The sequence below is a fragment of the Carassius carassius genome, chromosome 44 (genome assembly GCF_963082965.1).
Source record: "Carassius carassius chromosome 44, fCarCar2.1, whole genome shotgun sequence".
NCBI lineage: Eukaryota > Metazoa > Chordata > Actinopteri > Cypriniformes > Cyprinidae > Carassius > Carassius carassius.
Genome location: NC_081798.1, coordinates 12,041,044 through 12,110,398, shown reverse-complemented (window position 1 = coordinate 12,110,398; position 69,355 = coordinate 12,041,044). Strand labels below are relative to the sequence as shown.

At 38.7% G+C, this 69,355-nt stretch overlaps 4 protein-coding genes across 4 annotated transcripts in view; 3 read left to right on the top strand and 1 right to left on the bottom strand.

The window, feature by feature from the left end:
* The first annotated feature begins 10,848 nt into the window (after positions 1–10,848).
* Positions 10,849–15,416, top strand: zgc:113276 (uncharacterized protein LOC553748 homolog). The gene is made up of 10 exons (XM_059537058.1): positions 10,849–10,982; positions 11,110–11,286; positions 11,371–11,543; positions 12,096–12,311; positions 12,892–13,186; positions 13,295–13,425; positions 13,752–13,991; positions 14,171–14,332; positions 14,943–15,032; positions 15,212–15,416. The coding sequence occupies exons 2-10, from the start codon at positions 11,112–11,114 to the stop codon at positions 15,377–15,379; spliced, it is 1,650 nt and encodes a 549-aa protein (XP_059393041.1). The 5' UTR covers positions 10,849–10,982; positions 11,110–11,111; the 3' UTR covers positions 15,380–15,416.
* A 71-nt stretch (positions 15,417–15,487) lies between these two features.
* Positions 15,488–33,878, top strand: pir (pirin). Its single transcript, XM_059537059.1, has 9 exons — positions 15,488–15,972; positions 16,075–16,167; positions 22,081–22,161; positions 26,796–27,002; positions 30,738–30,822; positions 31,771–31,815; positions 32,426–32,508; positions 32,616–32,682; positions 33,049–33,878. Exons 1-9 carry the CDS (start codon positions 15,883–15,885, stop codon positions 33,165–33,167), a joined length of 870 nt encoding a protein of 289 aa, XP_059393042.1. The 5' UTR covers positions 15,488–15,882; the 3' UTR covers positions 33,168–33,878.
* Positions 33,879–33,995: 117 nt separating this feature from the next.
* Positions 33,996–43,099, top strand: vegfd (vascular endothelial growth factor D). The gene is made up of 7 exons (XM_059537060.1): positions 33,996–35,268; positions 38,985–39,183; positions 39,277–39,467; positions 39,888–40,021; positions 40,438–40,541; positions 40,770–40,891; positions 41,411–43,099. Exons 1-6 carry the CDS (start codon positions 35,179–35,181, stop codon positions 40,865–40,867), a joined length of 816 nt encoding a protein of 271 aa, XP_059393043.1. The 5' UTR covers positions 33,996–35,178; the 3' UTR covers positions 40,868–40,891; positions 41,411–43,099.
* Positions 43,100–66,280: 23,181 nt separating this feature from the next.
* The window catches only part of grpr (gastrin-releasing peptide receptor), a 9,392-nt gene continuing 6,317 nt past the window's right edge, over positions 66,281–69,355 (bottom strand). The window contains exons 2-3 of the mRNA XM_059537687.1: positions 68,439–68,790; positions 66,281–67,758 (exon numbers count right to left, since the gene is read on the bottom strand). Coding sequence (XP_059393670.1) covers positions 67,369–67,758; positions 68,439–68,790 — 742 coding nt within the window. The 3' untranslated portion in view covers positions 66,281–67,368. The remainder of the gene's footprint in view (positions 67,759–68,438; positions 68,791–69,355) is intronic.

Sequence of the window (69,355 nt, the reverse complement as noted above, 5' to 3'; positions counted from 1 at the left end):
GATGTACACTTAAGGTACTAATGTAACAAAATATATGTCAAAATATATTAGCATTAAGGTTAGAGCTCTTACTATTTTCAGAAGCACCCTTAGTGATCAAATTCTAGAACCAGACCTGCCTTACTGTCATAATAAAACCTACAGTAGCTGTCTAATATAAACTGGGGCGAATTTTAATTTAACTTCTGGAAAATTTATTTATGTGCTTGATTTATGAAACTGGCATATTTGATCTAAATGTGTAAATATAAAGCATTCTGTTTACTTTTTACTTTTCTGTTGATCACTGTCAGTGATAAAGAGTTCATGCGGTCCAGAGTGTGCAATGCTGGATACATAATTACGCCATTTACTGTTTATAAATTCTGATATTTTCATCGCGAGGTTAATAGATCAGGCCGGTTTGATGTGTGCACATGTACTTTGTGTTACATTAATGAATTAAATGATAAAGATGGGTTGGAGAAGCTTTTACTTTGCATTATAAGCCTTCTGCATGTTATACTTTTCATTGGCTTTCAAAAAGTGGTGGGGGCAGAATCGACTTCGGCAAAAAATTGTGGTGACATGTCCCACCTGTCACACTCAAAAATTACAACTCTGTCTGACTCTGAACTAAGAGAGTTTTCCAATGAACTAGGTGTAAAAACACCAGCCTTCCTGTCAAAATCACCACAGAGTTTTATAGATTATTTTCCACTGTGCAGTGCACAAAACCTGTTTCACAGCAAACACAGATAGTGAAAGTGTCCTAAATAGACATAATTAATACTTTGAGGAAATAAGAAAATGAGGTTACACATGCTGAACAGTACATATTTACACTGCTGAAACATTGTCATATGCCATACTTCCTCATGTAGGGTAATATTAACAAAAGAAGAGGAAACTGGCTGCAGGGGAAGAGGCACTTTGTGTGGACAAATTTACAACAAACGTTAACCTCAAATTATTATTTTTTTTTTTTACTTTGTCAGTAGCAAGGCCAACATAAACACTGACATCCATCCACACACATAAAGTATATAGACATAGTACATTTCCAAGGAAAAAAATACTTTAATTTAATATGGTATATAATATCCTCACAAATGGTGCCCCCCCCCCCCCATAATTTTTTTTACTGTATGAAGAATCCTTAAGATTCTCCTTTTTTGTTCCATAAAAAAGAAATTGGGAAACCTGAGGGTGAACAACTAAAAAGAATTTCTCAGCTATTCCTGTAAATCACATATTCACCACACAGTTTTATGCCGTTCTACACACCTACATACATGATTGCCAAAATCATAGCAGACATCCTGCATGGCCCTTAACACACAAACCAGAGTGTATGAAATGTTCATAAACATCCTCAACACCTTTAGACATGCATACACAAACACAACACGTCTATACAGCCACATTTGAGGTTAACACTCATACAGAAACTTAAGTTTGATATCAACACAGAGGGTGCTCTCTGGCCTATCAGACCACATCTATACAAAACAAGCAATTATATCTATATCTTTAGGTGCAGACTCTTTCAGCAATTCTGAGTCATCATGGAATTTACTAATAAAACAACACTTTGTTGACTTTATGTACTGAGTACTTACATGTACTGAGTAGTTTTATAAGCAATGTTTCTACATGATATAGGCTATTTTTATTAACTGCATGCTTATCTAATGACAACTCCAGTCCCATATTTAAAACTGAAGCTATAGTTGCACTGATTGAGAAAACAATTAACAAGCTTCCACCACCCTGTTTTGTACAAACATTTCCTGCTTGTCCCTCTACAAAGCTACGAGAATCTTGTCAAACTCCCAATGCTGAACTATTTTTGGAGAGGCAAAAGAGACAAAAAAGACATCAGATACAAAAAGCTTTTTACTAAAAGCATCGAGTATAATAGTGTGCAGGTGTTTCTGAGTGCGAGTATAAAAACTAAAAAGAATATGACTACATGAAAGAGTAAACAAACTTGCTCTCTCCTTCAGTCTCAGTATTAATAATCATCAAGCTTTTGGGGCAAGCAGGAAGGTGATGTTAAATGATGTATGTGTGCTCAAATCAAAAGGAGAAAAAAATATCCAATCAGTGGAAGGATTAGTTACCTCCAAAGAAATTAAAATCTGCTGAAAATGCATTTACTCTAAGGTTTTCCAAAATGTAGACTGCTTCTTCATCTGAACAGATTTAGAAAAATGTACCATTAAATCACTTGATCATCAATGGATCCTCTGCAGTGAATGGGTACCAGCTGATAAAACACCACAATAATCCACAAGTAGTCCACACGACTGTTCATCAATGAATGTTTTGTGAAGTAAAGATTTGTTTTTGTTTTTTTTACTTCCTCAATCCATTATATATTTCTTCAGTGAAAATTTGATCTCGACTGAATCAGGAGAGAAATATGCAAAGATCAATCACCATTTACAAACAAAACAAAGACTTAAATTTTACATCTTCACGTCCCTAAACATGATGCTGAGCAAGACAACACTTGGAGCACAGCCTCAGGCCAAAAAGAAATAGAATAAAAAAGGCATATCCTTTCTTACGTTTTTAGCGCTTTTTTACGATACAAATCATTGCAAAGCAACTTTACAGAAAATGCAGTTTCTACAATATTTAGTATAGTAGCTTATCAGTGGTGACTGTCAGTTTATGTGCATATGACAGAAATGTTCAGAAAAATGAATACAAGACGTAGTTAACCAGACGATGAACACTATTTTTTTTTGTTTCTCCTTTAGAAGAAAAACAATGTACAGCAGAAAAAGAAAACAAGTCAACAGATGTAATACAAAAAAAAAAAAAAATGAACACTATTAACAGCAGTTATTATATGGTGTCACACTTGTAGCAATATTTGGCAGCTCTGTATTTTGGTTGGCATCATCTGAGGTCATCTGAGGTCCTCTGAGTGGTTTGCATCATCTCTTCTCAGGTGTTCTGGATCCAGACTGGAGCTTGTGTAAATCCTAGTTACCAAAGTACCAAAGGCAAAACAGAGAAACAAATAGAGACATCATTAGCTGCTGTTCAGACCAAGTAAAATTAATTAGTTTAACCCAAGCTAAAGAATAATAATGCGCATTTGATCAGATACAACTGCAGTCACAAATTATGAAATGCATTATTTGAATGCTTGGCCAAAGAGATGTGTTTTTAATATAGATTTAAACAGAGAGAGTGTGTCTGAACCCGGACGTTATCAAGCTCTACCTCCTTTAGTGGATTTGCTATCCTAGGAATTACCAAAAGTCCAGCATTTTGTGACCTTAGGGAGCGTGATGGATTGTAGCGTGGTATAAGGCTAGTTATACACAGGAGCTAAAACATTTAGGCCCTTGGTAAGTAATAATCATTTGTAACTGATATGGAACTTAATAGGGAGCCAGTGCAGAGACTGTAAAATTGGAGTAATATGATCATATTTTCTTGACCTGGTAAGGTCTCTAGCTGCTGCAACATTGCCAAGCTATGAAACATGTTACCTGTTTCTGATGCAGAAAAGCTATTTGATGCATTCATGACTTCTAGACTGGACTACATGGGCTACCTGAAGTCTGTTTATTGAAGATGCAGGACAACCACCTCAAAGTGCATTACAATCGTCCAGTCTAGAAGTCATGAATGCATGAACTAGCTTTTCTGCATCAGAAACAGGTAACATGTTTTGTAGCTTGGCAATAATTCTAAGATGGAAGAATGCTGTTTTGTAACATGGGAAATATGGTTTTCAAAAGACAAGTTGGTGTCTAATATAACACCCAGATTTCTGACTGTAGAGGAAGTAACAGTACATCCATCTAGTTGCAAATTGTAATCTATGAGATTGTGTACAGTTTTTTGGTCCAATAAGTAATATCTCTGTCTTATCCAAATTTAATAGGAGAATATTATTGGTCATCCAATCTTTCACATTTTTAACACACTCTGTTAGCTTAGATAATTTAAAAGTTTAATCTGGTCTCGTTGAGATATATAGTTGAGTATCATCAGCATAACAGTGGAAATTGATCCCATATTTTGTAATAATATTACCAGGGGGCGACATGTATATTGAAAATAGCAGAGGACCTAGGAAGGATCCTTGTGGCACTCCATATTTTACTGGTGATAAATGAGATGACTCCCCATTTAAATAAACAAAATGGTACCGATCGGACAGGTAGGATCTAAACAATCTTTGACCCTGCCCTTGAATACCTGTATAGTTTTGTAATCGATCTATGAGTATGTCATGATCTATTGTGGCGAACGCAGCACTAAGATCAAGTAAAACAATGAGATGCAGCCTTGATCTGATGAAAGAATCAAGTCATTTGTAATTTTAACAAGTGCAATTTCTGTGGTGGGGCCTGAAACCTGACTGAAATTCTTCACACAGGTCATTTTTTTTGCAGGAAGGGGCATAATTGAGCAGACACAACTTTTTCAAAAAATTTTGCCATAAATTGAACATTTGACATGGGCCTATAATTTGCCAGTTCACTATGATCTAGTTGTGGTTTCTTAATAAGAGGCTTAATAACCACCAGCTTGAATGGTTTTGGGATGTGACCTAAAGATAACGACGAGTTAATAATATTGAGAAGCAGTTCTTCAGCTACAGGTAACAACTCTTTCAGTAATTTACTGGGTACAGGATCTAATAAACATGTTGCTGGTTTAGATGCAGTGATAAGTTTATTTAGCTCTCCCTGTCCTATAGTTGTAAAGCACTGCAGTTTATCTTTGGGTGCGATGGATGAAACTGAAGAATTAGACACAGTAGAATCTGTGATACAATTAGTTTTTATATTTCTGATGTTATCTATTTTATCAGTGAAGAAATTGATAAAGTCACGTTGATGGAATATTTTAATTGGGTGGCGTCTGGTTATTTGTTAATCTAGCCACTGTGCTAAATACAAATCTTGGATTGTTTTGGTTATTTTCAATGAGTTTGTAGATATGCTCGGCCCTGGCAGTTTTTAGAGCATTACTATAGCTGGATATACTGTTTTTCCATTCAATTCTGAAAACTTCCAAGTTAGTTTCTTTCTTGAGAGAGTGGGTATTACCGTTATACCATGGCACAGTACGTTTTTCTCTAACCATGTTGCCAGTCATTTCATCTAGTTCATGTGTATTCTTGGGTACACATAGCAAACTGGTGTAGTGATGTGTAGTCGTGTCACAAATGGCGGTATAATATTTGGATCACGTGTCACTTGCGGTGTGGTTATGAGTACATCACATAAGAAAGATTGGTGGGATCTCTAACTTGTAGAACCTCTTCTGTATCATCAACACAAGGAAGAACCAAGTGTAATAAAATACATTTTATTAACAAAATATAGACAAGAGTAATCAACTACTACTAAATGAATATCATAAATGAAATGGGAATAAAGTACATAAGATGCATAAAATGCAAGAGATTATGTTGGGTGTTGCAATTTCAGAGCTACATTATCTGGAAAAGTAAACTGAAAGAAATAAGGTGAAGAACCCTATTATGCATCAAACAAATACATGAAAGATTTGCTATAAACTGCAATCAGCTATTAAATTTCTAATGTAAATTAGAAAAATCATATACTGATAATATCTAACAAATCCAAGGTCTCAGGAAGAGGTTTGGATAAGTGATATTTACGTTCTCTGTGGTTGAGTGAGCAGTCCAGTAGCAGTGACTTCATCCACTGGTTCATCCATGCAGTGGGGAAAAGGAGTAGTAATCCGTTTCAACAGCCTTGAGCATGAAGTGCTAGAGGATGTTGATCTCCTGGAGCACCAAATTGTCCTAAAATCTGGAACATGCTGATGGGCCCTGGAGTAGGTGCAGAATGTCCTTAGCCTGGAACACACAAGCAAAGGTACCTTAGAATAAAGGTTTGCTTGCCGGAGCTTAATTTTGTTGCAGATGTCTGTGTGTCTTATGCATCTCTTGGGGTAGAGACACAGAAATTCGTCAATCCACTTTGTCTCTCTAGGCTGGAGACTGAGGACGTGCTGGTATCACTTAGGACTTGGTATCATTTATTGCCACTTCTGTCATGGGCCTGAGGCTCAGAATGTTGGTGATCTGTTGCAGTCCTTTCCTTGACAGGACTCGGACTCAGAACGGAGGTTGATCTGTTGCAGTCTCACCTTCACAAGCCGGAGAATCAGAACATTTGTTGATCTGTTAGTAAATCCTGGATGTGTCAGAGACTCAGAACTTGCTTTGTTAGTGTCTCTCCCTGACAGGACTCAGACTAAGAAATGGTGTAGCTGTTATTGTCTCTTCCCTAACGGGACTCAGAGACTATTTTCGATGAGGAGGAGATTGCAATCTGGCACTTATCCATTTCTAGGTTGTGATTGGCTGTTTCCATCAGAGTGGGGGACACAGTGCGGCCCACCCTTCTTTCCTCCTGTGGAACTTATTTGCATAGTCCAAACACACATTCAGAAAAGTGTCACTTAAGGTTAACCAGTGTATTTCTCACATACCAAACCAAAACAGTAATACCTTTGGCAATATTACGAACACATTAAATCTAAACATGATGGGAAATGCAAACAAAAATTCATTTGTCCATTAACAGATGAGTTTGTGTAAGATTCTGCACTACACGTCACTGTCACTGAGAATACTTATTTCTCTGAATAAGAATACAGTAAAAAGTGTGTCTTGAAGTTTGCATCAGTTTAAGGTTTAAAAACATAGTTATATGAATCGATCTGGATGGAACTCTGTCATGGGCGTAGGTTTAGGGGGGGACGCTAGGTACTAGTCCCTATCAATATTTTGAGATTACAAATTTGTCCCCACCAATATTTAGCAAGCTCATTTGAACTGCTATTTGGATCTTTGTACTGCTATTTGGATCGATTCTAACGGCCATGACGACGACAGTACAAGAAACGCCGTAATTTGATTGGCGGCGGGGTATCTGACAGGCTACACGCGCGTGCCGGGACTACTTTTGTGCTTGCACTAGCAGCGATGTTGACGACGACGACGGTAAGTCACCAGGGCTGTCTCTCTGCCACATACAAAGGCCAGAGTAAAAACATTTTAATATTCCGTTTTTTTTTTTGCCCCTTTTTGTAATTTGGAGATGCCACCCAAGAAGAAAAAAGGGGACATAAGAAGCTTTTTCATAAAGCAGAGTTATAGTGTAAGTAGGCAAAATAACTAGCTAGCCACATAAATAAACTAGCAGTATTGACTGACTAGGCTTTCAAATGAAGATTCTACTGTGGAAAATAGTATTAACTGGTGATAGTATGTGTTACCCAGGATGATAGAATGCTACGTTAGCTGAATGTCAATAAGCCTGTAACGTTACCTTAACTTAGAATCTTGCAGTCAACATAAACGTGAGTGTACTGGAGGGTAAATGGTGTTTATAATAGAAAAAGGTTATTATATTTATTTAGATTTGTTTCCTTGTTGCAGAGTATTTTTTGTTAGTGTAAATACTAATGTACATAATAATTTTTGTTAATAAAACGTTTGGTTGTTCAGCATTACACAGTCTCAGGTGTTTTTTTCTTTTTTCTTTTGAGAGTGCATTTTTGAGATTATACAGTTATACTAGCTCTTTAGGGGCAGTATACAGGATGGTATATCGGGGTCAGGATACAATATAATGAGTTGAAGTAGATTCACTTCTGTATTGTAATATTCTGTATTGCCAACAGTCTGATAGAATTCCGGGGCGTGTGTGGGGGGGTGGGGGGGGGGGGGTTCGGGGAGTGGTATGGGGGTGTCCCCACCAAAGCTGAGACCAAACCTACGCCCATGAACTCTGTGATCCCTTTTTGTTTCACCTATTGCCAGATGTCTTAAGGAATTTTTATAGCGGTCACAGGCCAAAACCTGAGGAATCAGTCTGTTGGTGGTGGAAGGGCAGAAACTGCATTTTGACAAACAGGAAGTCCTTCCCAGGCTTTGTACCAGAGGTCTTCTTCTTGCCCTCTAAGAGCTGCCTGGCTGTTGTCAGGCAGCTCTTAGACCAAAAGGCAGCTTCTTAACCAAAAGGTCTAAGAGGAAATTCTGTATACGGCCCTGATGGTCTATACACCGTAGCCAGAGCAAGAGATACAATAGATTTATTTTGCATATCTGACAGTGTAACATTAAGCAGAAGTATTTCAAATGAGTTAAACCTGTATCCTGTTATCCAGACACCTCCCCCACGACAAGTCTGACAGGGCTCATGCTTTTAACAGAAGTTTGGTGGAGTAGACTCATTTAGACCAATATAATTATTTGAATTTAGCCAGGTTTCAGTCAAGCAGAGTACATCAAAATTATAATCTGAGATCATTTCATTTACAATAACTGTTTTGGGTGTGATTGATCTAATGTTTATGAGTCCAAACTTTAAAAATAGTTTTTGTTCATTTATTTTACATTTTTCTGGTTTAATCACGATACGATTTTTCTAGATCTTCCATTAAATGTATATTTTGACCCCACAATACGGGGAACAGACACAGTCTTAATAGATTGGACAGTGCAACTACTTCTATCATTTAAGCGGTTAGAAGTCATTAGTAGCTTACTAGTCATATGGGGTGCAGGCCATCCGCATGAAAGAGCCTAGAACGCTCCCAGGAAAAAATCTAATTATTAACAAAGAGCAGTTTCTGTTCTTACACCGTGACAATAACCATTCATTTAAAGCAAAAAATCTACTGAAACTTTTGTATCCTCGTCGGTACGTGGGCAGTGGTCCTATCACGATGATCATCACTGCGGACGTCTCGATCCGGCTCCTGAAGTCCCTCTTCAGTGTCTCCGTTTGCCGCAGTGTTTTATCGTTAACCCCCGGCGTGAAGCACAACAGCGCCGGGGCTCTCGTCGGTCTTCAGGATCGTGGGTATCTGCGGAGAAACATCGAGAACATGAGCACCAGGGAAACAGGCTAACGTAGCACAGACTTGTTGGATGATGGAGTCACCAGCGTTCACAGCGTCACGTTCCATCTTGCGGAGGGGAGCGAAACGGTTCCAGGTGGAGATCTCGAAGACCAGAGGGGGAGAAGTCATCGCCCGGGGCCTGGCTCGCGTCCTCCGCTGTGGATGTACCCAGGGTCCATGGTGTCCTTGCACCAGAGTGAAGGACATCTGGAAAGATCGCGTCCTGGGTGCACTGGGCCTGTGCAGAGAAACACACGGAGTTGAAGTTGTGGGACTTTTAGCAGCGCTGTATACTTACCCTGGACTTGTGAGCATCAGCCTGGGAGGTTTCCAGCGCGGATCTCCGCTCTCTCAGCTGGGCCTGCCTCACCTCCAGATCGCGAATCTGCTTCTCCATGTCCTCCAGCTCAACGTGTCCTGACTTGCACTCAAAGATAGACATACATCCGACATTAAAGCAAGTAACAGTGAGTAAATCAACGGTAATGTGTGTGAATAGAGTATTAGCAATGCAAGCGGGATTTGCGGCAACCATGCTGGCAATGCTAACGGTCTATAAGCTAAATAACGGACTCAGGAAATCAAAATAAAACTAGTGATAACAAGGCGCTCTGACTGTTTTTGTTGTAGAATACGATATAGGATATATTCACACATTATAGAAACAAAAATGATGGCGTATAAAAAAATACAAAATTTTAAATAAAAAAATAGTAGATAAAAAATAACGGGACGGAGCTCAAACTCAATACACACAGCAGCAACAATCAGGAAGTGATGTTATTACTTTATATTAATGAATGGTGGAAGAAAGAAGGTTTTGTTAAAAGAAAGTTTAAAATTTGATGAGAAAGAGGTAGAAAGAAGTAGTCAGCAGATAACGATTTCATGAGAATGGAGAAATAAAATATAAATAACAATAAAAATAAAAATAAAACAACAAAAAAATAAAATAAAAACAATAGACTGGCCTAACAACCCCAAAAACACATTGACGGAAAAGTTGAACATGTCCATGTCTCCATCTATTGGACATTTGTGCAACTGCTGATGTACATGTGTCCACATAAACCTAAACCGTTTTTTTCAATGTTGAATGCTAGTTTTTAACATGGAACATAAAAATATCAGTTAGAAGGACCAAGGAAAGGAAAACATATGTCTCGGAGAAGAAAAAATTAATTGAGAATATTTAAAAAAAAAAACACAATAAGACAAAATGTGAAGATTTTTTATGTACTGTAGCTCTTTTCCCATACAAGGACAGTTCAAAGTGGCAGCTCACTGGAGAGGAATACTATTTTTGTAAGAATATATATATATGTATATATATATATATATATATATATATATATATATATATATATATATATATATATATATATATATATATAATTTTTTTTTTTTTTTTTTTTTTTTTTTTTTTACATTGATAGTTTTGCTAACATGATTCATGATATTTTGATTTTGTGGTTTCCCACAACAAGTCACCAGACAGTTTTATGCCATTCCATCACCACACACACCAACCAATGCATAAAGGATGAACTAAATTATACCAGAGGAACTGCATGCTCTGACTCAAACCACATTGTAAAATGTAACCTGAAGAGCCACATTTTTGAGGCAGTTTGGCAAATCAAAATAGAGGTTCCTCTCTGAATTGATCATGCAGCTCCTACAACAGACCACGTATACACAACGATCAACTATCTCCGTATCTGGCATTGTAATACTAATAAATATATGTATATTATTGACTATTATCTAGAATATTTATAAAATGTTAAATGGTATTTTTATATTTTGGAGATTTGAAGATGCCAAAATGTTAAAGTTCTTTCTTGTTTAGATAACAGTGATGAGTGTGTGCTAAAATTAAGCCCCACTGCTCTAGGACAGAGCTATTCTGAGACCGACACTCAGTCAGACAGCCAATCATGAGCCAAAGTATCTATAGACTCAGAATGGAGAGGGGAACATGTGCCACATTATTCCCAAACCAAAAACTGTTTGTCCAACAGGTCACTTTGTCAACCAACTGCTCTTCATCTTGAGGAAACAGACCTCATAAGCAAGTAGGAGATTGTTTTATTTTTCTAACTTTAGTAACAGTAAGACCATTCAGTTAGAGGCGACATGCAAAGATTAATTCTCCTTTGCTGTTTGAATTGTTCTTCCCTCAGTCTCTCTCTCTCTCTTTAGGGATGTTGGATGTTTTAATAATTGGAGGAGGTCCTCATGCTTTAACCCTCGCTACTCTGCTCTCAAACCCTGAAAAACCTCTCTGCCAATCTAGTGCTGATATCCTTCAGGGAATTCAGCTGAGCAAAACTAAAGCTAAAAGTGCACGGTACAAAAACAAAAAGAGACAACCCATCAGTGAGTCAAGCAGTTTGGTTATGGTTTATTTTTCCATGCATACATACTATAAACACAGAATGATTTGGATCTTCTTTCCATCAGGCCCAGTGTTTGACACAAAGAATGAAGCCAAATGTCTGGCATGTCCTTCGCTGCATTTCAAAGTGGTGGATTCTTATGGAAAATGGACATCACTGTGGGAAAGTCAGTTTACCGCCCTGAACATCCCTCACCTTCGATCACACACGCTGGTGCACACCGATCCATTTAACAAGGTATTTTAGCTCTGGAGAGCATGTGTTGACATCTACATCACCATTGAAATAGTCTACTCTTTGAAAAAGTTCAAGCAGGATTTCCAAACTGAGGGTACATAAGGTTATAATAAGATAAATAATCTGATAAGAATGGAAAAAATAAATGAAATAATTTTAAATGAAAAACAATTCAAATAAAATATTTACTTAAATGCTGAAATGTCTAATTAAATATAATTTGACAATTACGGTAGGCTGTCAGAGAACCGTGAACAGCATGTGTTATTCAACTACTGAAACGTTTACTTAAAATCTAAAAGGAAAAATTAAAAGGAAATATTTTCGGGGCAAAGGGGTTTGGCTGCCAAAAAAAGTAATAAATAAATTTGGAAATCCCAAAATTTAAAGCATAAAAAATATTATAGTACTTTATTGTAAGAAAATACAACAGATGAATAGATGGTAAGACATGATCAATGTACAAACAATAATGCAAACCAAGAAATAAACATTACAATGAAGTTGTCTTTCAAAAGGACTAATAGTTTGTGCCTCTGTGTACAATTTCAGAAGGCCTTGCAGGACTTTGTGTTGGAGCAAAATCGGGAGGATGAGCTGAACTGTTTACCTGAGAAAATTTATATTCAGGATGAGAATGCATTTTTTAACGACAATCGCCTGGGAAAGAAGGACAAAAAGCTTCTGAGCACAACAAACGGCCTACAGAAAAACCTGTATTTCAGTCTTCCAGGAACACAACTCAGTATAGACTTCTTCCAGGAGCAGGTCTGAGCATCATGCAACAGAATGCCTGACTAACAAGAATTAATAAACCGACTGTGAAATGAATGGTTTTAAAGCAACTGAATGTAAGTTTTTTTATGTTTTACTTTAAGTATAAACGTTGAAATTCAAAGTCATTCTGATGGTACACTAATAAGGATGATGCTGGCTTCTTTCTCATACTCCATCTGTGGCTGATCTTTATTTTTTGGTGAAATTCTGCAAAAAAGGGTGGATTGCTTTATGACAGCAACAAATGCATGTGCAGCTGTCTACTGTAATTTTGGCAGTGTTATATTTACGACAGTTAATTCCACTCTCTTAACTGTATGAGGCTCTAAAGTCACAAACCTACATACAGTTGTTTTGACAGCACTACTGGTATTAAGGAAAAACTGTGCTGCATGATGCTTTGAGCATTATGAAAAATTGAGTTTCAGCTAGCTATAACATTAGCAAATATCTAATTCGGAATGCTAAGTGCAATGTGTTTTAATACTAAACTATCTTTAAAAGTTGAATTATTAATGCACTATGAAATATTAATATATTATGGATTACATTGCAAAGGGCTTCCACCTAGGTACACAAATATGACCTGGACAGCGTCTTAATCAGGGCCACAGTGGATAGAATCATTCCAGTCTTAGCTGAGGATGAGAGCAAGGTTAAGTTTTTCAAGGTGACACTACACACTGGGGAAAATATAGAGGCAAAAGCAGTTATCATGGCGACTGGACCTTCCAGGGCACAGATGGCAAACATCCCATGTTGGGTTCACTCAATCCAGGAGAGTTACCCAGAGCAAAGTCTACAACACACAGTGCAGCTCATGCATTACTTCTGTACACATGAAAAGATGGGTGAATCCTCCTCAGGTGAGTTTCTAAATGTTATCAATTCCTGATCAGCCATATATAAAGCAAAAAGTAAATACATACTATATTTGAATAATGTGAGATGATGAAAATGCACTTTTTTCTCAGGTTCTCCTGTGTGCCGGAGGGGTCAGAGAGTACTGGTGGTAGGTGGAGGTCTGACCAGCGCCCATATTATCTCAATTGCGCTGAAGCAGGGTGCATGTCATGTGACCTGGGTCTTACGAAAACATTTACAGGTAAACTGAGTGTAAACATAGCTACATAAAGAAAAATGTAAAATCAGTTAATCATAACTGCCAAATAATCCCTAATAATATAAAGTTTAGGGGTTGTGTATCGTGTATTTTGAGACTAACAACTTGCTACCTGGCAAATAATTTAATGGACATGGAATGATTTTTAAAAGGTGCTCTAGGTGACGTTGGCCATTGTAGAAATGATGTCAGATATATGAACCATCAAATTAATCCCGCCACCTCCTTCAAGCACGAAGGAACAAAAAATCAAAACCCTTACTTAGTTAATTTATTATTTTAAAATAACATACTTTGCTTTCTCTCAGCTTAAGCAGTTTGACGTTGGGGATATAGAGAGTCTGATTGGACGCTATTCCCACATCGAGCATGGGATCAAGATGGATGGCATGGCCTACTTAAGGCAGTTCTATAATGAAAGAAGTTTTCACAAGAGGCTAACGATGATCAAACAAGCCAGGAAAGGAGGATCAGTGACCCCTGAGGCCTACGCACAACTTCAGCCTTTCATTCAGAGTGGCCAGCTCATGATTAGAGCTCATTGCCAGGTGTGTCACAATCCTTTGGCTCTATTGTGAGGCAGCTATACTCAAGTGGGATGCTACATGCCATGAGTCATTAACAGCTGAACACAAAGTCCAAAGAATATCTAAGGTCAATGAGTCTACAGCTCTTTCTTAATGAAATGTAATTAATATTTTATTATTTAAAATGTCTTTACCCCAAGGTGGCTGAAGCTAAATGGTGTTATGAGTCACAGCTTTGGAGGGTTTTCTTAAACAGTGGAGAACAATGGGGTGGAGAAAAGATCTGGCTGGCAACAGGCTGCAAACTGGATGCTACCCAGGACCCTTTACTCTCTGACGTCATGACAAAATTCCCCATTCAAGTGAGCATGTGGTCATTTCAAAAACTTCATAACAGGGGTTCAACTGAAGAATCATAATACAAATATAAATACATTATTACATTATGTACTTACATGGTAACAGATTAGACTTTTAACCCTTGTTGTTAAGTATCATATTTGATACATCAGGAATTTGTGGCTCATAACTCCTTAGTATCATAATCAAAGTTTGTAGTTTTCATTTAATGAAATGTAATACAAGAAATAAAAATAAATGTTCTTTTAAAGCCCGATGTATCATATTTAATAATCACATTTTAACATTTTCTAAAAAACCATGTAGGGGTAATCAAGTAAAATTGATTCAGTCCAGTAAATGCTCACCTTGAAATATCACTAAAGAATTTAAATTAAAAAGACAGGTGTACCACAACCTAAAGGCCTTTGACTTGCTATGAACTATCATTTAGATCACAGAAGGGATGTAGTAGATTGTGTAGGCTACAACACGTTTATTTAATAAATTTTTGATTATGTTAGTAATCTAGAATCTTAAGAAATGTGTATCAGATACAGTAGGTTTTTTCTTTTAATCCTGAAACCTTTTATTATTATTCATCTGCACAACTGTACATTTCTTGCTTGACAGGTTCTGGAGGGCTGGCCATGCATAACAGAATCACTGCAGTGGACATCAGGATGCCCCCTCTACCTGACGGGACAATATGCAGCACTTCAGGTGCTGTTATGTTCTTGTTATGTATTATTACGTGTGGTATGAGGTGAAAGAATTTGAGTGAGTCATACTATGAGTCATCACTGAGTAATTTCTAGATAACACCGGCATGCTAACTATGATTTTAGGCTGCATATAACATTACTACAAGTAAAGGTAATAAATATATGAAATGTCCACAGGTTGGGCCTCATGCAGTGAATCTAGCAGGGGGTCAAGCTGCGAGTATACGCATTTTCAAAGACATCTTAGCTCAACACAGTGGACTGGAAGAGAGTACATCAGAAAGGATGGAAAAGACCCGCACTGAAGAGTACATATCACATATGCACGGTCTCATGTGGTTGTAACATCTAGCATCTAGAGAACAGAAGGCAGTCTCAGATGTCAAACTGACAGTGACAAGGAAGGGGGGAAATGCTAGCTGTAAAATTATATTTTATGATGCCACACTGTACATGATGCTGACTAATAATTAATGACCTAACCTTTGTTTTGGGTCTCATTTAAACTAATAGTCATGTGTAAACGCATAGTCATCCTAAGTGGCTCAAAATACTGCATTGTCATTGTAACTGGCACTGCGCCTTTAAATAATCCGAAGTGGGACTGTGATCCGTATAGGAAGCCATGACAAACCTAAAACGTCAACATATGAAGTATACACCTGTGATCTGTCATAGGTGAATAAAGATTTTAGTTTTTTTTGAAAGAGCGAATAAAATTGCAGTGCCGAGTTGTCTAAATATATGGGCATCTTGTTTCGTTTTTGACTTTCGGTGCATTTGGGAGCTCACAAACTGAGAACCGAAACAAAATATTAGGATTATAAAGAGATAACAAGTTGTTTATCATGATTAGAAAAGTTGCTAAGGTCGTTATGAGTGTGGAACAGGCTGAAGGCGTCGGGGCTCGAGTTCGACGGAGTATTGGACGGAAAGATGTAAGTTCATTGCTGTTTCTGTAGAATTTGTGTATTACGCGTGAAACTGGTTATTTTTTAATGCACGATGACACATTGCATAAAATTCACTGTTTATTTCAGCTGAAGAATCTAGACCCTTTCTTGATGCTGGATGAATTCTGTATCGCCAAACCAGCAGGTTTTCCTGATCATCCTCACCGTGGATTTGAGACGGTAAACACGCTATTTATTTTCCAGCGGTCAAGAGGCAAAGCCGTGTACTTTAAAACTATGAATTAATACAGTAATGGAACGAGCGATACTTGTTAAATTGATCCTTGTAGTCAGGTTAAATGAATTAAAGTCAATGGCAGTAATGTTAACCTAACGTTACTTCCTGTTGATTATGTTCAGGACAAAACGGGGTCCTCCGCCAGGAGGCGCGTGGCGGCTCAAAAAAACAACAACACTTCAGCACTTTTATTGTTGTCTTACGAAACACTTTGGTACACTTAAATGTGTAGTTGTTTAATTGATAAATGGTTGTTCTGTAAATGGAAATATGTTTTCTGTGAAACAACTAGAATTTTTTTCCTGTAATAACAAGCGGCTGTGATTAGTCTATCCAAAACATCGCTGAGAAAAGTATCAGTTACAACGTGACAACATGTTTCTGAATAATGCTTCTGTTACAGCCGTCTGAATAATTAAGTACGACAGGCTATTACATTTTTGTATATAATGACACTGAGAATGGTTAACATTCACTGAATTAAATATACACTGTGAAAAAAGTTAAAAGGAGAAGGTGGACCCATCGCGATGATATATGAGAGACACGTCTTTGACCACTAGAGGGATCACAGGTTCTTAACGTTTAGCACTGCAGTCACTCAAACTGACTTTCGATTACGATTCGAGGTAGTCTGTACTATATGTTACGAACATTGACTAAATTCACTTTTAGCACATAGCCTAAACATAAAAAAAAAAACGAAAATAAATATTGATGAATCATCCTGTACTACAAACATTTTTATCCAATCGAATAATGCCCCCCTTCCCCACAAACAAATGCAACCAACTAGAAGGTATCAAATTCTGGTTTGTTGCTGTGATGTAACTAAAGCCTATTGGGTTTTTTTCTCTCAATTTCTTTCTTTTCTTTTTAAGGTGTCCTTCAATATCTCATGTCCAAACGGAAAAAAGTCAGAAATTTAAAAATAGCTGCTGAGCATATAAAGATTGTCCAGGAAACCATTCCCATATTATTTGGCAGTTTAAATACTCAAAAAACGGTTCACTCAATTGTGAGAGATTGTATGGTCATTTAAAACTTCCTTTAAATCTCAGTATTTTGACTAAAGAAAAGCTGACTAACTCACTTAGCCTTTTTGTCTCCTTGTTTATTTACAACATCTGATGTAGTGATGGCCATTTTTGAAACACTGCTCAATGAAGCCTCAAAACCTTTGCAAACCACTTGTTTTGGTGTGGTTCGGAGCATGAATGGAAATTCCAATTACACGTGATTTCAGTAAATGAGGCTTTGTATTCTCATAACTGTTTCGAAACATTTCGAAATTTCAATAGTTTGCCTTTGGGAGTTCATTGAGCTCGCCTCCCAGCAGCAAACCACTAATCGTCTCTGATCTCGGATCAGTTTTATCAATTTGTAGACATTTGTAATGAGACATTTCTGTAATTAAAAGGACAAGTTGTAGTTTCTTACTGGCCTTTTTAAGCTCTCCATAAAGCAAGCAAGCCCTGCAAATTAATAGTTATTATTTTAAAAACATATTATACAGACACTTCATATTTAATGGTATTTCATTATTTTGATTGCATTTAATATATTATACTTTCCAAAAAGAATTTGCATTGGGTTTGTAAAAAGTCATTTTTATGCATGAGTTTTTTTTTTTGACCAGCAGGCGTCACCAGCGTGTGTGACAGTTTCAGATTAAACCCATTTGGACCACGCCCACTCTAACATTGTGCTGACGGGGGCTGGCTGCTCGCACTGAGAGAGAATTGAGTATCGCAAAGAAAAACTTTTGAGAGGAAAAGGAAAGAATCAGTTCTCACTGAGGCCGGATATTCATCAAAGAAAGCTCACGCTTACTCTTCATCTCTCCGTTCAACACTGAGAGATGGAAATTCTATTCAAGCTGGGCACGTCCTTCTTATTCAGCACGTGCCCGAGCAAACTACCACTGTTTAGTTGATCCACAAAAGCAATACTCCGCTCCTCACACTGCAAATGCCAGTTCCCCATCCCCATGCCATGAACTACCATTAGTAGGAAAGTAACCGCTTGCCACCTAGCTTTAGGCTTGGAAAGCCATCCCTGGTGCTGGATTCTAAAAACCATGGAATAAGGTTACTTGGTCCAGTTCACTTGCAGGTCACCTCGCTTCAGTGGTATTATTCACAATTCGGTATGAGACAGCGCATGTTCTTCTGTCCAAAGTACATACACTGCTTACAAAGTTGCCGTGGAAATGGTCTCCTTAGCAAACAGTGACTCTGGTTTTTACAGCCGTTACTTCCACGTTCCCAAGAAAGATGGTGAGCTCAGACCAATATTCCATCTCAGACATCTGAACAGGACCCTCATGTGACAGCTTTTCAGAATGTTAACTTAAAAAGTTCCTTGCGCCCCTAGGGATTTTTTTTCTGTCTGTGGATCTGAAAGATGCTTACTTTCACATACAAATAGCACCCTGTCACAGACTGTTCTTGAGATTCGCTTTGAGGAAGTTGCCTATCAGTACATAGTCTCTCTGTCGGACTGTCCCTGGCTCCTTGCACTTTTACGAAGTGCACAGATGCAGATCTTTCCCCTTTTAGACTCATGGGAATCTGTTTTTTGGTCTACCTCGATGACTGGCCAAATCAGAATGGGAACTTTTTGCTTTTCTGACTCCAAGACAGTGAGTGTCTTTCTGGGAAGAGTTATAGACTCTGTGAAAATTCAACAATTGATTACACCAGAACGCTCCCTGAATATTCAGCGAGTGGTTGTGTCGTTCAAGCCAGGGTCTACACGTCCCCTCAGGACATCCGTCCCCTTCAATTTGGTAAGGTGGTCATGACGGGCACCTCCAGCTCAGGCTGAGGCATTCTGTACGAGGGCAGTCCAACAGTCCAACCCATGATTGGCCCAACATCTGTCTGTATACCTTCCCTCCGATTGCCCTGCTACCCCAGGCTATCAGGGGAGTCAGGGAGACAAAGTGCTCTCTCCTCCTCCCATTCTAGAGGAACCAAGTCTGGTTTCCTGAGATGATCCAGCTGCTGCAGCGCCGCGATCAATACGACTGAGGAGGGACCATCTCTCGCAGGCGCAGGACAAGATTTGGCATCCCCAGCAGGAAGTGTATAGCCTTCATGTAATCCCACTCAACAGTCTAGTCAGCTCCAAGTGTGAGTCACTAATACAATTTTAGAGGCAAAAAAGTCTTCAAGGTGCCTCTGTGTCCTCAAGTGGTCAGTCTTCAGTGATTGGTGTTCAGCAGGAGCTGCTTGATAAGAGGCATACCCCTTCCATTGGCAAAGTCTATGTGGCAGCCATCGTGGGGAATCATTCTCTCAAGGCTGGCCAGACAATTGGCAGGAACGACTTCATCGTTAGGTTTCTTAGAGGTACTCCAGTTTAACCCTCCTCGCCCTGGGATAGTGCCAGTATGGGACTTGTCTATAGTCCTGATAGCTCTCAAGAGCTCCCCCTTTGAGTCGCTTCAAACAGCCAGCTTAAGGGACATGACACTTAAATCTGCTCTGCTTTTGGTTGGGGCATCAATAAAGTAAGAAGGGGATTTACAAGCCTTGTCTGCAGTGCTTCCTGTCTTGAGTTTGGACCCAACAACAGTAAAGTCATTTTTGGACATCCCTGCACTGCAGGCGCAGGTCTTATCTGCCTAATGCTTGTGCAGAGAGAGTTATCTCAAGTAGACATCAGAATGTTCTCAGGTCTCTTTGTGGCTCAGGCTTATGGAGCCCTTTCTGAATGTTCCTGGGCTGAGCTCGCGCAGCAAGCAGAGTTCTGCATCTGCTTATAGCATGGCGCTACTGGATACATCCCCCAAGCAGTCATCAAATGATGATGCAACGGGAGTTACCTTTTGATATGGAACACTCTGATTACTCATGTAATCTTGGTTTCCTGAGATAAGGGAACGAGTGTTGCGTAACTGGCCGTGCTAAAGCTGAATGCAAATCAATGGCTGTCACTTCAGTTGTATGATTCTGATTAGATGGCGCTCTGAGCCGACTTGTATAGTGGTGGGACCGCCCTTTCTGGCGGTCTTGAGCGCCATTGGCTTGTGCATCTACACAAACGTTAACCAATTAGGCTTCAGTAATCGAGTTTAGAGAACTTTCGCTATGCAGTCCTCAAATGACGACACAACACTCATTCACTTATCTCAGGGAACTGAGGTTATGTAAGTAACCAGAGCATTTACTCACAGTTTGGCAATGTGTCTGGCATAAACTGTTCCTATGGAAAGTGGGTCTGTGTGGCTGTGAAAATCATTTAGATTTGTTTCCTTAAACAGTTTGCTATCATCTACTGCCATCTACACATATATACTCTAATATCATTCATTATACAGAATGAGTCTGACTATGTGTCACCTTCCTTCATGAATGGATCTTTCTTGTAATATTTGTATTCAGAGATTTGCTGGAGAGTGACTCATTATGAGAGCACTCTAAAGCCAAATTCTGTCACGCTGTCTGGTCTCTGTTTCCCTGAGTCTCCACTAGTCTCACTTCCCCATAGGCACCTCACCGCAGGCACTACAATTCCCACAAAGCCTTGTCCCTTCATCACAGTAATTGCACTCCTGTTAATTGCACTCAGGTGTCTTCACTTGATAGTCATTACCCTGCCTATATTAACCGGTCTGTTTCTGTTTGTTTTCATGGAGTCCTTTCTTTCCATCACCCAGTTTCCTCGCCTTCCGAGTTTCTGGTTACTATACCCGTTCTTTCCCTGTTTGTTTGTTTGTTTGTTTTGGATGGATTTTTGATTTTGACCCTCTGCTTGTTGGATTCTGTATTTGGATTACCCATTAAACTCACACTGCGTTTAGATCTCTCGTCTTCTCTGTTTCCCTGGGTTCCCGATCGTAACAAATTCTGGCTAAATATTTATTCCCTCTAGAGTGGTAATTTGTTCTGCAGGCAAACAATACATAACACAGACAAACAATAATAAATGTCCAGTATGCTTGTCGAGTTTAGGGCTATCTTTGTAGGTTCAAGAGGTTTAATTTTTCATATGAGCATTGTTAGCAAAATTGGACTTCTATGTTGCCTGAAACATGCAGGTGTGTTTGCTCTTGAATAGCCACGTGACCATCAGATCACAGCTGTGCTTGCAAATCACAGGCTGCCTGTGGCCACAGGTCAAGCAAGCATCTGGCAGGTCAGAAGTTGACCTCTTACCCTGCCTCCCATATCCTGTTGAGAGCAGCATTGTCTGTGTGGGAGATGGCATGCAATCAATCCACTTTTTATGTCGGACCACCTCAGCTGACCATGTACATTCATTTTTTTGCTTTTTCAGTGGACAAATGGGAAACGGCCGAGGGCAGATTTTGTTAATTGGTAAGATGTTTATTTAGTATATGCAAAATTTGATTATGACACATTAGCATCTAACCTCTAGCTAGCTATGTTTTTTATGGTGCATAAAAGACCTTTACTAGACAGTGAAAAAATATGGGTATTTGTGTCAGAATTATTTACTGATCAAATGTTCATTAGATCATCACCCACTTACACTTTTTATTTTCCATCTCACGGCCTAGGATGTATCTGCTTTTGGCATTTAGCTTTATAGTCCATCAGGGCTTTACCAAAATCCCTCAAACATAAACTTTTTGCATCTACTCAGCAAACTCAGCCCAACCTTTCACCTGTATGATTTTGACATGTATATTTTCCTCTAAATGAACATCAAGTTGATGACTTTTCCATACTGTCTTTTGCTTGAATATTTCCCCAAGAAATGGCTTCGTTTTCAATCAGAAAACTACAATCTTACACCTCATCCCTGTGTTTCCAAAAGGCTTCTCATGTGGGACTTTTCTGTCATCATACTGTATGTGGTTAAATGTTTGGCTTTTTGCACAGGTATCATACTTGTTGAGTGGGGTAACAGCCCATGAAGACTCCTGTGGTCACAGCGGGAGGTTAGAATCTGGGGATCTTCAGGTAGAACACCTTGTAGTAATTTAATCAACATGCAATTTTTTTCATGTGAAATTTTGTCAGTGTAAAATAATGGTTATGTTAAAGACTACATGTCTAATATAATTTTAAAACAACATTTGGTCTCAATTTATATTATCTGGCCTTAACTACCATGTACTTAGCTTACAAACTTACAACTATAGCTTTACACTATGTACTTATCGTATTCATATTGTATTGCATAGCACTTTTGCTGGTATTGAGGTGGGATACAGGTAAGGTTTGGTGGAATGGGTAGGTTTAAGGGTGGGCTAAGGTGTAAGGGATTGGTCAACATTGTAATTATAAATATGATTACATGCACGTATTTTTAAAATATAAGTACAATGTAAAAACATGTATGTACACCATAAGTGCATTGTATGAAAATATTAATTTAAATGCAAGTACATTGTACAGTAGTTAAGGCCACATAACATAAAGTGGGACTGGATCTTTTACACATTCTTTAAACACATCAGAAATATGTACATTTCCGCAAGTCTGTTATAGATAAAAGGAAAGCCACCATTTTTATTGTTTATACACTGAATGTAAAAATGATAATTTAAAATTAAGCTATAATAAAATGTATTTACGTTTCATAGGATGTTATATCCATGCATACACACACTCATCAAATGGACTAAGAGTTTGACACCCGTAGGGCACTTCCTGTGTTTTTCTGTGTCATAAAGCTGTCTCAATTTCTCCCGGATCAGTGAGGGAATGTTTTAATGGGCCTTTAATATGTCTGTAGGCCTCGGTACTTTAACTACAGCTCGCACCTAACCTCCAGCTACCGGGGGCTACAGCCTCATTATCAAACACTCAGAGACTCCCTGATAATACCAGTAGCACATAGAAGGAATAAGCTGGTGAGTGTTTGCCTCCATAACTCAAACCACCTAGTGCCAAATGGCTATGGAATTACATTTGTTTCAATAATAATGAACGAAACTTTATGGAACTGAACGTAACTTTTTCAGAAACTATAAAAAATATGCCATTACAAAAGAAGAAAAACACTATGAAAATGAAAAAAATGTACGCAGTCGCACAAATTTAACATGCTCTTCAAATATGCTTCCTTCTTTGTTAATGTTTTTCAAAGATTTTTATTTAGCTAATCGTGGATTCTAAATTCATTGCCACAGATTTTGCTAACGTTTCGCAGTTTTTCGTTTGGTGTTTTGACACAAACCTCTCGTGGGGGCGGGTTTAACAGTGATCTACTCTGATTGGATAGTGAGCTTTTGATTGACAGGTGCTCTCTGACCGGGAAGTACAGACACCCAGTGGCGCGCATATTGGAAAGCTCTCGCGGTGATTAAATCTGGTCTCTACCGCAAAAAAAGTGAAAGGCAAAGCGTTAGCACTCGTTAGCTTGTCATTAGTGTTTTCATTCGAACCTATCGCTGTTTTCTTTTCTCCCCTCGCTCCTGTTTTTCACAAGTTCATCAAACAACCGCAGTAAGAATATTTCATCAAGCACGGTGAGTAATGGCTTCTCCCGTCATTGTTACTAGCACCTCTTGCCACATGTACAGTTTATCTATCTCTGTCGCTGATGAGGGATTCACATGTGATAAATGCAGGGAAATAGTTAGGCTGACAGAGAAGATTTCAGAATTAGAGACACGCATCCAAACTTTAATTGAGGACAGTAAGAATGTTAGGGCTCTAGATACGGCTTTGGATGCGTCTAGCTCAGGGATTGTACATTGTTCGGTTCCGGAAACAGAGCCCGTGTCTGTTCCCCGAACTAGAAAATACAAAAAACGTCCAAACCAAGTTAAGATTAACAATTTAATTGAGGTTCAACAAATAAAAAACAGAAGCAATATGGATAAACAAATGATAAAGCTTGGCTTATTGAATATCAGATCCCTTTCTACGAAAACACTTTTTGTAAATAATATGATCACTGATGAAATTGAAGGTGTTGCTTCACTTTATAACAACGTTTTCAAGCCCTGAATGGTTTAGCACCTCAGTATTTGAATGAGCTCCTTTTACATTATAATCCTCTACGTCTGCTACGTTCTCAAAACTCAGGCAATTTGATAATACCTAGAATATCAAAATCAACTGCAGGCGGCAGATCCTTTTCCTATTTGGCGCCCAAACTCTGGAATAACCTACCTAACATTGTTCGGGAGGCAGACACACTCTTGCAGTTTAAATCTAGATTAAAGACCCATCTCTTTAACCTGGCATACACATAACATACTAATATGCTCTTATTATCCAAATCCGTTAAAGGATTTTTAGGCTGCATTAATTAGGTAAACCGGAACCGGAAACACTTCCCATAAAACCCTATGTACTTGCTACATCATTAGAAGAATGGCATCTACGCTAATATTTGTCTGTTTCTCTCTTGTTCCGAGGTCACCGTGGCCACCAGATCCAGTCTGTGTCCAGATCAGAGGGTCACTGCAGTCACCCGGATCCAGTACGTATCCAGACCAGATGCTGGATCAGCACCTAGAAAGGACCTCTACATCCCTGAAAGACAGCGGAGACCAGGACAACTAGAGCCCCAGATACAGATCCCCTGTAAAGACCTTGTCTCAGAGGAGGACCAGGACAAGACCACAGGAAACAGATGATTCTTCTGCACAATCTGACTTTGCTGCAGCCTGGAATTGAACTACTGGTTTCGTCTGGTCAGAGGAGAACTGGCCCCCCAACTGAGCCTGGTTTCTCCCAAGGTTTTTTTCTCCATTCTGTCACCGATGGAGTTTCGGTTCCTTGCCGCTGTCGCCTCTGGCTTGCTTAGTTGGGGACACTTCATCTACAGCGATATCGTTGACTTGATTGCAAATAAATGCACAGACACTATTTAACTGAACAGAGATGACATAACTGAATCCAATGATGAACTGCCTTTAACTATCATTTTTGCATTATTGACACTGTTTTCCTAATGAATGTTGTTCAGTTGCTTTGACGCAATGTATTTTGTTTAAAGCGCTATATAAATAAAGGTGACAAAGACATTTATTTTAAGCTCATACACAGGTTCTACCCTGTAAAGTTCTGAAGAAACTGTAAACTTATTTTGGTCATGTCACTACACTCAGAAACTTTGGGATGATATTTGTGTGTTTGTCAAGTGTAAGATTTTGCCAGGCTTCTCAGTACAGTACATATGAAAAACATTATATTTGGGTATTATGACTCTGACCCCACAAATGAAAATAACAGTTTTGTTATTAATTAAAAAAAAAATCCTAAACAAATTTCACATTCACAAATGCAAATTCTCCAACTGTAAACCTGTCTTCTCTGTTTTCCTAAAAGAAATGGAAAACTATTTTAATGTAATCTCAGTGTCTAATAAGAAAGCTATAAGGACTGTTAGATTTGCTCTGCCTTTGATTTCCTTATTTAATTTTGTTTAGATTTTGGCCCTCTTTTATTCTTTTTTTTTGTGGTGGATATTATGTGATGTATGTTTATATCTTTGTATGTTTTTGTTCTCTGCATTAATAAAAATAGAAAAAGAAAAAAAAAGCTCTCGCGGTGATTTGTATGCAAAAGTCGTGCCTTGTGTTACTAAATATATAAATAATATTTGACCTTCAATCGTCTCAGTAAAGATGAGCTTTCAGGAGACAGAGACACAGAGCGGCATCATCTTCCTCCTCCGCTTGTCCTTCAAGGCAGCTTGAAGTAAGCTTGTGTTACTGAAGTAACCAATAACATCGATACAAGTTTTTCATGTTACAGTGTGCTACAGTTTGTTGCGGGTTATTATTGTCATTCAGTAACACAAGCTTACTTCAGGCTGCCTTGAAGGACAAGAGCTCATCTTTACAGACTGAGACGATCGAAGGTCAAATATTATTTACATATTTTGTGCTTTCCAATATGCGCGCCACTGGGTGGCGTCTGTACTTCCCGGTCAGAGAGCACCTGTCCATCAAAAGCTCACTATCCAATCAGAGTAGATCACTGTTAAGCCCGCCCCCACTAGAGGTTTGTGTCAAAACACCAAACGAAAAACTGCGAAACGTGGGCGAAAACTGTGGCAATGAATTCAGAATCCACGATTAGCGAAAACGAATCTTTGAAAAACATTAACAAAGAATGAAGTATATTTGAAGAGCCTGTTAAATTTGTGCAACTGTGAGTTCATTTTTTTCATTTTCATTGTTTTTTTCTTCTTTTGTAATGGCATATTTTTTATATTTTCTGAAAAAGTTACGTTCAGTTTTATAAGGTTTCATTCATTATTATTGAAACAAATGTAATTCCATAAATGCCCCCCCCCCCCCCCCCGAGAGGGGCTGCTAAACCTCAGAACGAATGGAAATTTCCACTAAGAGAGAGCGAAAAAGTAAGAGGTGAAAGAAAAGTGCTGCATTAGGAATATTTAGCTGTTGTTGTAAAACTTGAGTGGTTCATTTTTATGTTGAAATTAAAGCTCATAAAGATCTTTCATGCTTCACAAGAAGATGACATTAACCAGTGTGCAAAGCCCCTGAACCGAGCGGTTAGTCTGTTTATTGGAAAATACTACCAGATAGGTCTTCAATTAGGAATAGAATGGAATAAAACATTAGTATTTGTTTTAAATTCTCGTTCTTTGTTTTTTGTTATGTTAGTGGATGACTGCAGGTCGTGGGGTAATTCATGCTGAGATGCCTGTGTCGGATGGACGCATTCATGGCCTTCAGCTTTGGGTGAACTTGAAAAGTGCAGATAAAATGGTTGAGCCTCAGTACCAGGAGCTGAAGAGCAAACAGATTCCCAAACCCAGCAAAGATGGAGTTACTGTGAATGTAATCTCAGGGGAAGCTCTTGGAGTAAAGGTAGGTGTTATAGCACAAGCTACTGATCTGAGAGCAGTTTTGTATTTAGTTATAATTTTCAAGGAAAACGTCTCGGGTTCCCTGAGTAGGGAACGAGACACTGCGTCCTCTAGGGGTTACTATGGGGAACACCTCGTCGTGACCCGTGTCTGAAGCATACATTGAAACAACACCAATGTGTTGGCTGGCGAAAGCCCCTTACGTCCCTACCGGCACGACTATGGATAAATAGGCACCGGGAGAAGCTTGCGTCAGAAGCATGGCAGGGAGCTAGAGGATGCAGTGTCTCGTTCCCTACTTAGGGAACCATGGTTACATTCGTAATCTGAGACGTTCCCTTTCAAGGGAACTTCTAACTGCGTCCTCTAGGGGTCGCAATGGGGAACAGTATACCCATGCCGCCATGCTGAGTGGATTGTTGGCCAGAGTCATGGTGAACACTAAGTACCAACTCTACCATTTCCATGGGAATTGCCCCTGGGTTGTTTAGATGGATGTCCGTGACATTACCCCTTACTGCCAAAGGCCTATGCTACATACCCAACTTATTTGTTAGGGCCTGCGCCCAGGGTAGAGCTGAAGACTTGGAATCAAGAAAGATTCCTTTAAAGGGATACGGCTAAGAACCTAGCATTTTATACTAAGTCTTGCCTGTCACACGGGCTATGCTTGCTCTTGCATAAGCTTGCTGAAGGAGCTGTCTCAACAGATCCCTAGTTGCAAAACCCTGTTAAGATATGTATCCAAGGATACATAGGTGGAGTTGCACCCCAAGATGAACTGGGCTTAAGCAACCACGTGAAGCCCTCACCATATAGGATTTAAAAAAAGAACGCAGAGCACTAGCGTGCGAACTTACCACAGTGTGGATTTCAGAAACTGCGCAAAGACTTCACATGCACACTTACCAAATCATAGATTTCAAATACTTTTCTAAGGAGGGGGCTCTCATGGCACTCTTGTGGCACTCTCATAGTGCAGCTCATAGATGGAATGGTGCATCCAAAAACAATATGTTTGAGAGTCATCAACTCGATCTGTGAAAATAATGCTGGAGTACTTTGTGGAAAGAACAGAGAACTCAATCTCACATAAGAGGAGAACTCCGAATTCAGAAAGAGAGTAACACACTCATAGGCTACCATTCTTGGTAAAGGGGAGCGCTGCTAAACTAGCAATGCTTGAAGTGTATAAATAAATAAATACACACTGGCTGAGTGGAGCTCAAGGAACCAAGGTGTAACCATCTTAAGAAAGAGAACGAAGCTGAGCATGTAACCCCTTACCATACATGATTTCAGAAAGTGCGCAGAGTCTTGCATTGCACACTTACGTGGATTTTAGAAAGTGCTACGTGGATTTTAGAAAGTGTTCAACATGCACACTCACCACCATGTAGTTTCCAGAAAGTACATAGATCTTAGCATGTGTAAAAGATTACACTTAAAGATTCCTGGGCATTGCAGAGGTGCCAAACCATACGGGAGAGGCAAGCTCAAATTTACAAACCTCTGGCAAGGGGAGCATCACCTGAGGCAGCATATACAAGAAGACTTCTGTAACTGCCACCTCCACTTCCCGCTTGATGCGTCAGCAACAACCAAGCGTCCAGGCTCCTCAGGGTGACCTGGCCAGACATCCATGAAATTCCTTGCAGTGCTGTGCCGGGCCTGATGATCAAGAAGGCTCCAGCAGAAACCTATGATCTGGCTGCCTGATACCAGAAACATGAAGCCGGAATCAGGGCTATCATGCCAGCTGGACATAATGCAGACGAGTGTTTAGTAAATGGTATAATTGGGCACTGCAAAGAAACTCACAGAAGATTAGATTAGTACATACATAACCACCAGCAATTTGATACATATATACAGAATGGACCATATTGACCCACCCTGGTTCTTGCGCTGGAGCCCCACTCAAGGGGGACTCCCTTTAGTCCGGACCATCAGTAAGTTGGTTACTATGAACATAGAACCAACCGAAACATCATAGGTCCAGCATAGGAGACTGCTTGCAAGAAGTTCCCACCTAACCTCAGTCAGGTGGAGAGCTGGTGGTTACAGGGGAATTAGGAAGGGGAGGATAAGGGCAGATGTAAAAAACCCCAAAGAGAACGAGTAGAGAGTAAGTATCACTCTGATTTGGACGAGAACACTGATGCCTCATCTGGATCACATCCCTCAGGTCTTGCCTACCTCCACGTGACCCATGATTCCTTTTACCCCTACCCGCAGGCGGGGAAGGAGCATGAGTTGAGACACTAGCCTTCTGTGCTTATCTCTGATCCTCGGATCGAGACAGACCAGGACCCTTATGTTGTTCGGGCTCAGACCTGGACCTCCGTGGAATGAAGGATCTGAAAGCAGCGGAGCGTGCCTTCGCCTGCCTGAAGTTCTCGCTTACTGTCTCGATAGAGATACTGAAAAGTTCGGAAGGCCAAACCTGAACATCGAGAAGAAAGCCTTTTCTTTCTTCTCAATGTCTGCCATGTTCACCCACAGATGTCCCTCCGTTACCACCATGGCCACCATAGTCCTGCCCATGGCAGATGCAGCCTGCTTGGTAGCATGGAGAGAGGGATCTGCAGTGCGGCGCAGCTCGGCTACCTGATCAGGAGCAAGGCCCTCGCTTTTATACAGGTCTTTTTGCAGATCAGCCTTGAACAGTGCTTGAAACACTGTCATCGTGTGTAATGAAGCCACAGCCTGACCTGCTGCTACATATGACTTGCCATTTAAGAGAGATGTATTTCCTGAAGGGGCTTAGATGGCAAGGAGGGAGATTAAGAGAGGATGTCTCCCCCACAGAAAGAAAGCTCTTTCTAGAGGGGGCATCCTCTCATAGTCACATTGCCTCAATGTCGGCATAACTCTTATGCCGAAACCGTTGGATGCGAGAAGACAGCCTGTTCCATTCCTTTTTGATCTCTGCATGGAGATCAGGCGGAAATGGAAGGCTCACCTTAGCTAGAGGGCTGCGGTCAGAAACAAAACGCTCGTCAAGGCGGCCTCACAGTGTCACCTTGTTAGCGCACTTCCATGGCAAGTACAATTTTGCTGTGGCTCGGTCCATAACCTCCAACAGCTCTACATACGCAGGTCAGGAGGATTGACATCACCCTCGCTTCTGTCTGTCTCTTTCCCAACTATGATTTATGGGAAATACAAAATACAAGATCCAAGACTCATGGTGAGCAGCTACAACCAAATGTTTGATCCAAACGGCCGACTTCTTTGTAAATGTTCCATCCAATTAGAACGTCCGATTTACAATCTGATACTGGAGTCCATCAGACTAATTGCTGCTGCAAGGGCATCCTCTGCCCCCTCTCTCAGACAACAGCAGGAAATTCAGAGCAGGCTTCATTGGAAGTGGTTTTAGTAAAATATTTTAAATGTAAAATGTGGTTATGGAGGGTTTCTCTAGGGCAGAGGGGTGGTTGCAGCATTGAAGTTAAATGTGGGTCAGCCAAATACTTGGGCTTACTGGAACCAGATATGGACTGGAACTCACACACAATGTTTTTACATCTGTTTGAGCTCATAATTTAAACAATATTGAACAATTTCCCTTGTTTTCTGTCTTGTAGCAATAACAATATCTGGTAAAACTGGAAATGTTATGAATAAAGCACATAAAATTTTCTTTTCACAGTAGTCTTCTGCTGTTAACCATAATTCTTTCAAGATTAAATATTATGTTGTGGTACTTACATGCCTTTTCTGTTGCCAGTCAAAGATTTACACAAGAACTCCAACCATGTACCTCGACTTTGTGCTGAAGGAAGGTGCAAAACATTTGCAGCCTGTTCCTAAAGGTATAAAAATTATTATCAGATGTCTTCATGATTATTTAATTATTCTTATTTTCCATTAATCCCAAAGTTACTGTACTTACAAACATTCTAAACGTGGTTTACATGGCATTTTTTCTAGTTAAGGTAAACAAATTATGAGTAAGTCTATATTTTTCTCATTACAGTAAATGCATGACTGTGAAGCTTCAAACCTTACACAAAATTCTGGGAAAGGATAGTACAGTGTTATTTTAACTCAAATAGTGAATGAAGTCATAGTTCATCCATTGAGTCACTACAGCAGTGTTTCTTCCTTTGGCTCATCTTGAGAGGTTTTGAAGGCAAGACATTAAACAAAAGTTAAGTACATGAAGTGTTCTTGAAGTATAAACTGTACAGAGTTTTAAAGTGCTCTTAAAGGTATAGTGTAGCCTTTTGAATCAAGCGTTTGAGAATCAAGCGTTTTTGTACTTCAATATCAGAAACTGACCGCGGATTAGAGAGGTTGAGTCTGGCTTTTTGGTCATGGTTCTGTGTGTCCTAATGCAGCCTCAGAATGACCAATAAAATCATATCAAGATAAGAAAAGTTTTAGTGGTACTGTATATGACTTCCTGAAATCTCTTGTATCTAACGCAGAATATTAATGTTGTATAATATGGTATAATGTTCTGTAATTGAATGAATAAATATTTATATATATAATACACACACACACACACACACACACATAAATATATATATATATATATATATATATATATACACACACACACATACATATATTATTAGTTTAAATCTCATGTTTTAAGGGTGGTCTCAGACTTTTGGTTCCATTGTATATTAACATACAGAGTTGATTCATGCTAAGTCACTCAAATGAGGCCCAATTTAGCTGCATTAACCCTATCATTTTAATTATTTTATAATTATGGTTCCAGTGTTTTAATTGTAGTATTCCTTTCTTAGGTTGGACAGCTTTCATCTACACCCTCGCAGGTTCTTTATGCACTGGTGAGTTCAAATGAAGACCATATTAAAAAGAGACTTTGTCTTCCTGTGGACAAATCCTCTAGCAGCTTTCTGTCCTTGAAATTCGAGCAGGTGCTTTATGATTATTTTTTCACTTCCTCTCTCTCTCTCGGACATCTGACAGACATTTAGACTATTCCTATGATCCTGTGCCAATGGCAACTCTAAACTCTCACATTGAGAAATGAGATTGCCAAAGCAGTGTTTGATATGTTGATTTATCAGATTGATTTTGATGATTTCCAGGTTGTAGGAAATTAAACCCACATTCATTAACAGTAAATATTCCACTTGTGTCTTCAAAGGAGTTTCTAAATGAATCATATATTGCTGTTGTTTTTTGGAATACGTTTAGTATAAATTGAGCAACTGTAGATAAATTATCCCAAAAGTGGGTGGAATAATATGTGGGATCATCTTTGACTCAAAAAAAAAAATCTCTTTCTGATATTTTCCCTTAATTATTCAGGTTTGTGGGGTCAGCATTGGGCCAGGTCTAGTTATGTAAAATGATTTATGGTGTATGTCTACTTTTATCATGTAATTTCTATAGGACTGTGAAATTCATTCTATCTATTTCAATCTCCCTCAGGCCCAGATGATGATCTGCAGACAATTGAGCCTCACCACACAGTGGTTTTGACAGATGGTGAATGCGTCAGAGTAGAAAACAAGGTTTTTTTTCCCGCTCCTGCTATTCCAATCGCTACTCTGGTAGTATTTGTATGAACTCAGGTTTACTGTAAATTCAGTCTCTTTATTCGCTTCATTATTATTTCTAGGCAGCTGAAGAGTCACACTTTGTGTTAATTGCTGGTGAACCCATTAATGAACCTGTGGTTCAGCATGGTAAGTAATAATGGTATATGTAATATTTTATATTTTATTGAACAAGTTTTTGTGAATTAGGGGTATGATAACATGATTTGACTATTCATTAAACAAATTAAATTTATTGCATATATAAATATTTGCTGAGAAAATACATCACATTGTGTCAAATGTGATTTACATAGATAAGGGGGCAAGATATTTTGTAATATATACTGTAGATATTTTGTCTGAATTATCATGTTAAATTGACAGTGCTCATTTGAATATTTAAATATCGCATATAAATATATTTACATTTGTTATATTATAAACATTCTGTGTTTCTACATTATCCAAAATATATATTTTTTAAAACCAGAGGATTTGTTTATTTGTTTTTAGGGCCTTTTGTCATGAACACACAAGAAGAGATTAATCAAGCCATCTCGGACTACAGATCCGCCACTAATGGATTTGAGAGGGCAAAAGATTGGCGATCAAAGATCGGTCAAAAGTTCTAAATTTTTCTTGAAGATCCCTTTCTATGGGTGAATAGAATATATGTGCTTTGTTTATTTTTTTTTGTGCCTTTAACTTATTCTGCAGGCCGAGAGGTTTTTTGATATTTAAATCACACTTAAAAATTTATGAAATATTTAATATGTGTAAATACAACCATGTTTCATTTATTTGAAAACAAGATAGTAAGCTATAGTATAACATTCAGCAAAAAGAGGTTTTAAATCAAGTGTGGACACTTTATTGTTGGAGGAGACCTGGTTCTCATGAGATGTCACTGTCACTTGTCACTGGAGCTTGTGTTACACTTATACGTCTTACATCAGTAAGCAGAAGCTAGAGATTACGGTTTATATAACGGTTTATACATTTTAAACATGGATTTTATTCTGACACAAATGCATTGATTTGCTACAATAGGCTTTTATTCACCCCCGGAGCCATGTGGAGCACTTTTTTATGATGGATGGATGCACTTTATTGGACTTCAAATTCTCGACAACCACTTACTGTGTTATAAAGCTTGGAAGAGCCAAGACATTTTTTAATAGATTTTATTCGTCTAAAAAAAAAAGTCATAATAAATATGCTAGTAGAACTGTGTGAACTTGAGGGCAATTGACTTGTTACATCCACTAAAAATCACCTTGGGACCAGTTGTTAAAAGTAATTATAAAAACAGCTCAGAAAAGTGAAGTAAAAATAAAAAGAAAGCTCTAACATCATTTGTTTGCAGATACCGGGGTGAGAATTTCATATAATACACTGGCATTCATATTTTTAAGTGTGACTAAAGGGTACATTTATTTTTGGGGCCACATATGCAAAATGTTATTTCTGATGGTTAAAAAGTCATGTATTACTTTTAATCAATGTATTTCTTGTTATGTGTTTTAATAATTACCTTTTATTTGAATCCATTCATTTGTGTTTTCATTTTGTATTTGGCTCTTCACATTGTATCTAATCACAACATGTTTTCCTTTATCCAATATCTGTCATTTTAGATCTACATTTGAACACACAATTCATCCACATTTGATTAAAGTGATGTTGAAAATCTACACAAACAATCTGGTAATAGATTCCTTTGACCGCTGATAATAGATTCTTTTGAAGCTTTTAAAGTTAAAGCATTCAGATGATCTGAATGTGTGGGTGCAGAGAGCAGCACTCACTGCCCATTACACTGCATTGAACCTCCCTTTAATTCCCAGCTCGTATTACAAGCTCATTGTAGGGTCTGCCTGAGAGTGACGCACACACACATAGATAACAAGAGAAAGGGCATGTCGGCTTAGCTCCTCTCCTTTTTCATCCCACCACTTTGCTGCATTCAAATCTGATATTGGCCGGATTCAGTCTCTCTTTTCCACACACTTTCTCTCTCTCTCCTCCCTTGATCCCTCCGTCACCCCCTTCCCTCCTCCTCCTCCTCCCCTCCCTCACTCCTTGCCCTCTGTAGAGGTCTGGATCACATTTAAAACCACATGTTCTGTGTGTGAGCAACCGAGCCTGGAAGTCGGCAAGCAAGAAATGTGGTGACAGCAGAGTGGGACTGGAGCGCACAGCGACGGGACAGACATGCACGCCTCCCAGGCGGCCTTGCACGCACTGGTGGCTGGAGAAGACTGGGTGTGAGACCTTGGCGGATTTTGCAAACATATTTTGACACATCTGGATCCGTGGAGACACTGGGCCAAATCTGGCCTGTCCAAGACGGATAACAGCATCAAGGGGTTGTCCTGATCAGAGAGAATCACAGAAAAAAGGAAAAAAACTATTAAGTCCTAGACTAGCACAGATTGATGTCTCATTCTCCTCCCTTTTTTTATAAAGAGGAGAGCCCATTTGGCTCTGGAAAGCTCGTTGTGACAGGTCTCTATTGGTGCGCTTGTGTGGTCCAGTGTGAAAAACCTGCTTCGTGATTTGTGAGTGTGCGTGAGTGTATACGCAGACTGGCCTCCCTCGCTGCTCAGTCGCTGGACAGTATCCTGGAGAGTTAGTAGCAGGATGAAGACACAAAAATGTGCTGGATTTCACATGTTGTTACTCCTGTATGTCAGACTGATGCTGGCCGTGGACGCCTACAGACCCCAGAGAGTAAGTATGGCATCCTTCAGCAGACACGTAGAACACCAAGTGTAGCCAAAACCTTAGCACATTTTTAGTTTACAGTCAAATTTGAATGATACTGAGGTTTAGTTGAAAATAGTTTTCATTTTAATAGGGTTTTCAACTGTTATACATATTAAGTTGTGAGGTCTTTCAAATGCAGAATCTGTCCATTTACACTCTAAAAAATAAGGGTTGCAAAAGAGGGGTTTCCAACAATGCAAATGAAGAGCCAAAGATCTTAAAAGAACAGTTTTCTCTTCTTAGAGCATTTAAAAAAATCTAAAGAACATTTATCCATTGTAAAGAACCTATTGTGGAATGGGAATGTAGGAACTCCATGGAACCATAGATGCAATAAAGAACCTTTATTTTTAAGAGCGCACTCACCCCTATTTCATTCTAAACCTGTATCACCTTCATTCTTTTAAGTAAAACAAAAAAGTTCTAAAGAATGTCCACCTCACTGACATTTTTCAAAATATCTTTTTTTGGTTTGTTTGTTTTTTATTTTTTAGTACTTTAAAATGGCTGATCCAAGAGGGTTTAACGTCATTTTGCACTGACTCACTGAGCAGGGATCTGTGGAAAACTCAGCAGAGTCAGATTGGGCCTCCTGCTGTGACCTTAAGGTCCCTTAATAGCAAATTCAATAATTTCCTGTATGTTACTGTGTAAAGTAAGGCTTGAATCAGTCTGAAGTAAATGACAATGTTCACAATTGCAGTCTTCGAAGTAAGATAGATGGTTCCTCTGGAAGCACACTTGGGAACTCAGTGGCAACTAGTGAGAATTTCCAAAGACAAGCTGCTAAGGCCATTCATCTGTTTTTCTGTGTTTTTATATCAATGGTAGGTTATGTAAGAAGGGTAATGGGTTCCAAGCAGTGGAGCAATGGCATAATATCCTATTAGTTTTTACAGATACACTCCATAAAGAGGCTGTGTTAACATATGTGTGTGGCGTGTTGCCTGGTATCCAAGAGCAGCCTGAGGCATTGTAGGGTCTTTTATATGTTCAAGCTCTCAATGTTCTCATTCATCTCATTACTTCTTCCTTGTTAGAGGCCTCCACCTCATTAATTTTGCACAGTTGTAACTCATATTCTTTCTTTTAAACCCCTCCTCATACTCTCGCTCTTTCTGTTTGTTGCTGCATTGTTTGCATGGGTAACTGAAAGCAGGCGGCTCCACCCTATTGAACATATTGAAGAGATCATAGATGATCATGTCAATACACGACAGCAGGATGTGAGACTTTTCTAGTGATGACTTCCATATTGCGTGCCAGCCTTTTTCATCCCAGCCTTGGCTGTTTTACTTTCCACCCTCTTTGTGGCTTTCCCGACTCATAAAAGCATTATTGGAAGTCCTTCTGCCCCTATTACCATTATTTTATTTGTACTTTTTGTGGGACACACCCGGTGTGTAGTAAACACACAAAACCAAGCCAGTGCTGATTTTTGCCTGCTTAACTTCATATTCTCTTGGATACTACTGTAGTTACCAATGTATTGACCAGGGGTGCGTTTCCCAAAATACTGGTCTTAAGTTCAGTGGAACTTGCAATCATAGTTGGCTATAAAAGCTTTTAGAAAACGCACCCAAGGCTGTCCAGTAAAAGTACCCACTTAGCTAATTAATACCAGCTGGTTAATACTGCTGCGGTCCATACCTTTTGTGGTTTAAAATGATCAAATATTTGATTATCAATATTTGAGCAAGTACATAACTAGCCAGTGTTCAAAGCTATCACCTTACTTTAGCCCGATTCACAACAGTTAAAGATCTTATTATAATGTTTTCTCATTTGAGTGGTACTGGTAGGAACTCAAGGGAAATTTGAGCATGGCATTGTGTCATTACATTGCATCTTTAAACATAATAGGCTAATAGTCTATATCACATGTGAGGATACTTTAGCTGGCGGAACATTTATAGCCTTTTCTCCCAGCAACTAGAATAATTACATTCAAAGTTTTGATGGTGGATTGTAATCCAAAAAGGATTTATGAAACACATGACTGAAATTCAATTATATTCCAGTTCTAAGGGATTTTTGCAATTCGAATTCTGCAATTAACTGCAATTGCAATTTACAAACAGAGATGGAGACAAAGAGGCAAAACTTTAAAAGGACTGCAGCTTAAATCATTTGTCATAATGATCATAATAAATCATAATGATCCCATTAAATCATTTGTTCATTCATAAAAAAGAAAAAAGAAAAATCTACTTCTGTTAGGAAAAAAAGCATGGCACAGCGTAAAATCTGCCCAGCAACAAAACAAAAACCATTATATTACTAACAATATTGCCATTCTCATTTCACTACAATCAATAGATGAGCCCAATATGACAGTGCCCATTGTGTTTGTGTGAAACAAGAGTGTGAATCTGTATTGTTACACAAGAGATACTAAAAAGTAGCCAGAAGAACACACTGATATACAGCTAGAATATTAGAAAATATCAGACCACAAAATGCCACGATTGACCAATAAGATACATGCTCCAGAGAGAACCATGTAATGCAAATAATATTGGCATTATACTATACCCGACTCTCTAGGTATCAATATCGCCACTGGCCACTGAAAGTGTGACCACTTATGACTTTGTGAAGGTTATTCTGCAGCTGTCACTAGACACTTAGTAGTTATTCAATCTGTGTTTTGCGAAACAGCCATGATGTTCTGTTCAAATTGGTGGCACATGTCCCAAACTCCAATCCCTGGGATCTGTGTCTTCACTGAGCTTCTAAACAGGTGGTCCATATACTGAGCTAATAGAGCGTATGTTCCAGTTGTTTAGAGTGGGCCTCTGCCAGAGGGTGTTCCATGTGTTTGGCTACACAAGCTGGTTTGAGAGAAAAAAAGAGAACTTTATGGCCTGACAACAAGCTTTGACTGTGCACGAAGCTTTAGATAAATTCTAGAGATTGAGAAATCTAAAGAAATCCAACATTTAGGTCTCACGAAGTCTGTGAGCAATTGTCCATTCAACACAACTATTTATGATGATTCTAGGCTCCATTTATCTGAGGGTTGCACTGTTATCTCAATTTATAATAAATATCTTTAACAAGTTGTAAGGGAACACACTGTGGATTATACTGAGGTTGTAAAACTAAGGATCTGTATGGTCTGATGCAACACTGCATATTAATTGGTGGCAGAACTACATGAGGAACAGCTGCATCCTTTCCCTAGTGTAACACAGATTCGTTACACAGCCAAAAAATGCTGAGAAAATCCAATGTTAATTATCCCTTCTGCCCTCTAGTGCATAGAAAGCAAATGTTCCTTTTAATGTGCATTCAGATTTTTTTCTTTTTAAAAAGTTGTAGCCTACCACTGAATAAATTAGTAGCTGTGTGGTGTCTATCTAGTAATGTGTTGTTAGTTATTTCCTGCTGGTTAGCCTTTTATTATGGCAAGACTTCACATACCTCACAGACAGCAGGATGTTTGTATGATGCGAGTCTTTGTAGTAAGTTGTAAAGTCGGGAAAGAAAGGTGTTTCTAATTTGTGGGCATTCGTTTTTAATCCTTCTATTTATCTAACTCCCGCTGTGCTGTTCCATTCTTTTGGCTGTATTTTGCTTAGCATGCCTCTTATAAAATGTTTATAAAAATGTTTTACCTCTGTATTACAATCAGCAGCTCTTATTCTTTTCACATTCAAGATTGCATTTCTCCATAGGACATAAACCAGGAGAGGTGGGAACAGGAACTAAGGGACTCTGGGAGTCTAGATGAGCTTCTGATGTTGTCCGAGTACCCGGACTGGAAGCTGTGGAGATGCAGGCTCAAGCTGAAGCACTTTGAATACGCCACTCCGCCCGAGAACCGCAGGTCAACTCGCTATGCGGCCGCTTCGTTCAGCCCAGAGATGCTAAAAGGTTGAGACCCTCTTGCAGACATAATTGTGAACATGTAATGTCTAAGAACTGTACATAGAATTGTGTACCTAAAAAGTACCCATTTTTTTTCAGATATTGATGACGAATGGCAGAAAACACAGTGTATGCCCAGAGAGACGTGTGTAGATGTGGCAAAAGAGCTGGGCACCAATACGGCTGTGTTCTTTAAGCCCCCGTGCGTCTCTGTCTTCAGGTGTGGTGGCTGCTGCAACAAAGAGGGAGTTACCTGCCGTAATACAAGCGTGACTTATGTCAATAAAACTGTGAGCACTACTCATTGCATTGCGTGGGTATTACATACAAATTAATGTCCAATACAATTTTTTTTGTACTTGCTCATTTATATGGAAATGATGTGCAATTCATATAATGTACAATCGAAACACAGTCTTAAAGGGACAGTTCAACCAGAAATAATCATTTACTTGCTTTATTTACCCTCATACTGGCCACTTTTATGGTGCTTTTGTGTCCTTTTTGAAGTTTTAAAGCCTTTGTGCCAGACAATTATATATTAATGGAAAAATTGACTGTAATCTTTCAAAATTTCTCCTTTTACGTTCTACAGAAGAAAAACAACATGAAGGAAAGCAAAGATTTTTGGCTGAACTATCTCCTTAACATGTGTTAATGTGTTTGTTCTGTTCCACTTAACTGTTTGTAAAAAAACATCTTCCTCACAGATTTTGAGTGTGAGTCTGGCTCCATATAAAACTGGTCCGGAGCCTGTGCTGGTGAAAATAGCCAATCACACTGAGTGTATGTGCCAGGAACATTCGCTGATCCGCAGACATGTTCGTGAGAAGCACAAGAAGAGGTTTGTAAAGAATAGGTTTGTCTGAAACTGGGTATATCCTTGGCATGGAATATCAGTGTAATGTACAATAATAGCTCATGTTTCTTTAGTTGATAGTTTTAGAAAATTCCAGACTGATTACAAACAGGTAGAGTTGGATGAAGTTATCAATGAGGCAATCAGCATTCCCCTACACTTACACTGAGTGCAATGCATTTTTACTGAAATTGGCTGGGTCTGTCTTGTGGTGTAAACTCCTTGAAATGATAGACCCAACCCTTATTTTTCCAGTGCCATGCTGTGTTGTTCACTGTTGATACAACAGTATTGCTCTTGGAGAAATTAGAGATTGGGCCTGCTGAGTGGCAGCCATATGTAGGAGTTCAAGCGCTTGTTGGCATAATAATGTCTATGTGTGTGTGTGTGTGTGTGTGCAGTTGCTCTCCTACACGTAAGCCAGAAGACAAGAGGCTGTGCAACAAAGGTTTAATATGGGACTGGATGGCGGAGCGATGCGTGACGTACCCCTTCAGTAAACAAGGTCAGTGAGTAATTGATTTCAACTCACGTATTGCCACTTCCTGTTCTGGCCTAATGCACGGATTCCTCGGTTACTTTTTATTACATGTTAGTAGCTATATTGCAGTAACTTTTATTCAATACAGACTCATTAAAGCACACAAAAGAACATTAATTTTTTAAACAAATTTTAGCACATTCATTAGCAATAAAATGTTTCTTCCTTTTTTGTTCTTTTTTTTTATACCAGAGCCTCTGTCTACTGTCAGTGAGGAGGACTGTGAAATTGATGTAGAGCGATGTGAATGTATTCCAAAAGTATGGACACATAGATTACACCACACGTGACACGATTCAACAAATCTTCTGAAGGTAGAATGATTTTCCAAAATATTGGATATCAAAACTCATGTAAGGCCTTGTTTGAATGAAAATGACAGTTTTTTTTTTCAAATACTTGATTCTGATTGATCAATCCTGCCAAATGTCAACTAGTGCCATCTTGAACCTCATTTATCGATTGTTTTTAAAATAACCTCAGAGGACTTATTATTCGGGTCTTCATTTTTTTTTTAAAGATATTATAGCCTACAGATAAAATGATAAGCAAATATTTCAGAGCAAATATTTCATGTCCATGTATTTAGTTGGTAAACAGCCATGTAATTGGCTACTCCACTCGACATTGGGATCTGATCACCTTGTCGAGATTTATTTTGCGATAAATCCCGACTATAAATTATCCCTCGCGATAAAAGTAAAGTGCTTGTCATTCAGTTGTAATCATAGAATGTTATTAGGATTCATTGCTAATATTAATTCATGGAGGAATGTTTGGGCTATTTCTCATGATTCCGTAATGACACTCAGTTTCATTCATTTTTGTTCCAGCTGCAAGAGAGAAAACAATGATGAACACAACTCCCTGACAATCTGCAAGTGCCGAGCGCAGAGACTGCAAAACACCATTTAATTTATCTCTCTATTTATATCAAATAAATATACTTTTATTAACATTTATTTACACAACTAGTAACATGGCAGCGATCGCTTTTCTAAATATAAAGACAATGCTGCTTTTCTGTTTGAACACATGAAAAATTATATCTGAGGTAAATGTGTCCTTTGCACTGAAGACAACGTTTCACCCTAAAGAATGTCTGTGGAATTTCTTACATATAACTTACATCTAAAATAATTATATTTAAGTATAAATTATAATTTTTCAAAATGTTCCCTGGTGGGCTAATAGGGTCTATGTGGATTCACGTCATGTTTTCATGGCACAAGAGGACTACATGGGATGGTGTACATACAAAAGCACTTCATTACTCCACATGCATTGGAGGAAATGGCCAGGCCTCTTTTTAAATTGATGTGTACACAACTGAGCATGCTGCCAACAATAAAACAAATTATCTATATTGGAGATGAAAGCTATTCAAATAAAAAACGGCAAATTGATCAAAAAATAGGTCTATGATTGTGATGTTTTCAAGGACATGTTTTTCATGTTTTTTTTATGTAGTGTATGAAGTATTTTCAAAGAGGAAAAAATGTGTCATTGCCATAAAATCGTATCATTCCTGTGCTCTTATAATAGACTACAGTTTCAGTCATTTTGGTTTGTTTTAGCTTTAGTATAACCTGAAATCCATTTGAATCCAACAGTGAATGGTTCATTTCAATAGTGCTTGATTAAATTGAAACAGGGGCTAATTGTCACACACACCATGGGCCTCATTTATATAGTGTGTGAACCGTGTGTGTGTGTGTCCGCTTAAATCCACACCAACGCTCATATTTGTAAAAACTGCCTTTGACTTGGAAAAGTGCTTAGCGTTACATCAGGGTCTGAGCAGATGTACACACTTTTTCTTGTCGGAGTGCTGCAGGTTTTTGAAAATGTCACCTGTCCTTGCAGCTCGCTGTTCTAAATGAAAGCATTTGGACGATGATTGGTGATCTTTTATATGTTAATGAAATTAATAAGGACTAGTAGTTGTTTACAAGGCAGAGAGCTGAAACCATTCAGTTAAGCACAAGTTCAAGATCATTTGCGATTCAAAGATTTCACAACTGAAAGGCATACAGAACATGCTTTTTCTGTACGCATATTTGAGAGATGATCGAAAGATCAAGTTTATGATCAGTCTCTGTGCAGAATTTTATAAATGAGACCCTCTATTTAACTGAAACAAAACCTTTTTAAAGTATACTCATTTTGTGAACCTTTTACTTTTTTGTGGTTTAATGAAAATGTTAGAGCTTTGTGCTTGTTTAAAAGATTCTCTTAAAAAATATATGTTTACTGAACTGTATCTTTCTTTCTGGACAATAACAGTGGATATATTTAAGGTATATTGTTCTAGAAATAGACTTTCAAAAATGCACTTAACGTGAAAAACAGCTGATGACTAGCCTGTCTATCCTGTACCTAGATGTCTTCTATTAGGTGAGCAAATGAAAGAAGAAAGCAGTCAGTGCAACCTGACAAAACTGAGTGCACATAGAGCAGCCTATTAATTGTATTGGTGACTGTTCAGTAGACTACCTTTGTAGATGGTTTTATCTAAGAAAGTCAGAAGAAAGTCATATGAAAGTCTCGTAATGTTTTTCTGTTTCTGTTCTGCTTCTTCTGTTCCTGTTTATAGGCTACACAAGTATTTCTAATTCCTTGGTGACTTTTCTTTATGTAGCCTAAGCCTAGTCGGTAATGCCTGGCTCATTTTCTCAAACAAAGAGCTAGTGTCCATGGTGGCTTTGATGAAGCCAATTATTCCTCCGGTAAGATATCCAAGGTAACATTTACAGTAGGTTACACTGAAACGCACAGTAGGCTAAATAATTAACACAAAACTAAAACAGAACTAAAGTGAAATGACTCTCTGCACAGATGCAGAACTAAAATATCTGATTCTTTTAAGAGGATCCAATCATGTGAATATTTCATTTACATTAACTGATTCATAAAACACCTTACCGTTGCATAGAAAAGTTACAGTCGCCCCAGCACTGATTATCAAAGCAAGTCTAAGTTGAAATGCTGTAAAATTATTTTAAAATACAGGGCTGTGAAAGGTGAGGTCATGAAACATGGGTGAACAAACCCATGCACTGAATGGGACTTATATCCTGAAATGAACAAGACCTACTTTCCAGATATATTCCATTGAATAAGACAGCCTGTCACTACTGACATTTTCACTCAGACACCTATTCATCTCCATAAGCTCATCCTTGACAGTTCAGACATCCACCAGGATGTGACTTCCCCACAGGCTCTCTGTCCATTACTGTTGAAGGTCACACAGTCATTGCCCCTGGAGTGTTAAATGCCTGGGAGTCGTACAGTATATCTTGACCTTTACGGATCACTTTGTGCCAAATGCACACTCCAGTCTCTTCACGTCCCTAAACATTCAGCACTCACCGCAACCCCACTGCACTCAGCCTCTTTCTGTTCATCTCTTCACTTAGGGACTGTAAATCATTCTGACCATTCTGTGTGACCACTTGAAAACATCCATCAATAAGCCCCCTTATGCAATCGTGGGAAATTCTCACGTTGTGTCTTTGCTTTTGCGTCTCTGGTGACTCCCCAATGTTGCCAAAAGAATATAATAGTCATTTTTCAGGCCACAGTGCAGGAAACAGATGGTCAGATTATTTCATTTTCTTTCAACCTACCTACATTTTGTTAAATCACTCTAAATGAACTTTTAAGCTTGATCCTTATTTTAAAAGAGGGAAATCAAACAAGACAATGGGAAAATTAAGCTAATTTATCTGATGAACTTTTTTATTTATTTATATTCATATAATCAGATGTATTTGTTACAACTGGAATGACTCAGAATCGCTGCAGTAAAATCTTTTGTTTGTCTTCTGCTTTTAATCAAGAGTTTTACTAAACCTCAGAAATAAAAGCCCAACAGCAATCAAAGTCAATTCCATTTATGCTCAAACTTGGTGAAAGGAACTGATTAATTTTGGCTATAAGGTACTTCAAGTTAGCAAAGTGTATTGAATTTGAGAACAATTTTAGGATACAAGAGCCAAGAAAACTCAAACCTATTAGTATAAAACCGTTTTGATAGCAGACTGAGCTCTTTTTTTTTACTGGTAGTCTTAAAGATCATGCTTCCCGTAGAGATTCAATTTCATCCAGTGCCGGCATGTCCATGCAACTTTCTCCAGTTTATAAAGAGTCACACAGACACTTATTCAGGTCAGCCTGCCACAGTGAGACAATCCTCGTCAGCGTGCGGACGGGCGGCATTTGACCTCATAGCTACATGAAAGGGTTCCAGGGCACAGAAGAAGTTCAAGACAAAAACAAAACATGAAAGAGAAAATTACAATGTCTCATGGCTGTTTATATGTCTGCATTCCTACATCACACTGAAATATCAGAACCCTGAACCTGACTGAACTCTGTATGCTTTTCAAGTTATAAGTATATGACTTACAATAAGCTCTGATCTTGTTTAGATATTTCTGCTCTTATCTAACTGTGATACTGGCCCTAGTTCAAAATTGTACACTGCAGTAAAGTTCATAAGGACAAGGAGTCCCTTAATGTGTCTTCATCAATTTATAAGCAGAATGAACTTTTCATTTTTCATCTACACAGAAATACTATTTTTCTTTTCTTTTCTGGACTCCATTTATTTCTTTAATATATACATTCTTGAAAAAAAAAGATGATATGGTGAGTTTAATGTCTTTGAACCCATATTAAAAACTACAAAAGCAGACAGATGGTGAATGCTGAAGCTAATTTTGTTGTATCTTTTTGCATGAGTGGAAAGAAATTTCATTACATCGGAATTTTCCACTGTTTATGAAATGTGATACAGCAGCACTGATAAGGAGGATCATATCTGCTTTCTTAACTTTTATTTTAGTGTGTGTTTTCAATATTTCCAGATTAAGAAGGTTTATGTTAGCTATGCTGATAATACCACTGTACCAATAAGGAGTGTTTAATCTTTTCTGTTCTTCATGAAAAAAGCCTCATAGAAGATTGTGCTGATCACATGTCATTTTTTATTTTCATCCCAACAACCTACCATTATACTTCCAATGACTACCAGTGTATGTTTCAGAAAAATGCAAGATAAAAATAAACAGGTTGTTACTTATCCACTCACCCCACTGAATCACTGAAATTTCCACATAAACTACAGAAAGCCATCTGAACCGTTTCAAATAATCTTTGGCTTTCTTTGCATAAAGATTAACATTTATTGTTCTGAAAAATAATGTTAATTTATGTGATTATACTATTAGTTTGACATGTAAAAATAATTAAGCTAATTTAGGTAGCATCCATGTTCCCCCTACTTTCTGAGCCTACAATTATGTTTTTTCCCCCTTCTTGTAAGGGGATGTGTCCAGAAAATATGTAAAGAAACTTTCTACATACTATGAATGTGTGTTGTATGAATGCAGTCTGGATGTAGATTAACACATTTGTCATGCAGCATCACAACAATTCACAAATCCTCTCCTGTGGCCTCATAGGATGATCAAGTTTCCACTGGATGGTAAATGGACTGCATTTATATAGCACTTTCAACAGACCACATGGCCATCCAAAGCGCTTTACAATTTGCATCACATTCACCCATTCACACACTGACTGCGGTGTCAGCCATTTAAGGCGCCATCCAGATCGTCAGGAGCAGATGGGGTTAGGTGTCTTGCTCAAGGACACCTCGACACTTGGTCAGGTGGAGTCGGGGATTGAACCACCAACCTTCCGATTTGTAGACGACCTACATGAACCACTGAGCCACTGCCGCTGCCCAGTGATGCACATTTCAGATTCTCTACCTGGAAACAGTAGGTCATCCCTTTTTGTCTAGTGTTTCATGAATACTGTGAATTAATTTCACTGGCTAGTCAGACAGAGCAGAGATGAGTGAGCCTGCAGCTGATCTAACATCGGATAGTACATTCTCCAGATGGGCATATGCCCATTACTTTAAGTTTGTGAAAAATAAGGATATGAAGAACATCATAGTCATATGCACTTTGTGTGTTACACCTAAAGAACTGTCAACTTCCCGAAATAGCACCAGTAATTTAACCAAACACTTACAGAGGTGCCACAGTCACGTGAAGTTAGCAAAACGGAAGCAAGCAGAGGATGACAGTGGCGATAACACGAAGATGAAGCAGCTAAAATTAACGTTCTCCCGATCTGAGTTACTACTTCAGCCTCAAGAGGTGAGGAGACTTGTGGCGGAGTATGTTGTTGAAGATATGCTGCCGCTTTCAACGGTGGAATCGCCAGCTTTTCGGAAACTCGTCAACAAGATCCCTGTCGCCACAAGCAGCAGCAGCAATGATGACAAGGTAAGCAAGGCTACCATTACCAGTAGGGGTTCAATCTTCAACTGGCTGGCAGGAGCCGCCACTGGCATGTCACGTGACCTGTCAGTGGGTGGCTGGCAGCTGCCAGTCTGATGCTGGCATGTCACGTGACCTGTCAGTGGCTGGCTAGTTGTCTGCCAGTCTGCCTTTGGCAAGTTTTAGAAACCATTGATTTTTGGCTGTTTTTGTGTTTTGTGTTCCACCCTCTCTAGCTCATTTATTATGCATCTGTTGATATGTTTTTGTTCTTTTGCATGATTGGTGTTTTACACAATTTATCCCAATTGAAACAGTAAAATGGCCGTGATCAGACTGTCAGCTTAATGACGCTTTGCTGGACGGTCTATTCAGTCAGCCGCGGCTGAACTGCGGTTATAACGCGTTGCCTTACACTCTCGCTGCAATGAAATACACTGTTTTCTTATTATGAATGTAATCTCAGGCATCTCTTCTTTAGTATGATTGGTGTTTTGGGGACGATTATCCCGATTAAAACAGTAAAATGGCCGTGATCAGACTGTCAGCTTACTGACGCTTTGCTGGACGGTCTATTCAGTCAGCCGCGGCTGAACTGCGGTCATAACGCGTTGCCTGACACTCTCGCTGCAATGAAATACACTGTTTTCATATTATGAATGTAATCTCAGGCATCTCTTCTTTAGTATGATTGTTTTTTTGGGGGACTATTATCCCAAATAATCCAGTAAAATGGCCGTGATCAGACTGTCAGTTTACTGACGCTTTGCTGGACGGTCTATTCAGTCAGCCGCGACTGAACTGCGGTCATAACGCGTTGCCTGACACTCTCGCTGCAATGAAATACACTGTTTTCTTATTATGAATGTAATCTCAGGCATTTCTTCTTTAGTATGATTGTTTTTTGGGGGACTATTATCCCAAATAATCCAGTAAAATGGCCGTGATCAGACTGTCAGCTTACTGACGCTTTGCTGGACGGTCTATTCAGTCAGCCGCGACTGAACTGCGGTTATAACGCGTTGCCTGACACTCTCGCTGCAATGAAATACACTGTTTTCTTATTATGAATGTAATCTCAGGCATCTCTTCTTTAGTATGATTTGTGTTTTGGGGACGATTATCCCGATTAAACCAGTAAAATGGCCGTGATCAGACTGTCAGCTTACTGACGCTTTGCTGGACGTAGGCTATAGGCTATACATCTATTCACAGTAGGCATAACGTGAATCTTTCTCTATTGTTCCCTAATGGCTAAACAATTTCACTAATTATATGAGATACTAATATTGCGAACTACATATATTTTTAACTAATTAATTGAACTAAATATTTAGATAAACTTGTTTGTAACGTTACATGACGTGTGTGCCGGGATCTGACTGTTTTAATAGCCATACCCACCCGAGAAGCAAAGCGTCAGTAAGCTGACAGTCTGATCACGGCCATTAACTGGTTTAATTGGGATAACCGTCCCCAAAACATCAATCATACTAAATAACAGATGCATGAGATTACATTCATAAAAAGAAAACCGTGTTGTTAAAATATGTTCATTATGTCCTCAGTTGTATCAGAGAATGTCTAATGTTGTATGTAATGCTGTATATGTTTATGCCACAGGAGGGCACTAAAGTGTCAGCTATTAGAGGACCCATTTGCGTCATTAAGTTTGTCTCAGTTGAGTTGCCGTAGGCAATAGAGAAAAAATAATAACACTGAAGGCTAGCTGTCCGACCGTGAGACTGATGTGTCGGCAGCTAGAAAAATAAATATGCCAAGAACGGCTAAAGATTATCCATCTCTATCGTCCAGTCTTTTCCTCCAAATGCAACGCTAGCTGCAACTCAACTAGTGAATTTCCTTGCAGCGAGAGAGTCGGGCAACGACTCGACTGGATAGACCGTCCAGCAAAGCGTCAGTAAGCTGACAGTCTGATCACGGCCATTTTACTGGTTTAATCGGGATAATCGTCCCCAAAACACTAATCATACTAAAGAAGAGATGCCTGAGATTACATTCATAATAAGAAAACAGTGTATTTCATTGCAGCGAGAGTGTAAGGCAACGCGTTATGACCGCAGTTCAGCCGCGGCTGACTGAATAGACCGTCCATTAAAGCGTCAGTAAGCTGACAGTCTGATCACGGCCATTTTACTGTTTTAATCGGGATAATCGTCCCCAAAACACCAATCATACTAAAGAAGAGATGCCTGAGATTACATTCATAATAAGAAAACAGTGTATTTCATTGCAGCGAGAGTGTAAGGCAACGCGTTATAACCGCAGTTCAGCCGCGGCTGACTGAATAGACCGTCCAGCAAAGCGTCATTAAGCTGACAGTCTGATCACGGCCATTTTACTGTTTCAATTGGGATAAATTGTGTAAAACACCAATCATGCAAAAGAACAAAAACATATCAACAGATGCATAATAAATGAGCTAGAGAGGGTGGAACACAAAACACAAAAACAGCCAAAAATCAATGGTTTCTAAAACTTGCCAAAGGCAGACTGGCAGACAACTAGCCAGCCACTGACAGGTCACGTGACATGCCAGCATCAGACTGGCAGCTGCCAGCCACCCACTGACAGGTCACGTGACATGCCAGTGGCGGCTCCTGCCAGCCAGTTGAAGATTGAACCCCGACTCACCATTACTTAAACAGGTACATTTTTACTGGACTACTGCTATTAGTTTACGTAGTTCTGGCCATCAGAACAGATACATACATAACGCCATTGTGAATCACGTCAATAGGCCCGTGTATTAAGATGAAATGTAGTCCAAAAAACATCTGTTTTTGCCCCACATCGATTTATCTACTTATTTATTTGAAATTTGAAATCTAATGTGGTGTAGAGCATTTTTGTAAGGGCTGTCCGTGCTGAATATGAACAATGAATATTGAAACACTGGGGTGCGCTAGGCTACCTGTACTGTGTGAACATTTACAATGAAAAACATGTCTCAATTTTTTACATATGTATGCAGAGACTTTGGTCTTTTTTAAAAGGAAAGCTAATGAATTTATACAATATAGGCTACTTTCTAGATGCCCACTATCCATGACTAGGAAGAATGTGAAACATGTCGCATGTTTAATCACACTTAGAATGCAGCCTATTGTATAAGCTTTCTAGCTTTAAATAAGACCAAAGCTGGTTGCATTAGGGTTGTGTACATTGTAAGGCCCATTAGCTAATGTCACAATAGTAATTAACACCTAATAATGAATAATAAATACACACTAAACATTAGTAATATTTTGTTTTATTATTATGACCATTGAATTTGATATCTGGTTATTTTCTTATATTTTCAGCATGTACTTCCAAGTAGAAAAACCTTCTCAAAGGACTTGGATAAAGCATACGCAGTCATGACAAGGGAACTCAAAAAGACCATTGAAGTACAGAACCATGTGTCCACCACCGCTGATCTTTGGTGCGCAAATAACAGAAGCTACCTTGGGGTCACAGTGCACTGGATCGACAATGAAAGTTTGAAACGGAGGAAGGCGGCAATAGCTTGTAGAAGATTCAGGGGTCGCCATACTTATGATAGAATTGCTACAGAGCTTGAGGACATTTTCTCAGAATATGGCCTAACTCATGACAAAATCATGGCATGTGTGACCGATAACGGTAGCAACTTTGTGAAGGCATTTAAGGAGTATCAGCATGTTGAGTCCGAAGAGGAGGAGGAGGAGGAAGAAGTGGAGGAGGACAGTGGCGAATAGGAAGTGCACTTCACAGACCTTCACAGTGTGCTTAATAGCGCTGATGATGAAGATGCCCAGGTTGGGCTATGTGTACTGCCTCCCCACCAGAGGTGTGCAGCCCACACACTGAATATAGTTGCAAACAATGAGGTGGATAAATGGCTTGCAACCAATCCAGAATCAAGAGCAGTCTACCGTAGTGCTACAGCCAAATGTTCTGCACTGTGGACAAAGTCCAGCCGCTCCACTGTTGCAGCTGAGTGCGTTGAAGAGGTTAGTGATAAAAAGTTGATTGTCCCCACAGTGACACGGTGGAACTCATTTTATGATGCCTATGCAAGAATCACAGAAATGCCTCTCACTGACATTAATAATCTCTGCACAAAGTTTCAGATTAAATGTATGAACGACAGGGAATACCAGTTTCTTAAGGACTACTGTGCCATTATGAAGCCTTTTACTGTTGCGCTGGACATTCTACAGGGAGAGGAGACTTGTTTTTATGGCACGCTTCAACCAACACTAGAGGTGCTTATGGCCAAAACCTTGGCGCTTAAAAATGGTCTATCACCAATGACCACTGGGTTGCCTGACATTATTGTGGGAGTAATCAAAACTAGATTTGCTGCAATAATTGATTCCAAAGCTGCACTACTGGCTTCTGTCTCACTGCCCAAGTTTAAGCTGCGCTGGGTAAAAGAGGAAACCAGAAGAGACCACATCACTCTCCTCCTTACAACGGAGTGTCACACCCTAACAGAGGAACCTGCAGCCCTGATGCCCGATCCCCCTCCACCTACTACTGTTGCCCCAAGTGAGGAGGACTTTTTCTCTTTTGATGAACAGGTGAATGTCTCAGCTGATGCACTCATGTCAGTGGAAACAGAGGTAACATCTTACTTGAATTCTGCCCCTGTGATGGAAAGTCTTCATCTGTTTCCAAGAATAAAAAAAATTCCCACTCCGTTACAATGCACCAACACCTTCCAGTGCACCAGTAGAAAGACTTGTCAGTCTTGGCAGTCTTTTGCTCACCCCAAAACGCAACTGTCTTAGTGATGGGCGCTTTCAGCGCCTTCTTCTGATGCGCTTTAACAGATATTTCAGTCAAGAAGGTTAGCAGACCACACACACACACTATATATGTCAGTTGTACAGGCCTTGCTTGACAATATGCTGCCTCTGTTTGTGTATTTGGTAGTTACAGTCTGTTTACATTTTTGTCCTGTATTGCTGTTTTTTTCTGGTTGGAGTTCAGACTAAAGTAATCCCTTTAAGGCAAATAGGCCGAAGCACTTCAATATAATTAAAAGCACTTTGATTTTGTTATTTTCATTTGAAAATGTGACTTGTAAGCCTCATATAGCTAATAGTCATTGTCTAGCTGTGATTTAAGAGGTTTGTGTTTTTTGTTTTTTTATCTCTGGACAGTTTTATTGAAAGCTACAATTTGCCATATGTTAATTTTAGTTACGTTTCTGAGATGAAGTCATATCTCTTAGGGCTAATCTTATTCTATGAAGCATAAACTGTGCCTTGTGCTGTAAAACAATAAAGGCATAAAAATGCTAATTTTGTACTATCTTGTCATATCTTTTGACATTAAGATACAATACAGTTCAATTAATGTTATTATGAAATAATAAAGTTAAAGTTGCAGTATTTCTATCAGAGTTTGCCAGACTTTGACATTTTGTCTGTTCTTGCGACGATTGTTCCTTGTATTGCACCATGAGCCATCACTGTGGCTATTATATCTTACTGTTTTTAACCACAATCCAAGCTCAGTCGGATACCACATCACCTTCTACTGAATGTGTAATGAGCTAATTGAGCATCATGAGCTACATTTAGATTGCCAAATCCATATTTGCAGTTATTTTGGCGAGAGTAACTTAAAAGTAATGCAATAGTAGTGTAATGCCTTACATTTTAAATACAGTAATATTGTAATGTAACGAATTACTTTGAAATGACAGTAACAAGTAATAAATAACGCATTACAGTTTTGAAGTAACTTGCCCAACACTGTTGCTGATGCATGTAGGTGGACAGCAGAGGATGCTATTTCTGTAATCTTTATTGTGTTGTTGAGCACAAGGTCAATAAATGGAATAAAATGATCCAATTTTTATAATTAGCTTCAATTGCATAGAAAGCCACTCTATATGTCTTGTAGAGCTGTTTTAATAGGAACAAATTATTTTCTACAATTTTCTTTTGGGGAGTGGTGGGGGGTATATGATCAATATACAGATCTTTCTCAGAATCTAAAGATGCATGCTGAGAAACATTTTGTATGAATCACAATGGGGTGCTTTTCAAGAAATGCACGTAGTACATTCACAAAGATTTCTTGGCCTTCTATGTTTATTCACAACAATCTGCACTTGCTGACATAAAGTGGTTCATACACTTTAAAGGTTGTCTAATAATTTTATGGATTGCTGCATGGTCTACTGGTCTGAATGTATAATCACTGGTTTGACATGCATTTGTATGATTCTGTGCTGGTTTCTTAAAAGAGTAGTTCTCCCCAAAAAAAAAAAAAAAATTTAATGGGTTAGTTCGCCCAATTTGCAAAATTATGTCATTAATAACTCATCCTCATGTTGTTCCAAACCCGTAAGACCTCCGTTTATTTTTGGAACACAGTTTAAGATATTTTAGATTTAGTCTGAGAGCTCTCAGTCCCTCCATTGAAGCTGTGTGTACGGTATACTGTCCATGTCCAGAAAGGTAAGAAAAACATCATCAAAGTAGTCCATGTGACATCAGAGGGTCAGTTAGAATTTTTTGAAGCATCGAAAATACATTTTGGTCCCAAACTAGCAAAAACTACGACTTTATTCAGCATTGTCTTCTCTTCCGTGTCTGTTGTGAGAGAGAGTTCAAAACAAAGCAGTTTGTCATATCCGGTTTGTGAATGAATCATTCAATGTAACCGGATCTTTTTGAACCAGTTCACCAAATCGAACTGAATCGTTTTAAATGGTTCGCGTCTCCAATACGCATTAATCCACAAATGACTTAAGCTGTTAACTTTTTTAATGTGGCTGACACTCCCTCTGAGTTCAAAGAAACCAATATCCCGGAGTAATTCATTTACTCAAACAGTACACTGACTGAACTGCTGTGACAAGAGAACTGAAGATGAACACCGAGCCAAGCCAGATAATGACTCGTTCACGAGTCAAGAACCGGTTGCATCGGTTTTCGGATCACCAGTAGTTCTTTCTGACAGTTCAATTCAATAAAACGGTTAAAGAAAACGGTTCACCGGTTCTTTTGCGCTCGAAGTAATGGCGTCATTGGCGATGATTGCAAGCCTTCAGTTTACTTGGGCTCATAACATTAGCACGGAATCAGTTCAGAATCAATCACCAAAAGAATCAGTTCGGTTCAGACGCTCTGTGTGTCGGTTTGCTTCACGCTGAATCACACATGCGCAGTATCATCAGCTCCTCGGTTCTCGAATCGGACACGTCTGACAGAAACGGTTCTTGACTCGTGAACGAGTCATTATCTGGCTCGGCTCGGTGTTCATCTTCAGTTCTCTCTTCACAGCAGTTCAGTCAGTGTACTGTTTGAGTACATGAATTACTTCGGGATATTGGTTTGTTTTAACTCAGAGGGAGTGTCAGCCACATTAAAAAAGTTAACAGCTTAAGTAATTTGTGGATTAATGCATTTTGGAGACGCGAACCGTTTAAAACAATTCAGTTCGATTTGGTGAACTGGTTCAAAAAGATCCGGTTACATCGAATGATTCACGAACCGGATATCACAAACTGCTTTGTTTTGAACAGACACGGAAGAGAAGACAATGCTGAATAAAGTCGTAGTTTTTGCTACACTGTAAACCCTAATGCTGTAAGTAATTAATTGAACTGAGTTGTATTAACTTAAATAATTTCAATTTATTTATATTAATTAACTTTTATGAGTATTTAGAACTTTTTACTTATTTATGAGTTTGTTCAAATTAAACCTTTCAAGTAAGCTGAAAACATTTGCTGGTTTAATTTAAACAAAATGTCTCTTTAAAGTTTTATTAACTCAAAATCTTTCAGCCTTCTGATTTTGCGTATGACGTCATCCAGGTTCACGTAAATTGTCTGGCCCGCGCTCCTCTTGTTCGTTCATTCCAAGATGGCGGGTCGGCCTCGCTTCACACTACAGTAAGTAAAAAGTCCAAATATACAAATCCATTGAATCTTAAGTAAGTGTTTTAATCCATATATTCACAGAAAGATTTAAAAAATAATGTAGAGTTAGGCAGAATGCGTTTAGATGTGTTGCATTATGCTGTGTTCACACCAAACGCTAATAGAGCGTCAAATTCGCGTCTACCGCGTCTAGTTAACTTCACAACAGACGCGAATTCGCGTCATGGGGGGCTTCTGCCAGCTGAGTTCACGCAGCATTTTCAACCGCCATTTTTATTAGGATAATTTTCAAAATATTACTGTTATTGTGTCATGAAATGTAGTTTTAAAAGTATTTCAGGCGAGAATGTAGTTGTTTTAAACTCAAATATGCGGTTTATTTATAATGACAGCGTCTATTTAAAAAATGTGTTTCGAGATGAGCTCCATGCGATCAGCGGGAGCTCCGTCATCATGTATCCGCCGAGAGCAGCCTCACCTCGGCTAAATCTTCTGACATTTGCCGCTGGCTCTGATGTCTCTTTAGTGGTTCAAGATAAAATATAATTCGTTTGGGGTAAAATGAAACGTTTCTTATCCTTGGCCTTTATTCAATTTATCTATTAATATGTTATATATATATATATATATATATATATATATATATATATATATATATATATATATATATATATAGGTCCTTTTTATTCCTGTCTCTATAGAAATATGAACTTTTGTCATATAGCTCCGGTTGACTGCTCACTGACAACATCAGTCGTTCCTCCTTGTTGAATGAGTGGAGAAGGGTATTCCTGCACAACCGGAGGCTGCAGGAACATACTGTTGAATGAGTGACTTCTAGCAGGCTCCTGATTGGTTAACGCGGCGCGAATTGACGCCAAAGTTCAAATTTTTCAACTCGGGCGGCAGACGCGAATTCGCGTCAAACGCTAAATGCACAAAAGCGCGTTTCGCGCTCTATTCGCGCGAACTAGACGCGCGAATGAGGCGAATTCGCGTCTTCCGCGCCGCGCTTAACGAGACCTCCAGACGCGCATAAACGCGCCTTTGCATTGACTTAACATTGAAATCATTCGCGCCAGACGCTCTATTCGCGTTTGGTGTGAACACAGCATTACAGACTACGCGTTTATTAATGTTCAAATCTTGGCGCGAAGAAGCTCCTCAGCCCACGCTGTAGCTTGTTGGTCAATAATATAAACGTTTAACCTTAGTTTAGTGTTGGGAGCTGTAACTGAACAGAAAACGTTTGCTCTGCAACGACAGAACATTGTTAGCGGAAGCCCATCTGTAACTGAGTTTCTGAATCTCTGGCCTGCACTGCGTGTAACATCTGAGGTAAGAAAAAAAAATTGCTTCTAGTGTTTATTATATATCTTCTGATGTGGGTTGGTTTCATTAACTTGTCTTTTGTCTGATTTAGCTGTTTGCAGAGTACCAACGTGTTACAAATGAGAATTTGCCCAACAAATTCTATGCACAACTGGACTGCCTCCTACCTCGTTTGATGACAATTTTAACGCAAAAAGCATCCAAGACGGGCAAGACAGCAGATACCCTAGCTAATCTTTTGAAAGTTCATGATGAGCAGGTATGGTTGGTGTCATATGTCAAAGTATTCTTTAAAATATAATTAGATTTTTCTTTATTTCAGATATTTAGATGTTGTTTTTTTCTTGTTGTTTTTCATCTTTGCAGGAACTGCATGATGTAAATTCACGATGGACTACCGTTATCAGAGGTCTTCCAGTTTTGCTGCGTGATAAAGACTTGGGATTTTTTAGGACCACCCTGGTAAGGCTTCATTCATTGTTTTCACAATTACGCATGTTCTATTGCAAAGATGAAGGTTGTGGGGCAACCTTTACTCACTAAGATATTTGTAGTCACCACTAGTTGATGAATCATGTAATATTGGCTCAGTCATATTGATAATGTTGTAACATGAATATAACATGTCTCTGAATTATATTTTTTAGATTGATAATCCTGAGATACTGACTGAGGATGCTCCAGTGGCCCTGCTTACAGTTGTGCATGAAAATGCTGCTGCTCCAATCCATTACGCTCCAGTGAGGGTCTCAGTTGTCCTGGAAAATGAATTGGTCACCACCCATAGCCAACTTCCAGAGGCCTTTCTTGTCTTGTTTGGATTCATGTATGCTCTTCACTTAAAATATCCTAAAGGACTTGCCAAAACTTTTGAATTTGTGCAAAAAGTTTTACTCGGCATGGATGACGAAAAACTGTCTCCTAGTGTGCAAAGATTGAAGAATGAGTTGATGTAGAGCAATTTTTTTTCCTTTTCTTTTTTCTGAAGGCTGGCATTGGGGCATAACTTAAAAAAAAAACATGTATGTACCTTTAATCGGTAAGGGTTAAAAAAAAAAGTTAAAAACGTCCAATTCTTTCATTTACTTGCTCGTCACTTACTCCAAGCCTGTTTGAATTTCTGGCTTCTGTTGAAAAATTATTTTGAGGGAAGCTGAAAACCTGTAACCACTGACTTTCATAGTAGGAAAAAAAATATTCGAAGTCAGTGGTTATAGGTTTTCAGCTTTTTCATTTTTTTAGTGCTCAACAGAAAAAAATACTGAAAAAGCTTTGGAACAAGTGAAAAATGTTTAGTCTTGGGTGATCTACACTTACAACACTGAATTCATATATTACCATTTGATAGTAACGGTCCTAGACCAATTTTTTTTTTTCTCTCTAAGTGTAGTTTAAACTATGCAGTCACTTACCAGAATGTTAAATGTATTTTTATTTATTTAGATATTTAATTTTGTCAACTAAAATTATTTTTCTTGAAGCTCTTGTTTAAACAAAGTTGGTCATGTTAAATTGTTAAAATATATTTTACAAAACATATATATATACATTTTTTTTTGACATAAGTCACTGGGTTTTGTGCATTACTTGTTCCTGAATTTTTTATTTATTTTTTTCCTTTACAGGTGTCATGTTGATTTGTTGTATATATTTGTCAAATAGAACACCATAGAAAGACAGTATTTTTTTTTTTTTTTCTCCATTGTATTTGCATTCTGGGCATACTTTATTCATTTTAAAATGGTGTTTATTGTAAATCTTTTACTGCCAAACTGTTTTAAAGGTTTTAAGAAATTTGTATGTTTATAGAAGGCATGTTTACTGTAAACATTCATGTTGGTATAACCTTTTAGACATTTTAGTTTAAAAATAAATGTCAAAAATGGTATTGTGTGTTTGCTTAATTACAGATGCATTTTCATACATGTATAGTGTTTACAGATTTAGAATTTGGTTAATTTGATTTATGAAACTCAAAAGGGAAATGTTAGTTAATAAAAAAGTCATTTGGTATCAAAATGTATGAGCTGGGTAAATTGGGTATTTTAAGTGAGAAGATTTTTTTTGCATGAGTACAACAAACTCAAAACTAGATGTTTCTGCTTACTTAAAATAAGAAATTTCATAACTTAAAAAATTTGATGTAACTGATTACCTCAAATTTTTTGAGTTTTGTCAACTTATTCGGGATTACAGTGTAGTTTTGGACCAAAATTTATTTTCGATGCTTCAAAAAAATCCAACTGACCCTCTGATGTCACATGGACTACTTTGATGATGTTTTTCTTACCTTTTTGGACATGGACAGTATACCGTACACACAGCTTCAATGGAGGGACTAAGAGATCTCGGACTAAATCTAAAATATCTTAAACTGTGTTCCAAAAATCTTAGGTCTCACGGGTTTGGAACAACATGAGGTTGAGTTATTAATGACATAATTTAGCAAACTGGGCGAACTAACCCTTTAAGTGTACCTTCCCCGAAAAGTCATTCCAAACACTTTCGCTATTCCACAGAACACAAAAGTTGAATAACCTGGCTGGTCTATTTTTATCCAGTGAAAGTGCAATGTGAACCGGTGCTGTCAGGTTCCTCAACTGCCAAACAACACCATCAGATTTTCATAAAAGTGGTCTATATATGACTCATGTACTGCATTCCAAGTATATTATATTCACTTAGAATCCCCCTACACACAATAGCAGTGAACAGTTTTCCAAACTTGTTGATTTCTTTGGTTTATTTTTTCGACTAGTTTCCTGTCATTTTCTGAAGGCTTTCTGATTGAAAACATGGGCAGCCCAGTCAAGCCTTTCATTTGAGATGACGAGGCGTCAAAAGACACAACAACTATGTACTTCAGTACGTCATTCATAAAGGAAAGAACCAAAATCAAATTAGGCAACTGTATACTGGGCTCAAATTTTCTGGCTGTCTCATCCTAACACATCTACATTTAATCCATGTCACTTCACAGACCATCTCAAAACCGGCTTCCATTTCACTGATGTCAAGCATGGTCAAATCTTAAAGAAGAGAATGTCAAAACTATCACCTTCCCATATTCTTCATATGATTCATTCATGATTTAGTGTACATTCCTGCACATGCTTCGAAAACAGTTCTGTTGTGGGGATAAAGAACACTTTTTTTATTGAACAAACTTACATTCAGCTATTGAGTATTGATTAGATTTTTCTCAGTATGACAACCTCACTTTGGCATAATTTTACTGGATCATACTTTTAAATAAATATTTGCTTTTCGATCCACTTTTTTCCCCAGAGTAACCGAAGAATGCCACCATAACAGATTCTAAATTCTGTTTGAATGTTATTGTTTTTCCAGTTTCCACAGAAATCCATATTTATTTCTTAAAGGGGTCATATGATGCGCTTTCAAATTTTTCTTTTCTCTTTGGAGTGTCACAAGCTCTTGATGCATAAAGAAATTCTGTAAAGTTTTTTTTGCTGCTGTATGACATGGCTTTTTATGTTATAAGCACATTTTGTTTCTAAAGCAAAACAGTCAAACAGTTATGTGCAGCCCAGAAGCTCAGGAAGTGTTTTCAGTGGTTTAAACTAATTAAAGCGATAGCATCAGAGGGCAGAAAAATATCTGATAAAAGATCAAAGGCTATAGCTTGTTTTTGCAAGGTCTAAGCCAAGAAATGGACAGATTACCAAGAAAAATGAATAATTAAATAAATAATCTGGAGCCTTGTACAACATAATGCATCACAATTATATATGTAGAAAGCTCTCATCTGTAAACAGATATTTTCATAAATACTAAACATATTTTTTAGAAATGCTAATATGTTGTTATGTAGAGTCATGCCAACATGCGTGTGTACCTCAAATGCTGTGGTGTCCAGTCATGTATTTGATGCAGTGCTGGCCAAACTGCTTTGATCAATTTCCCACGATACCCTGATATTGATGATGAGGTATTTACAGGAAGTGCACAGCCCATTGCACATGCCCAGAGGAGAGTGATGGAAAGATACTGTCCATTACAGAACAAAAACAGACCCGCATTTAGCATTCCAGTTGAAGTCAGTTTGATTCAGTTATATTAAATAATATTTTTGACTTGATGATACCATGAAGTAACACATATTTTGTATGTTTTGGTAAAAACATTGTTTAAAAGTGCAAAAAGGTGCAAATTCACTCTAAAAGCATGCACTCGCACACACACACACACACACACACACAGAGAGAGAGATGTGCATTAGGAAAGCACTTGCTGATCCAAAGTGACAAGTCAAAACCCATATCAGGGGAAATGTTAAATGCCATGTTATTTTAGGTATGACTGCAGCTTTCATTTTTTATTAACCAGCAGCATTAACACAGCCTCATTCTGAAAATATTCAACTGCTCTGGTTTAATCATCATTATTTGTTCTAATCACTATTTACTAATCACAATATCTCATTATAAACACTTACAGTGTAAGCAAGATACATTCTTGGTGAAAGTCACTTTAATAAAAAAAAAAAATGTATTAAGCATTTTAGCCTGACATGACACTGGAGCAACCAGCAGAATAAGTTTTGGGGGCGTGACCAGCTTCCTGATTAACCAATGAGAGACAGGGAGTGTTCAGGAAACCTTTTTGAAAACATTCATTATTATTTTGCAGTTCTGTTTGGTCCCACCATTAAAATGAGCAAACAATCATCATTGTCGGATGAACAGAATATCTTAGGAATTATTTGACTGCTGGAAAGATGCCTACTATCCATTCGTTCATGTGTGTGTGTGTGTGTGTTCACTGCTCTGTGTGTGTGCACTTTGGATGGGTTAAACGCAGAGCACAAATTCCGAGTATGGGTCACCATACTTGGCTGAATGTCACTTCACTTCATAGTAGATGTATTTTCTCTTCTTATTAAAAATAATTTGCACTGTGGTGATGACTGATTTTCTTATCTATATATCTGTGTGTATATTGCCTTCACTGCCAATAATGAGGGCAATTAAATGCTTAGAGTAGAATCATTCAAATTATTTTTTTTTGTATCATTCAATTACTAATAATAAATAATTTCAATTACTTTACATTTTTATTTACATTTCAATTTTTCTATAAGTCTATAGTCTTTTTTCATTTTTTATTCCAGTTATAGTTTTAGTACATCAAGTTCAGCTAAGTGAAAATAATAAATGTTACTTTGACAACTAGCACAAATAATATATATATATAATTTTATTTTTTTTCCATTTAACATTTATTATGATTCAAATAACAAACATTTTGATATGGTTTTAGTTTTTGCTAACCACAACAACCCTAATTTATGGAAAATATAAAACAAAGCAAAAACAGTAATGGGGTGAGTGTAGGCAAACAAACAAAGTCTTTAACTGCTCCCAAATGAAAAAAAAAAAAAAAAAAAAAACATTAATAACAGATTGATTATTTGACAACAGAGAAAATAAAACAGTGGGAAAACAACTGATATTTTCCAGTACAAGCATTATTAAAAGGTCCGACTGACCTCAACAGCACTTTCTGCTCCCATACATCTATTTTTCACTCAATCCAATCTCCTGAAATTTCCCTAAGGGACACCCATGGCTCTGTTATATCTCTACGGAGGGGTTGGTGAAGAAATAATTGGTGAGAAAATACTGATTTACAAATTAAAGAAAAAATAATAATCCACATAAATATTCTGTGTTCATAACATCAGCTGTCTGAACATCAACATCTGATCTGGACAAACATTGGGGAGCTCTTAATGAGTTTTGATCCCACATGGTTTATTAAAAGGTCATATACTTTATGTTCATCCAGCATTATGCATTTAAAATGTCATTGCTTTTCTCTTTTTTAGAATCAATCAGACTAATAATTATGCACTGGTTGCTGAGCTCATCCAAGAGGTCAAGGTCCACTTAGCCCCTTCTGGTAAATGTTGTAACTACACCACTCTGATGGGACAAAAGGCATCTTTCTCCTTCATCTTCCCTATGTTACAGATGAGGTAGTGCTAAACATAAAACAAAGGGAAAGAAGAGGATCTGGAACAAATAAGGAGTTTACTGATGACAAAGGGGGTACAGACTATATTAACAAGATACAATTAGCATACATTCAACAACGATACATCAACATACGATATTCAACAACGATATCAACATTCAACAATCACGGACGAGGAGGAACTGAACAGAACAGGTATTTATACACACAGAAGGTAATGAGGGAACTGGAGACAGGTGGGGAATAATCAATTAACTAAAACAAGAAGAGGAAGGTGACCAAATAAGGGAACAAAAGTTCATTAACGTGACAGTTCGCCCCCTCCCGGAACGGTGCGTCCTCGCACCGCAAGAGATATATCAGCGGAGGGAGGGTGGGGGTTCTGGAGGCGGGCGAGGAGCAGGCTAGGAGCAGGTGACGAGGGAGCATGGAGGTAGGGACCAGGGCGGAGTGGATGGAGGGAGGAGCCCAGAGCAGGAGGAGCCAGATGGTCCTCCAGAGACCAGCCAGGACGGAGACCCACGGTGGAGTCGACGGCGGGAGGAGCCATGGTGAAGGGGCCGACGACACCAGGGGGGCGACAGGCGGAGACTGCACCGGTGGGTGAGGAGCCCAAGATGGAGCAGCACAGCCGCAGAGCCAGGGTGACGTCGAGGATCCGGAGGGCCTAGGTGGAGCAGAAGGCTAGGTGGAAGACCGCTGTGGAGCCGGAGTGACTGAGGATGACGGTGGAACCAGAGGGAAGGAGGAGCCTGACAGAGCCGGAGGGATGGAGTGACGAGGTGGAACCAGAGGAGTGGAGTCCCGAGGCGGCGGATGGTCGACGACTGACCAAGGTGGAGCCGGAGGGACGAGGGAGCCCGGTGGAGCAGGTGGGATGACAGGCCACGGTGGAGACGAGGGAGCTAAGAGCCAAGGCGGAGCCGTTGGGTCGAAGGACAGAGGAGGAGTCCAGGGCTCGGAGGCTGGAGGCAGAGACAGGGCCATAACACGCCAAGGCGGAGCTGGAGACTGGCAGTCCAGCGGTGAACCATCGCGCCCAGATGGCGCGGACTGAGGGTGAGCTGCGGTACTGACTGGCACCAGCGGAGATGAGGTCGATGAACGGGCTGGTCTAGGAGGAGGAGAGAGAGGAAGGATGGGAGGAAACACAGGAGGATCAGGGCTGGACGGAACCAGCGGAAGTGGAGCAGGGGAACTGGCAGGTCTAGGAGGAGGTGGGAGAGGGAGGCTGGGAGGGAGTACAGGAGACACAGACAATTCAGAGCTGGGCGGAACCAGCGGAGACATAGGAAATTCAGAGCTGGGCGGAACCAACGGAGACACAGGAAATTCAGGGCTTGGCGGAACCAGCGAAACAGAAAACTCAGGGCTGGGCGGAACAAGCGGAGAAACAGAAAATTCAGGGCTGGGCGGAACCAGCGGAGAAACAGAAAATTCATAGCTGGGTGGAACCAGCAGAGAAACAGAAAATTCAGGGCTGGGCGGAACCAGCGGAGAAACAGAAAATTCATAGCTGGGCAGAACCAGCAGAAATGGAGCATAGGAACTGACTGGAGGAGGTAGGAGTGGGAGACTGAGAGGGTATACAGGGGGATCAGGGCTGGACGGAACCAGCGCAGAAACAGGAAGATTAGGGATTACCTCCATAGACCAGTCCATTAGATCCATAAGTTGCTCCATATTTCCCGAGACCGGATACAGCTCACCCTCAGTCGCAGGAGTGTGGGCAGGGCTTTCCTCCACACCCTCGATCTCAACGAGGACTCCCACGATGCATGGTGTTGCCGGCTCACACACCTGGTCAGTCGCACACTCGAGGTCCTGCTTTGGCTCGGGCTCTGCGGCTGCGGTGGGCTCTGGCTCCGTGTGGCTTGATGGTGGCTGGCTGGTCTCTGGGATGGGAGTGGGGCTGGAGATATCCTCTTCGGCGGTGCTGATGGTAAATGAAGAACCATTTTTCTCCAGCACCCACTCCACAAAAGCGGCGAAATCCTCTCGGGGACCGTTCGCTGGTAGGCGTGCCTTACTCCGCTCGCTCAGGCCGGCATAGAAAAAGTTAGAGAGCGAGCGGTCGGTGAGTAAGTGAGTAAGGCACGCCAGATCTAAAAAGTCCCTGGTATGGTCCTCCAGCGAACGGTCCAGTTGCTCCAGGCACAGGAGACGGACTGCTGGGATGGCCATTCCGGGAGAGGGAGGAAAAAAATAAAAAACCAAAAAGAAAGATAAACGCCGCTAAAATAAACTATACTGTTTGGGTCCGTGATTCTGTTACAGATGAGGTAGTGCTAAACGTAAAACAAAGGGAGAGAAGAGGATCTGGAACAAATAAGGAGTTTACTGATGACAAAGGGGGTACAGACTATATTAACAAGATACATTTAGCATACATTCAACAACGATACATCAACATACGATATTCAACAACGATACATCAACATACGATATTCAACAATGATATCAACATTCAACAATCACAGAAGAGGAGGAACTGAACAGAACGGGTATTTATACACACAGAAGGTAATGAGGGAACTGGAGACAGGTGGGGAATAATCAATTAACTAAAACAAGAAGAGGAAGGTGACCAAATAAGGGAACAAAAGTTCATTAACGTGACACCCTAGTTATTCACAGTATTTACTACTATAGATGACTGCCTTTTTCTTTTGCTTTGTTGTCTTTTCAGAATTGCTTGTAGATTATTGTACTATTCTACACAACAAGCTTTAAAAAATGGACAATCCCATGTAATGCAGCTATTTTAGCGGGTAAAATGCACCATTTTATTCACAAAGTCAAATACACTTGAGTTTCTTCATGTAAAACAAGATCACAAGTACACAACAACAACATGATTGCACATTCTGTTCTATTGATAACTTCAATACTGGACAAAAAGTTTTCTTTCTAACTTAGTGGCCTTTTTAGATAAAAGGACGGCAGTATACAACATCTACAAAATGAAAAGCTCCATCAATTTGCTACTATGCTCTTTGGCAAATACAATAAAAAAGCATCAAGAACGGACTGAGCCACAAAACAGCAATGAAGAAAGTATGTTCTATATCTTGGAAATACAAACAATTATCCCCTAAAGGCACCAGAAAAGCATGTGTCCTTCAGCAAATCCGGCCCATTTCCTATCATGATTTACCTTGTATACAATCTAACACACATACTTAGTGTACACTTAAATTTTGCACATAATATACCTGTACATACATAACTGCTTTTTGTAATATACCTGCCATACAATTGTCAATTTTTCATTCCATACCTACTTATTTGTATTTTTTGTATTTTTTATTCTTTTTTTATGTGTTTTTTGTTATTTCTCTGTCATTCTGTTGCACTGCGGTGCACGCCTACCAGTTTCTTCATGTAAAACAAGATCACAAGTACACAACAACAACATGATTGCACATTCTGTTCTATTGATAACTTCAATACTGGACAAAAAGTTTTCTTTCTAACTTAGTGGCCTTTTTAGATAAAAGGACGGCAGTATACAACATCTACAAAATGAAAAGCTCCATCAGTTTGCTACTATGCTCTTTGGCAAATACAATAAAAAAGCATCAAGAACGGACTGAGCCACAAAACAGCAATGAAGAAAGTATGTTCTATATCTTGGAAATACAAACAATTATCCCCTAAAGGCACCACAAAAGCATGTGTCCTTCAGCAAATCCGGCCCATTTCCTATCATGATTTACCTTGTATACAATCTAACACACATACTTAGTGTACACTTAAATTTTGCACATAATATACCTGTACATACATAACTGCTTTTTGTAATATACCTGCCATACAATTGTCAATTTTTCATTCCATACCTACTTATTTGTATTTTTTGTATTTTTTATTCTTTTTTATGTGTTTTTTGTTATTTCTCTGTCATTCTGTTGCACTGCGGAGCTTCTATCACGAAAACAAATTCCTCGTATGTGTAAACATACCTAGCAATAAAGCTCATTCTAATTCTGATTCTGATTCTGATACTGATGAAATAATACAGAAGAACATTAGCCAACAGTCTTTTTTCGTCACTTTTATCATTTAAAGTATACAAGGATGCTATTTTTGTTCACATTTAAAAGTAATGAAAGACGTGATTTTTCTGAATCAACATCATTTTTTTTTGCGTCTGACCTTACTTAATATTCATTTAGGAGTTTCCATTTCAGACACAAAATTTAAGGGAGAAGGGTATTAAAATGAATCACGCCACCCAATTAACAAACTTTTTGGTTTGTCAGTTTACTGGTATTTGTGCAGGCGGCAATTTACACTGCTCTTGGTAGATTGCTCTGGTCATTATGGAAATTATCTGGTTGTGTCTGTGTTCTTTAATGTGTGCATTTTTAGTAAATCACCCACCCACATAAATTTTCCCTCCCATCTGTGCTTTTACTTAAGAACATAGAGAACAAATAGCGCTGGATAAACTGGATATCATTAGTACATGAGAAAATATGAATAAGATAATTCAGATTAATATAAATTAACCACCAATTCACTTAATAGTTACAATATTATTATTTTTTTCGTATTCACTAGATGGATGTCCTTGACCATGTAATTACTTTTTTGCTATTTTCATGTTTTAAAATGTTAAAACATGTCTAGAGTTCTGATCAAGTCTACCGTTTCTCTCATCCATTGTTTGATCTGAAAAGTCTCAAGTCTCAAGTAATAGTTTGTTTTTGAACCTACAAAATCCAATCCATCAATAATCAACAGGCAAAAAAAAAATAAATAAATAAACTTTGGAAAGAACAGTTCACCCAAAACAAGAAAAAAAAATTCTGTAATTTACTCAACAAACCTGTATGCTGTTGCAAATGTAGAATTTTAAACAAGACGTACATTTTATGGTGAGCGTGATTTCACCAAGCACAACATGTTCCTGGATCAACATCCTTGTTGATCCTGGAACAACATTCTAATCAACCAATTCAGAATAGAGATATAACTTTTCAGGAAATATCTGTTTTAGGCTTACAATCAAGGTTAGGTGCTTCTACACTCTTGTTAATCAGCTATAATTTCTGATTTTAGGAATAAATTATTGGTAGGGTTAGGTTTAGGGGGAAGGAATTAAGTTAATTCTATATTTTTGAACAATAATGTTGATCCAGGATCATGAAAAGTTGTTGATCCAAGAATATGTCTTACTTGGCAAAATCACGGCGACCCATTTTTATTTTTGAGTGATCTGTTTCTATGATGTAGCTGTAGTAGAGCTAGTTTAGCTCTAATGGCAGACAACATTGCCATTGACCAGGCTGAAGCTGGCCACAGAGTGGTTCTGGGTTTGATTTGTTTTGATTGAACTCAGTCGTGTATTGTTGCACCTAGCGCTTTGTGAATGCATCAATATGGATGGGCAACAGCAGCAAAGTTGCTTGTTGAACTGCTTTCTAAAGGATTTGCTGAGCAGGTAGAGAGCAAAGGGATTCACACAAGAGTTGGTGAAGGCAAGGATACGTGCGCACACGCTGGAGATGAAATGGGCCATTGAGGTGTCCACTTTTGTGTAATGGTAGGACCGGTAGAGGTAAATCACATGGTTTGGAAGCCAGCAGATGGCGAAGAGACCCACAAACACCAGCACTGTCTTGGCAAGCCGTATCCGTGACTCAATCTATGGTTTACAAGCAGAGATATCATATGTGCAGAAAAGTCAAAATCACACACTATCCTCAGATCGCCTAGTAATATTTTTAAGTTGAAGTGGGTGATTTTCCATTAAAAATGCTTTTAAAAAAAACTATTCCAGCTGTTTCAACTTTCTGATCATCCTGACACAACAACACAGGCTCAACCAATGGTGTGATTTTGGGGTGGGGCTAATTGTTTGTTTGGCGTAAAGTTTGTTTGAAGTAAATTCAATGAATCGTTTTTTTCAGTGCATGGACCAGTGAAACCAAATGGTTTTATATGTTTAGTATGTTTAGAAACGTAATAATTAAATTTTATATATATATATATATATATATATATAATTTAATTATTACATTTCTAGATTAACAAAGAAAATACACACAAATATATATATATATATATATATATATATATATATATATATATATATTTTTTTTTTTTTTTTTAATTAGACACGTCCCTTGAAGCTGGAATGTTAAAAATGATTTCTGGGCCTTTATTGAATGTTGTATGTCTACCTGTAAAGTAAGTCAAACCAGGATGTATGAATCGGAAAAAGTGATCAAATTACTTTAATTGCAATACTTAAAGTTGGCACGAGCTATTAACTGTTAAACCATTCTAATTTCAACAAAAGCACTACTTGACTTTTAAACTCACCTGCCTCCGAATGTGTGCATTTCCCTCCGCAGGCATGTTAATAGCACTCAGAATCAGACTCCTGGCAATAAAGACGTAGTACACAGAAATAATGAAGAGAGGAATGATGTACAGAATAAGGAAGGAGGCCATTGAATGGATTTTGGGGTGCATGTCTCCGGCATGAGGGTACGGAGCACATGCTTTAAAAGTCTCATTGGTTTCTGGGATGTGGAAGGAGTGTAGATCAGAAAACACCACCTCAGGAATGGCCAGGATCATGGAGAGCAGCCAGATTGATGCAGCCCTAAGGCAGACCTTCAGCGAGGCTTTAGAGGTCTGGATATCCATTGGCTTGACAATGGCCTTGTATCTAAGAGACAGAAACAGGACCCGAGAACAGAAGAAACTATTTTAATTAAGAAACTAATCTTAAGAACAACATTTTAATTGAGAACGAACAAACATCAAAAGAAAATGATGTCTATTTGTTTGAACAGACATGACTAATTCGCTCATAGCATATGGCAGGATAAATAAAAGGGATTCTCATGCAACTAAGGGCTGCTAACCACAAATTTGTCTCTGTGGACTGCTGTGTCGCATGTTCTGGGCTGACCGAGTTCAGTCCAGTTGTATGTAACCTAATGTTCCCAAGCATTACCAACATAAACAAAGTACATTTTTCGCAAAATAAATGTTGATATTATATTATATTAGGCTATATTCAGCCATGAATTGTTTTTATTTATAATTTACAAAACAATGGGGCTTGAAACAAGATGACATATTATTTATATTAATATTATTACTCAAAGGCCATTTTTGCTACAATTGCCAAAAAAACTAAATTGCATGCCACAAGTTGTGTTTGAATGAAATACAGTGTGATCCATAAAAGTTTACAAGTGGTCTAATAAACAATATTCCTATATATA

Excerpts from the sequence above, each read along its gene's own strand:
- zgc:113276 (XM_059537058.1), top strand. The coding sequence starts at position 11,112 with ATGTTGGATGTTTTAATAATTGGAGGAGGTCCTCATGCTTTAACCCTC. Across the intron at positions 13,187-13,294 it reads GATGGGTGAATCCTCCTCAG|GTTCTCCTGTGTGCCGGAGG; the intron begins GTGAGTTTCTAA and ends CTTTTTTCTCAG. Across the intron at positions 15,033-15,211 it reads GACAATATGCAGCACTTCAG|GTTGGGCCTCATGCAGTGAA; the intron begins GTGCTGTTATGT and ends AAATGTCCACAG.
- pir (XM_059537059.1), top strand. The coding sequence starts at position 15,883 with ATGATTAGAAAAGTTGCTAAGGTCGTTATGAGTGTGGAACAGGCTGAA. Across the intron at positions 15,973-16,074 it reads GGAGTATTGGACGGAAAGAT|CTGAAGAATCTAGACCCTTT; the intron begins GTAAGTTCATTG and ends TGTTTATTTCAG. Across the intron at positions 30,823-31,770 it reads TTTGCAGCCTGTTCCTAAAG|GTTGGACAGCTTTCATCTAC; the intron begins GTATAAAAATTA and ends TTCCTTTCTTAG.
- vegfd (XM_059537060.1), top strand. The coding sequence starts at position 35,179 with ATGAAGACACAAAAATGTGCTGGATTTCACATGTTGTTACTCCTGTAT. Across the intron at positions 39,184-39,276 it reads CAGCCCAGAGATGCTAAAAG|ATATTGATGACGAATGGCAG; the intron begins GTTGAGACCCTC and ends ATTTTTTTTCAG. Across the intron at positions 39,468-39,887 it reads TGACTTATGTCAATAAAACT|ATTTTGAGTGTGAGTCTGGC; the intron begins GTGAGCACTACT and ends TCTTCCTCACAG.